Source organism: Arachis hypogaea, chromosome 18 (genome assembly GCF_003086295.3).
Source record: "Arachis hypogaea cultivar Tifrunner chromosome 18, arahy.Tifrunner.gnm2.J5K5, whole genome shotgun sequence".
NCBI lineage: Eukaryota > Viridiplantae > Streptophyta > Magnoliopsida > Fabales > Fabaceae > Arachis > Arachis hypogaea.
Window position 1 is genome coordinate 89925261 of NC_092053.1, and position 72089 is coordinate 89997349.

Here is a 72089-nt window from a genome sequence, read left to right on the forward strand (position 1 = left end):
CACTTTTTGTATAACATTATGTGTTTCTTTTTCTTTGTTTAATTTTTTGTTTTTATTTTTAAAAAAAAAATAAAACAAGAAGAAACTTGAGAATGTAAAACAAGAAGAAAAAAGATGAATAAGAAAAAAAAGGATGAAGATAAAGCAGCAAAAGATGAAGAAGAAAAATAGAAAGAGTTTTGAATTATGCAGAACTTATCAGAATAAAAATATACTGAAATTTCTAACAATAACACATAAATTTTTTAGTTTTGAGTAAAGTATCGTTTTTGTCCCTAATGTTTGGGGTAAGTTCTATTTGTGTCTCTAACGTTTAAATCGTCCTGTTTATATCCATAACGTGTATAAAAGTGATTCAATGTTATCCTACTATTAATTATACTAACAAATCAGATTATATTTTTCAATTATTCTCTCTTGGATGTATTCATTCTCAATTAGGTCTCACTTGGATGTGTTCGATTTTAATATTATACCCACTATTTGTGTTTAGATTCAATTATGTCCTTAAACAAGTGAATTATATAAATGTTGTAGGAATTAGTTTTAACTTTTGATGAGTTATTTTTCGGAGTGGATCATCGATTTTATCTCAGACATTTATATTCTAACTTCAAGAAGAGATTTTTAAAATTCAAACTAAAGCGCTCATGATATGTAATTGACGGCAGGATAACATTAAATTACTTTTACAAACGTTAGGGATACAAATAGGATTTACCCCAAATGTTGGGGGACAGAAACAATACTTTACTCTTTAGTTTTTACACCGAAATTTTGCTACAAATGCACAAAAATATTTTCTTTAATACTGTATTTTTTCTTCTTCTTTTTTTTTTTATTTATTTATTTCTTTTAGTTGAATGAATGTAGATTCATCCTCTTCCTAATAATTTTGCAACATTATATATTTTTTCTTTTTCTTTGTTTGATTTTTTTTATATTATTGTTAAAAGAATAAAATAAGAAGAAACTTGAGAAGATAAAATAAAAAGGAAAAGATGAATAAGAAAAAAAAGATGGTGATGATAAAAAAAAGAAAAAAAAGAAAAAAAAGTAGAAAAAGATGAGGAAGAAGAAAATGAAGAGTTTTGAATTATGTAAAACTTATCAGAATACAAATACATCGAAATTTTTTAATAATAATACATAAATTTCTTAATTTTTACTACGAAATTTTATTACAAAGCACAAAAATATCTTTTTTAATACTGTATTTTTTTTTTGTTATACATATAAAAAGAAGACGATAATAATAATAATAATGATAATGGAAGAGAGTAGGAAGAAGGAGAAAAAGAAAAAAAAATTAAAAAAATTTAAATGAGAAAAAAACAGAAAAAGAAGATGAAAAAATAAGGGTAGTGACGATGACAATAAAAAAAAAAAAAAGAAAAAATTTTAACGAAAAAATGAAGAAAAGGAAGAAGTAATAATGGTAATAACAACAATAACAAAAGAGATTAGAACTAAAGATAAAAAAATATCCATGCATAAATTTAAAATATTAAGAAGAAAAAAAAAAAGAACGAAAAAAAATGTATTTGCGTGTATGTAAATGATTTAATTAAATTTAATTAAATAAATTATTTGATTATAAAGATTTATTCTCATTATTAATTGTAAGATAACAAAGACACCCAAAAGAAAGTTTGTAAGAAAACAATATGTATGTAGGAGTAGATTCTCTCTAATAAAAAAAATTGAATGATATTTAGTATTTAATCTAATTATTTATTGTTCTTTTTCTCTTATTTATTTTTAGTTCTATTCATAAAATTAAAGGTGAGAGATCACATTATATTGTATCAATTGTTAAAAAAATCGAAAAAGATTCTTTTCCGTATGTACGTATTTGGTTTTTCACCGGATTGTTTTGGAGTTCCAGTCGTGATTGTCCTTTTAGCCGGCTGAAGACTGCTCTTCTAGTCTTCTTCTATACAGGCAGATAAGCATTTGACAAGAGGCAAGAGAAAGAGATACTAGGTACTTTTTATATTAAAATTGATTGATAAAATAAAATTGAATTGATAAAAAATTAATAAAATTTTATTATTTATATAATAAATAATTAAAAATAATATAAAATTTTAATTAAATTAAAATTAAATATTAAAAAAATAAATTCAATTTTTTAATTTTAAATTAATATTTATAACATATACTTTTATAAATATTTTATGAGTCATTTTATCGAATCTAAAATAAAATTAAAATTAAATCTAAAATTAGAAATGCTATAAACAACAATTATAACATCAATGCGCAAAAATTGAAATACCAACATAAATGCTCAACAATAAAAACAGATTGAGGTAAATTATAATTTAAACGGCTATCCAATTTCTCGGTGGTTTCCCATACATGAATGATTTTGCGATTATACAAGAATTAATTAAAGAATTAACAGAATCAATTTTGCTTGTTAATTTGCACAAAATATAATAATATTATGAAATTATGAACTCACTTGGCAAGCCCTCATTAGGCGATTCCAGAGGACGATTAGTTGATCTTTGTCCATCTTTTTCCGCCATGAATAATAATAATTAAGAAGCTAAGGATGAACACTATTGTTTTGCTGTTTGCTTAAGAATGAAGCATAAGGAATAATAACGTAACCGAAGAATATATATGTAATGGCGGTGTTCAAGGTTGCCACCTCTTTTGGACATTTGTGTAGATCAGACAAAAAATGTAGATTTTTCCAATGTCTCTTTGATTTTGGCGTGCCGCCTCATCTTACTTTCGAGTTTCGTCTATACATTTGGCGTGGTATGATGCAGCCACATAGAAACACTCTTTACAGGGTCTGTCTATAATAAGCTCAGGTGTTTTGAGCTTTTTCAATGTGCACAAAACATAATTTAAAAATATACCCCATATAGAGGTTAATAATAATAATAATTTTTTTATATTTACCCCAAATATTTTTTAAATTCATAAAGTGGAACCCTAATTCCTTTTCCCGTAAAGTGTAAACTCACCGCACCCTCCAATCCGTTCACAACTATCACCACCCACTCCATCCTTCTCTTGTTTTTGCCCTCGCCGTCGCCGTCCATCGCCGTCCAGCCAGCACTCGCTGCCGGTCTCATCTCATCTCCCGGCATCGTTCCTAGGCTCGCTCTCCCCGTCTCCTCTTCTCTCTTCGAATCGTCGTCAGCACCGTGGTGCTCCGTCTTCCCCTTTATCCTCCACTTCCAGAGTTACAATGGAACCTCAGTCTCAGGTATGAATTTGCTTAATTGATTTCATTTTTTTTGTTCCAATACAAATTAAGAATGCTTGTGTATATTCATGAAGCATGCCAAATTGTTTTCCAATAACACAGTGAGTACCTATTAGTCTTCTTCAGTTCTTCCTCTCTCATTCCGTTCCTTCCATTTCCTCTCTCCAAATCCACGATTTTCCACTTTTTTTTTTTTGTTAAATTATGATTACGATGGAATCTATAACCTAGAACAGTGAATAATTTAAGATTATGAACTGGAAAGAGGCTCCTGGTCGTGATACAGGATTTTAATTTTCAAACATTTCCCCAATGCCTTATCCTTTTTTTTGTGCTGTACGGTTGGGAATCAAATGGTTGAGTCATATTCAAACATGAAAATATCAATGCAATTGATATGTGACACTCTTATGTATATACAGCATTTGGAAAAGCTTTATTTGTTATTGTTGTTTGATTTTTTTAGTGTGTTTGTAAATTCAGAAATTAGTATTGTGATTCTTTTGAAAATTCAATAGTCATTGGTTAGTTTTGCTTATTTGATTGTAAACTGTAATTCTTTTTAGGCCTTGACTTATTAGTATTGTGATTCTTTTTAGGCCTCGACTTATTGCTTATTTGCTTATTAGATGGTTTTAATTTACCTCTACAATTGACAGTTTGAACTACTCTAATGCTCACTGCCAGACTATAGACAAAAATTGGGTTCATATGCTCCCTTATAATCTGTATGCCATGCATAGGCTTTTATTGTTTACTTGTGTTTCTCCTTACCATCGTTAACTTTGGATTTTAACAAATCTTGTCAGGCAGCAAACTCATGGGAAATCAACTCCAAATTGGAAGGCTTTTGGAGTTCCTATCTTTGCAGGGGGGAAGAAAATCAAAGCAATTACTAGCAACCATAGTTTCTTTTTCTTTTCTATTTTTAATGTGTATTTTGCTGAAGAATTAGGTAGAATGAAGTGGAAAAAAACAAATATTGCATAGTTTGCCATTCTTAAAGAAGAAGTGGATCTGAGTAGTACTGTAATGTATGGCATTTGTCAGTTTTCAGAAGTATGGACCATGTTTCCAATTTGGGGTTAAGGTGTGCCAGAACTCCTCTTTGATTGTTGTACTAATAGTAGTTAATGCAGCCTTAATCTAACACAGGACCACTTTTCAAATTCTGCTCAACACTGGTTCTCAGTTGTAATCTTTCTTATTTTAAAAGCTAATATCAAATAACCTGAACTGCCACTTCCCGATGGAAGCTTGTCAAAAGCTTGTCAAATATTAACATACGCACAGCAAATTTGAGTATTTGAGTATTTTAAATGATGTACTGAGTTTTCACCTTTATAGTTTTAATCATTGGTGATCAATTATAGTTTTAATCCTCGTCTTATAGTTATTTTAATTTTAGTCTTGTTTCTTATCGTTTTAATCCTCTTCTTTCTACATTTTTAGTTGGGTAGGTGATCAATTATTTCCATCTGTTACTTTCATCATTCACAAATACAAAAAATATAAATTAACTTTCTTTGATAATATTACTTTTTGGTAAAATTACAGATTGTTGTTTCTATGCTATTTAACTTTTTTTTTGAAAGGCTTATTCAGCATCCATAGCCATCACTATAAGCATCCATAGCCATCACTATAAGCACTGAAGTTTGAAAGAATAATTTTATCAAGACTAAAAATACTAGTGGGCACTCCCAGTTGTATGAGTACTGGATGCATTCTTTACAATTGTTTCGGATGTTTTCGCAGCAGCATCCGGCACTTTGGAGGATGCATCTTTACAATTGTTTCAGATGTATTAGCTGAAGTATCTGTCACTTTTGATCTTATTAAGGGGGCCTTCTGAGGAACTGAAATTTCAATTCTCTTGGTTTTATCTCCCAAGCAATTCCCATCTTCTAGGTTTAATCTGTCCTAGCAGTTTCATCTACTCTTTTTTGAACTTCTTTGTTGCATACCAGCTTCCACCTCGTCATCCTAAGCCATAGCTGTATATCAGTACAGTGTTAACTCGAAAAAATGAATTATACATATGACCCGCTAAATTATAAAATAGAATAACAACGATCAAGTCTTTCCAACAATATGGATCAAAAGATGTAATTAAGGACTATCAATCTATCATAAACTGTGCATAGAGTACAGAGAAGTGACTAAATTTAGGTCTTCCTTAATAGTTTTGTTTATAGTTTTTGTACAATCTTCATCCATGATCAAACCACCTAAAAGAAGATTCTATGGTCTTTCTTAAAACAAATGCTACCCTAACTATCTTTCTGATTCATTCATAACTAAAAATATCATATCTAATGTATCCTCATTCATCTCACAATATCTTTATGCAAAATTGGCCATTCTATTGTTGGCTTTTAACTGCAAATATTCAGTATCTCAAATTTCTGTTGGATGATGCTCTAATACACTTAAATTGCATGTGTGATGGAATGATATCTAATTTATGAGGCACAAGTATCAATACATCAACTGAGAAGTCTTGTTCATATCAAACTTGTACACCGAAACTCCATAAGCACACAAAAAAGTTTTCATTAAAAAAAAATAACAAGTTAAAGAAGAAACCCACAATAGAACCCAAAGCTATTCAGATATTTGATATGAAGATAAATGATAACGAAGAGATGAGGTTATTTTTGAGCAAAATCAATCACATCTACAAACGAATAAAGCAAAAGCGAAATATTAAATCAAATTGTTCGGCTTCATCATCTTTAACCTTTAACTTTACCCTACTCTATCTCTGCAATAAGCTCAATGCTGCTTTTATTTTCATCCCAAACCCAAAACACCAACCTTTAGCAGACCCTGTTCGCACTACTTGCAATGTATAAGAACCCCCAAAGTTACAATCCAAAGAAAAAAATGTGAAAAGAAACAAACAAATTCTCACTCCATTTTCCACTCTACCATTCTTCAAGAACAACAAATCTCAAACCAGCAAACACAAATATCAGCTTATCAGCATTGCAAAAATGGAGATATTATCACAATTCTAGACACTATTAGGGTTATCACCGTTTTGCAAAATGTGCTTCCATATCAGATTCTCTCTCTGCTTCACTTTCTATACAAATCAGTGCAAGATCTGCTATCTCCTTACGCATACATTGAGATACTCGAGTTCAACGACTACTGCAGCGTCGACCTCGACGAGTTGAACTTGGTGCGGATGAAACGAATTCATGAGATTTCGGTGGAATGAGAAAGAAAACGACGAGAATCGCAAGAATTTCGATGAACTCGCGAAATTGAATAGAGATATGGATGGTACCTGGTGTGGAAGATGGGAGATGAAGAAGCCGCAGGGTGATTGGTGGTCTTCCATGAAGGTGTTGATGGGTTTTCTTTTGGGAAGGTCTTCTGGGAGCTGAGCTGAAATTGAACAGAGATAGGAACAACCTGAGCTGATAGGAGGGTTTTATTATTGGGGCAAATTTAAAATATTAAAAGATTTGCTATGTTTTAGTATAAATTTTAATAAATTATTTATAGATTAAATATAAACCATTAGATCTATTATCAATCTAATCTAATGCTTCAAATTGTATGGTGCATTAGATAAACTCAAAAGACTTGGGCTGATTTTAGACAGACTCCTTTTTACATGTCCAAAAAACAAAAATCTTTCTAAATACAAATGTTGTATAAATAGTCATTTTTTACGATAAAATATTTAAATATTGATAAAATTGATCATAACAATAAAAATTAAAGTTATATTTATTTAAAATAAATTTTATTAAACAAAAATTATTAATTATTAAATTTTTATTTATAATTTTATAAATATTCTTTTTTTTTCATATTCTTTTCATAATTACCACTACTTTTGCTGTAAAATTTATTATTTCATCAAATTAACTCCTTTATTTTTAACTCTTTCAACTATATCTTACCACAATTATCACAAATTTAAATCACAGCAATTTTAAATTTATAATTAGAACTTTTGATTCAAAAATTTTTGGGAGATCTCCATACTAGCACTTAGCTCAATCATGACAAAAAAAAGATCGTGTCATAGGTGAAATCCGAAGGCGATAAGCCCTCCAAGAGTAAGACTTTCGATCATGATTACTTTGCCACCATCATGGGTGACGAGGGCGTTGTCGTTGCTGTCGGAGTTCCCATCGTCCTCCTCGTCGAAAACATGGACGAGATCAAACAAGAAAAGTCCGAAGCAATTACTTTCATTGGCTTCTTCTTCTGCTTCATCTTCTCCGAGTGCCTCCTCGACCACCAGCTCCATCTTCTTTGGAACGCCACAAGGATTTTGCCATTTGCATCATCAAGCTCCACCTCTTTCACTATTTTGCTGGCAAATGCTTGGACTATTTATTATAGAAATTCTGAACCATGGAATGATCCAATACAATTTAAGTCAGAAAGATTTGAAAAAAGAGGAGAAGTTGATAAGTTGGTTCTGTTTAGGTTGAAAAAAAAGGCTTGTCCTAAAGCCAATTTAAAAAAATATATCATTGCTTTGACTTTGAGATTGCTGATTCAATGTTTTGAATAGAAATTAATAACTGAGGAAGAAGTTGATATGACTAAAGGAGAAAGTGGAAAAACAGTAAGAATTTTGATGGAGAAGTGGCGGCGACTGATTTAGAGCTAGCTGCGAATGTGGTGGCAACTGTAACAAAAGAAAAATTGTAGAATAGTTTACGAATAAGTAGCAGGAAGAGAAAGGGAATGAATCAATTTAGGATGGGAGAGAAATATTTACGAAATTATAAATAAAAATTTAATAATTGATTATTTTTATCGAACAAAATATATCTTGTATAGATATAATTTTAGTTTTAATTTTTCATAATTAATTTTATAAACATCCGAATCTTTTATTGTTAGAATGGTTATTTACTCTATCAATATTACTTTGTTCCACGTTAAATAATTATTTGTCCTCTACTCAATATTATTTGATCTTAAATTACTGTTTATTTAGAAAAAAAATATCTGTAGTTTGTTAAGAATGCAATAATAGAAACTTTTATATTTAAGAAAAGATTTTAATGTTTTTAATAACATTAAATGTATAAGATATTTTGACGTATAAGTTTTTATTCTAGAAATCTTAATAAATATCGTAAGGATATTTGTTAGTAATTCTCTTTTTAAGAAGTGTGTGATACTAATTAAATTTTACTAGTTATACCTATTAAATGGAAGAGCGAATTTATTCAAGATAAGGAAAGTGCAGGAGAAGTTATGGAAATTTTGTGAAAGATAGATAGGCAAAATTTAATCAAAATTATAGAGGATTTCTAACTTAATATTAATTCAATCAAACAGAACTTGAAATTAAATATTCATTTAAGAAAATTTCAGTCCAATAATGGTAGCAGCTATACTCAGAACTTCAATTAAAGAGGGAGAAGATAAAATTATCTGGATGAGAGACAGAAAAAGAACATATATAGTAGCATTCTATAGCTTGGCATTCGAGTTTTTTCATTCTCCACTTGAATTTCTCTCCGGACAGTGTGGCGGCAATGAACTCTGGTCTGCAATTTGGGAGTTCAAATGTCAACCAGAAATCAAGAATTTCTGATGAAAAGTGGTGTATGATGGTTTACTTGTAAAGTGAAAACTGTACGGAAGAATCCATTGAATCTAACCACTTTGTTCACAGTGCCAAGTTGAAGATGAGTCCATTTATTACTGTCTTTGTGGATGTTCATTGTTCAGATGCAATTGAAGTCTGGAAAGCCAACTCCATATTTGTCCCAACTCAACTTAAAGAACCATGGAGGTGGTGGTTAAGATTTATAAACACGGTAGAAAAAGAAAGAAGAGGAGAAGACAGAACAACTTTGGCCGTTTATTCAGCATAGTGGATTTGGAGAACAAAGAACGAATTCACCTTTGAAAAAGTTAGAAGATCTACCCTCTTAGTTGCAGAGTTTGCTCGTCGAGCTATAGAAGAAGGAAGAAGATCCATATGAATTCATTCTCTCTCTCCCTCCCTCTTTTTGCGCTGTTCTGACCCTTGAAAGAAGATGAAAATTCTATCTGATAACATTCTCTTTCTCTAATGCTTGGTCTTTGAGTTTTTTTTGTTGGATCATTTTCATTTTTCCCCTATGCTTGTAGTCCTAAGTGAACCATACATTTCATTTTAGTTTTAAAATAAAATCATCTACCTTTGAGGGGAAAAAAAACTCTAAGGGTATTTAGGCCGATTATGCTCTTACCGCACAATTCTATATATCTGTGGCTGAGGTTATGTCCTAATATTAGTTTTTTTCTTTCAAATATGTCACAAGAGGCTCGATCTCTAACTGGAGTGATAAAGAGCCATACATTGTGTGTGTAAATGGGTGAATGTGTATAACCCAAAAAAAAAAAAAAATCCTTCAGTCTTTAATCAACGTGAACCCCTTTCTCTTCTCTTCTACTTTTGACATTCAGAAATAGTACCTCTTTAGCAATTCTTGCTAAATACCAGAATAACAGCAACAAATTGTGTATAACTTGCTTAGTGGCTTGAATCTGTTGGTGAGGTTTTTAGAACTTTCAGAGCATTCTTTTTTCCCAAGTTACTATTTCATGATAAATTATATGATTTTTTTTTTCTTTTTAATAATTTTTTTATCATTATAAAAGATAGTTGCAAATTTTGTTTGTGAAGAGTTATTCTTGGGTTTGGTAGTTTCTTGCATTAGTAAATGTCAGGGTTTTTATTCCTTTTTTCATCAATGGAGGAGAGCCAATAGTTCTTTAATAGACATTGAATAATTTTGGACAAGACATTATATTACGATTTATTGATTTAGTGATTCAATAACGTTAGTTTAATAATTTTTGTTGTTCAAATGTAGATGAATTATCTTCCATCAAAATATACATCCACCAAAACTGTCCAGTCCAAATTTATTCTTGCCAAGAATGTGCATGAATATGATGGGAATGAGTCTTCTAGTGACTATAAGTGTGAAGATAATTTGTACAAGTTATTTGTATCTTTTGGTGAAAAAGCTATCAACAGTAGCATTGACTCAGAAAAAAAAAATTTAAATTAAAGAGAAGAAAATTGAGAAATAAAAGTGTACCTATTAGTAGCTTAGTAAAAAACAAAATAATTAAAACTGATGACTCAGACTATGAAGAGTTCATGTCAAAGGATAATAGGTATTGAATTAATATTGAAGTATCATTTTAATGGTTACTTTAATAAGTCCTAGTTTGGTAAAACTTTTATTTTTTAAAAGTAATTTATAAAAGTTAACATTGTTTGGATTTGACAAATAATCAAATTATCTTGTTGCATAGATTAGATACCTTTTATTATTTTGTTTGAGTCTTTTATTTTTTTTTTCAAAAAAAATAATAAAAAATTTTACAAAAATCTTTGCTTTTTTTTATTAATCTTTATCTTTTGTTTGAGTTTTTTGTTCTTGTTCTTGTCAAAGTTTCGAACTTTCTTCCTTTCTTTTCAAAAAAATTTTCAAAAATAGTGTCTTTTGTTTGAGTCTAATGTCAATTCTTAAGTTTGGTGTCCTTTGTGTGTTCTTTGTTTCCTTTAAATTTTCGAATTTGTTCTTAGCGTTCTTTCTTGGAATTTAAGTTGTTCATGTTTTGATCTTAAAATTTTTAAGTTTGGTGTCTTTTGGTGTTTGTTTTCTTAATTTTCGAAAAGTAGTGTCTTTTAATCTAAAAAATTTCAAGTTTGGTGTCTTTTGGTTGTTTTTCTCTTTCTTCATTAATTCAAAAAATAAAAAAAATATCTTTTTTATCTTTATTTCAAAAATTCTTTTCGAAAATTTCACAAAAAATTTCAAATTTTATTTTCAAATCATTATCTTATCTTATCTTAATTTCAAATTTCAAATTTCAAATCATATCTTTTTTTAAATCTTTTCAAATAATTTCTTTTAAATTTGAATCTTTCCTATCTTATCTTTCTTTTCAAATTTTAAAATTCAAAACTTTTTCAAATCTTTATATGATCTTTGGTTTATCCTTCTTTAAATTTCAAATAATTATCTTATCTTAATTTTAAATTTTAATTTCAAAAAATAAATCTTTTTCAAATCTTTATCTTATCTTGTTTCAATTTCAAAATTCAAAATAAAATCTTTTTCAAATCCTTTCAATTCTTATCTTATCCTAATTCAAATTTCAAAAATCAAATCTTTTTCAAATCTTATTTTATTTTCAAATCTTTCTTAATTAGTTACTTGTTTTCTCTTTCTTCTTTTTCAAAACTTCCTAACTAATTCTTCTCTCTTCTATTTTTGAAAACTTCCCTTCTATTTCTCTCGCTTATTTTTAGAAAATCATCTTTCAATTTTCAAAATCTTTTTACTTAATTAGCTTTTAATTTCCTATTTAATAAATAAATAAACTAAAAACAAAAATATTTTAATTCTAGTTTCTCCTTTTACTTCTTAATTTTTGAATTCTTTACCCCCTTTATTCGAATTCTTCTTCTCACTCTTCTATCTTCATTCTTCTTTCTTCTTCACATCAGAAGAGATCTCACAAAACTTTTTGAACAAGAAACTGAAAGTACAGATATAGCAGCTGAACCGAATAATGAAGGAGATGCAAAGAAGGTTCTTGGTGACTTTACTGCACCAATTTCTGACTTTTATGGAAGAAGTATCTCCATACCTGCCATTAGAGCAAATAACTTTGAGTTTAAGCCTCGGTTAGTCTGTCTAATGCAACAGAATTATAAATTTCATGGACTTTTCCTGGAAGATCCACATCAGTTCTTATATGAATTCTTGCAAATCTGTGACACTATTAAGACCAATAGAGTGGATCCTGAGGTCTACAGACTTATGCTTTTCCCTTTTGCTGTTAGAGACAAAGCTAGGATATGGTTAGATTCTCAACCTAAGGAAAGCCTAGACTCTTGGAAAAAGCTGGTCAATGCTTTCTTGGCCAAGTTCTTTCCACTTCAAAAGATGAGCAAGCTTAGGGTGAAAGTTCAAACCTTTAGACAAAAAGAGGGTGAATCCCTCTAATGAAGCTTGGGAAAGATACAAGCAACTGATCAGGAGGTGTCCTCCTGACATGCTCTTAGAATGGTCTATCCTAGAAATCTTTTATGATGGTCTATCTGAGGTATCCAAGATGTCCTTGGATCATTCTGCTGGTGGATCACTCCACTTGAAGAAAACGCCTGCAGAGGTGCAAGAACTCATTGAAATGGTTACAAACAACCAATTTATGTATACTTCTAAGAGAAACCCTGTGAACAATAGGGTAGCTCAGAAGAAAAGAGTTCTAGAGGTTGACACTCTGAATGCCATATTGGCTCAGAACAAGATCTTGACCCAACAGGTCAATATAATTTCTCAGCATTTGACTGGAATGCAAGCTGCAGATGGCAGTACTCAGGACACCTCCTATGATGGAGATGCTTATGATCCAGATCAACCCATGTTGGAAGAGGTGAATTACATGGAAGAACCCTATGGAAACACCTACAACCCTTCATGGAGGAATCATCCTAACCTTTCATGGAAGGATCAACAAAAGCCTCAACAAGGCTTTAACAACAATCAAGGTGGAAGAACCCAGAATAGGTTCAACAATAAACCACCATTCCCACCTTCTCAGCAACAGATGGAGACTTTTAAGCAGAGCCTTTCTGGCTTAGCCACCATAGTCTTTAAACTCTCTAAGACCACTCACAGTTTCATAACAGAAACTAGGTCCTCCATCAGAAATCTGGAGGTACAAGTTAGTCAATTGAGTAAGAAGATTCCTGAGACCCTTCCTAACACTCTTCATAGTAACACTAAAGTTAACCCAAGAAAAGAGTGCAAGGCCATCACTGTAGAAACTGAGGCTAAATCTGAAGGGGATGCATTGGAGTTGAACACCAGTAAGGAAGTTCTTACTGGGAGTTCAACGTCCAAAGTGGAGCCATCAATAGCGTTGAACGCTAGCAAGGAGGTCCTTACTGGGCGTTCAACGCCCAAAAAGGAACAAAAGTTGGTGTTGAACGCTAGCAAAGGGACACAAGCTGGGCATTCAACGCCCAAAGAAACACAAGTCCTGGCATTGAATGCTATAATAGGGGTAGTTGGCAACCCTAAGCCCACTAAGAACTCCCCTATTGAAGAAATGATAACACCAAAGGTTCATGAGGAGCCCATTGAAATTCCCTTGAATGCTTGGTTGAAGATCATAGAATTTGAAGAGTATTTTTCCTCTAATGAGGAAGAGAAAACTAGGGAGGAGCAAGTTGCTCGGTACCTAGAAACTCTAATAAAGATGAATGCCAAGTTGTTTGGCACAGAACCATTGGAGGAAGAACCTCCAGTGCTCACCAAGGAACTCAATGCCTTGGTTCAGCAGAAACTACCTCAGAAGCTGCCGGATCCCGGACGCTTCCTGATTCCTTGCATCATAGTCACCATTACCTTTGAGAAGGCTCTGTGTGACCTAGGACCAAGTATAAACCTCATGCCACTCTCTGTAATGGAGAGGCTGAGAATCTTTGAGGTACAAGCTGCAAGAATCTCACTAGAGATGACAAATAAATCAATAAAGAAGGCATATGGTCTGGTAGAGGATGTCTTAGTAAAGGTTGAGAACCTTTACATCCCTGCAGATTTTATAATCTTGGACACTGGGGAGGTGACAAACCCCAATTTTGTGGTTTATCTTGTGCTTATTTTAGGGGATTTTATCACCTTTTCCCACATTTATTCAATGAAATAGCATGGTTTTGTAATCCTCCCTTAAATTATGCTTAAATGTGAAAACATGCTTTTTAGGCCCTTAAAATGGTGATTTTAGTTCACTTTAATTCCATTTGATGCCTTGATATGTTTGTTGAGTCGTTTCAGGTTCATAAGGCAAGTATCGGATGGAAGAAATGAGGAGAAAAGCATACAAAGTGGAGAATGCATAAAGAAACAAAGATTGGGAATACCTCAATGGGCGCGCAAGCATACAAGGCATGCGCGCACAGAAGTGGCATCGCATGGCGCATACGCGTGGATGAGAAAAATGTCCAAGCGACGCGCACGCGTACATGGCGCATACGCGTGGATGAGAAAAATGTCCAAGCGACGCGCACGCGTACATGGCGCGTACGCGCCGTTACTCGCACGTGACCTACTTAAAGGCAAAATGCTGGAGGCGATTTCTGAGCTGCCCAGTCCCAAATCCAGCTTGTTTCTGAGTGTATTTCATGCAGAATTGAAGCCCAAGCAAAGAGGAGAGCAATTATTTGTAGTATAATTAGGTTAGTTTCTAAAGAGAGAAGCTCCCTCTTCTCTCTAGAATTAGGGTTCTTAGGCTTAATTCCATCTTAGATCTAGGTTTTGATTATTGTTCTCATCTTGTTTCTTCTACAATTTCATTCTTCTACACTTTGCTTCTCTTAGTTTTCTTGTTAATTTCCCTTTTATGCTCTCTTTTATGTTCATGGATGCTCATGTTGGATTTAGATCTCTTTTAATGAAATTTAATGTTTGATGTCTTATAATTGTTGATTTGAGTTGTTGATTTACTTTCTTGCAATTGGTAGTTGGTAGATTTATTATTCTTGTATTTTTACTATGCTTCCCTTTTATGCCTTCCAAGTGTTTGACAAAATGCTTGGTTGGGCTTTAGAGTAGATTTTGAGCATTCTTGTCTTGGAAAGAGTAATTGGGCAATCTTGAGTCATTAATAACCAATTTAGATTGGTTATCTAGAGTTGTTAGTTAATATCATTTTCAATGACTCTAATCTCTTGCTAATTCAATTAGTGAGTTGATTAGGATTTTCGATTTGAGATTAACTAGTCTTGTTTGACTTTCTCTAATGGAAGATAACTTACACCTTCTAACATTGGGGATGACGAAATAAGATAAATTCTTGTTAAGTATTGTTATGATTAATGACTAGGATAGAAAGCCTATGATCTCAAACCTTGCCATGAATGTCTCTCTTTATTGATTGCTTTATTTAATTTCTTGATTTACTCTTCTTGTCATTTAAATTCTTTCCCATTTAATTTCTTGCCCTTTACAATCAAACCCCTTATCCCCTTCATAGCCAATAATTGACCACTTCATTGCAATTCCTTGTGAGACGACCCGAGTTTAATACTATGGTTAATTCTTATTGGGGTTTGTACTTGTGACAAAACCAAACTTAATTTGATTCGAGGATTAACTACTGGTTTGGACTATACTAACAACGGAATTATCTTTTGGAATTCCGAACCGGTATAAACCCTTGCATCAAATTAATGGTGCCGTTGCCGGGGATTGCAATGGTGCTTTATTATTGGCTATTGTGAATATTGTGAATATGCTTGCCTTTTTGGTTATTTGTTAATTTTTGTTAGCTTTAGAACTTTATCGCTTATTTTTGTTAGCTTTTGTTTCTATTTTCTATTATAAATTCTCACCCTTTTGGCTATGAGTTTGGCTCAAATTATGTTGTAGGAAATGGAAGCTACAATGATAACATGCATCAAGGATGGAACAATCAAAGGTGGAGGGAGCCTCAAAGAATTGATCACCCTTCTTGGCGACAACACCCTCTGGTTTCTTATAGGTATAATTCCACCCCTCATGCATATCAATCCAATGGATGTGGTGACCCTTATTGTAGTTGTCAACAACCACCACCACATGCCTATGAACCACCCTCTCAACCTAATTTTGAACCACCTTACTCACAAGCCCTCTACCGCCAAACACCTCATTATGATCATAATCCTTATTCATCATATCAACCACCTTATAAGCCACATGAACCATACATGGAACCACAAGAATTCCAACACAATTACTCTCAAGAACCACCTCAATACACACCACCCCCATACCCTTACCAAGATGAACTACCTTCCAATTATGAATCCTTTCCCTCGAACAATGAACCCTCTTTTCGACCACTGCCTTTTGATGAAGCCCACACGCAAGAAATAAAAGATCTTGAATCTCATATCCTAAGGAAATAAGAGGAGACTGAAAAAGATTTTAAGGAAATAGAAACCAAAATGGCTATCATGGTAGAAGCCGTTGGTCGCCTAGCCTCCCACCTAAGCCCATGCACCTCAAGTACTCCCATTGTTGAATATGGAGAAGCAATCAAGGAGCTTGGTGATGGAGTGAAATTGGAGCTCCAAGGTGAAGAAAAGGAGTTAAGGCAAGAAATACCACAAGAAGAAGAGGTAGAGTTTATTGAACAAAAGGAAGTAGTGGTCGGGTACTTAGGATATGTTGAGTGCATAGAGGAATCGCAAGTTGAAAAGCCTCCTTCCACGAAGTTAGGAAGGGATGTTAAGGAATTGGATGGAGAGTTGAGGGACATTGACCAAGAAGTGGATTCCATCATTAGTGATTTTTTGTCCACGCTGATCAATCCCCTTGATGATCTTGTTGAACCTTCCTCCATTGGACTAGAAAGCAATGTTGAGGAGGATGTGCAACCTCCAAGGCCTGCTGTAAGTGAAGAATGGGAAGAAGCATTACAAGAAATAGGCCCTCCTATTTATGATGATTCCGTATCAACACATAAGCCCTTTGACCTTGATGAGTCCTTCCCCAATATGCTTGTAATTGATAATGAAGTAAACTTCACTAAACCTCCCATGTATGACGAGAGTGATGGGAAAGAGATAGAAGAAGTTGGTGAGCAAGGAATCGAAGTTGAAGAAGCTTGCAAAAAGGTGAAAGTTGCAAAGGAAGACCACAAGGGAACGGACCCTGCATTGGCTAAGTGTGGGGAGGTCACCCTCCCTAAACCACTATCATCCAGTACTACTTTCAAGTGGGTTAAATTCCTCTCTATAAGCTTTACTTTCTCACTTGAATATGGGTTTCTTGAGAATGATGGTCAACTTAGAGCCCTTTGTGGAGTTACTAATAGGGGAGAGTTGTGTAGTGATTGGAGACATCATCCTAGGTTCACTATGGTTGCACGTTCAACGTTTGATAGCATGGATTGGGGTAGTGATAAATTGCCTGGGTCTAGGAGGATTGTTTGGTGCTTGATAAGCGGATATTTTATACGCTTTTTGGAGGTATTTTCATGTAGTTTTTAGTATGATTTAGCTATTTTTTAGTATATTTTTATTAGTTTTTAAATAAAAATCACATTTCTGGACTTTACTATGAGTTTGTGTGTTTTTCTATAATTTCAGGTATTTTCTGGCTGAAATTGAGGGACCTGAGCAAAAATCTGATTCAGAGGCTGAGAAAGGACTGCAGATGCTGTTGGATTCTGACCTCCCTGTACTCGAAATGAATTTTCAGGAGCTACAGAAGCCCAATTGGCGCGCTCTCAATTGCGTTGGAAAGTAGACATCTTGGGCTTTCCAGCAATATGTAATAGTCCATACTTTGCCCGAGTTTTGATAATGCAAACTGGCGTCTAAACGCCAACTTTCTACCCTTTTTTGGCAATAAACGCCAGAACTGGCATAAAAGTTGGAGTTAAACGCCCAAACTGGCACAAAAGCTGGAGTTCAATGCCAGGAATAGCCTATGCACGTGAAAGCTTCACTGCTCAGCCCAAACACACACCAAGTGGGTCCCGAAAGTGAATTTCTGCACTATCTATCTTAGCTTACTCATTTTCTAAAAACATATGTCACTAGTTTATTATAAAAACCACTTTTAGAGATTTATTTGGTACCTCATGACATTTTTACATCTGAATTTTGTATCTTCTATGGCATGAGTCTCTAAACGCCATGGTTGGGGGTGAGGAGCTCTGCTGTGCCTTGATGGATTAATGCAATTACTACTGTTTTCCATTCAATCACGCTTGTTTCTATTCTAAGATATTCACTCGCACTTCAATATGATGAATGTGATGATCCGTGACACTCATCACCATTCTCAACCTATGAACGCATGCCTGACAACCACTTCCGTTCTACCTTAGATTGAGTGTGTATCTCTTGGGTTCCTGGTTCACGAGTTTGATTGCATCTCTTGAAAACAGAGCATTCAAATCCGTGAGACCAGAGTATTCGTGGTATAAGCTAGAATCAATTGGCAGTATTCTTGAGATCTGAAAAGTCTAAACCTTGTCTGTGGTATTCCGAGTAGGATATGGGAAGGGATGACTGTGACGAGCTTCAAACTCATGAATGTTGGGCGCAGTGACAGTGTGCAAAAGGATCAATGGATCTTATTCCAATACTAGTGAGAACTGACAGATGATTAGCCCTACGAAAATCGTAGCTGAACCATTTTCACTGAGAGGACGGATGGTAGCCATTGACAACGGTGATCCACCAACATACAGCTTGCCATGGAAGGTGCCTTGCGTGCGTGAAGAAGAAGACAGTAGGAAAGCAGAGACTCAGAAGACAGAGCATCTCCAAAACCTCAACCTGTTCTCTATTACTGCATAACAAGTATTATTTAATCCATGTTCTTTTACTCATTTCAATTAAAACTGAGAATTATTATTGATATCCTGACTAAGAGTTACAAGATAACCATAGTTTGCTTCAAGCCGACAATCTCCGTGGGATCGACCCTTACTCACGTAAGGTATTACTTGGACGACCCAGTGCACTTGCTGGTCAGCTACACGGAGTTGTGTGAAAAGTCTGGATCACGATTCCGTGTACCAAGTTTTTGGCGCCGTTGCCGGGGATTGTTCGAGTTTGGACAAGTGACGGTTTATTTTGTTGCTTAGATTAGGGAAATTTTTTTTTTTGGTTTAGAGTCTTCCGTTTGAGTTTAGTTTTATATTTTAAGTTTGGTGTCAATTGCATAAGTCTATTTTTCTTTCATTTTTTTTGAATTATTAGTGTTCAAAGTATAAAAATTTTTAAGTTTGGTGTCCTTTATGTTTTAGTTTTCTTAAAATTTTTTTCAAAAGTTGCTTTTGGTGTTCATCTTGATATTCAAAGTTTTTCTGTTTGTTTCCTTAGTTTTGATCTAAAAAAATTCTAAGTTTGGTGTCATCTTAGTGTTTTTCTCCTTCCGCATTAAATTCAAAAATATCTTTCATATTTATTTAATTGAGATTTCAAAAATTTCATTTAAAGATTCATATTTTTATTTTAAAAATTCTTATTCTATCTTATCTTAGTTTTGAAATTTCAAAATTCAAAAATCATATCCAAAGTTTTCCAAATCTTCTTAATTAAGTAATTATTTTAGTTTCCGAATTTATATTTTCCTTTTTCTTTTAGTTTTTGAAATTTATATTTTAATCTCTAATTATTTTATTTTATCTTATCTTATTTTTTTTCGGTTTATTTCTAATTGAATAAAAAAAAACAAAAATATATTTTACTTGCAATTCACATCATCTCCCTTTCTCCATCATGGACCTAAGTGGAAATGAACAGTTCAGAAGGACTCTGGGGTCATATGCTAACCCCATTACCGCTACATACGGGAGTAGTATCTATATACCTCCATCAAAGCAAGCAGTTTTGAGCTAAATCCTCAGCTCATTGTCATGGTGCAGCAAAATTGCCAGTATTCCGGTCTTCCACAGGAAGAACCTACTGAGTTTCTGGCACAGTTCTTGCAAATTGCTGACACAGTACATGACAAGGAAGTAGATCAGGAAGTCTACAAATTATTGCTGTTTGCATTTGCTGTAAAAGCTCAAGATAAGAGGTGGTTAAATAACCAACCCACAGCAAGCATAAGAATATGGAAACAGTTATCAGACAAATTTCTGAATCAATATTTCCCTCCAAAAAGGATGATACAGCTAAGGCTGGACATCCGAGGCTTTAAACAAGAGGATGATAAATCCCTTTATAACGCCTGGGAGAGGTACAGAGGGATGCTAAGGAAATGCCCCTCTGAAATGTTTTCAGAGTGGGTGCAGTTAGACATCTTCTACTACGGGCTTACAGAAAAAGCCCAGATGTCTCTAGACCACTCAGCTGGTAGATCTATACACATGAAAAAGACAATTGAAGAGGCTCAAGAGCTCATTGATACAATTGCTCGAAATCAAAATCTGTACTCAAGCAGTGAGTCCCCCATGAAAGAAGAGGCTAGGGCAGTATCTACTGATCCTAGTCCTCAAGAACAAATTGTTGAACTTAATCAGCAATTGCTTCGTATAACAAAACAGTTAGCAGAATTTAAAGAGATGCTCCAAGACACTAAAAATGCTAACAAGAATATGGAAGCACAATTGAATCAGACAAGACAGCAGCTATCTAAACAGATAACAGAAGAATACCAAGCTGTTCAACTAAGGAGTGGGAGGACATTGAATAATTCAGCTCAAGGTAGCAGAAAGCCAAGAAAGGAACAACTGACAGAGGATAACCAAACCACTGCTCAAAATCCCTCCGAGGACAATAAGAGCCCAGAGAGGAATACTTCTGGCGTTCAAACGCCAGAAAATGGTGAAAATTAGCGTCAAACGCCCAGTGGATACCCACTACTGGCGTTCAAACGCCAGAAAGGGGTGAAAAACTGGCGTTAAACGCCCATTCCATGCCCAGTTCTGGCGTTCAAACACCAGAAAAGGGTGGAAAATTGGCATTAAACGCCCATCCAACCCCTAATCCTGGCGTTCAAACGCCAATGAGGGATCAGACACCTGCAAGTGCTAATTGTAACCCTCCTAAGAAGGCTTCTCCAACTACCTCTGTAGGAAATAAACCTGCAGCAACTAAGGTTGAGGAATACAAAGCCAAGATGCCTTATCCTCAGAAACTCCGCCAAGCAGAACAGGATAAACAATTTGCCCGCTTTGCAGACTATCTCAGGACTCTTGAAATAAAGATCCCGTTTGCAGAGGCACTTGAGAAAATACCCTCTTATGCTAAGTTCGTGAAAGAGATCTTAAGTCATAAGAAGGATTGGAGAGAAACTGAAAAAATTTTCCTCATTGAAGAATGCAGTGCGGTCATTCTGAAAAGCTTACCAGAGAAGCGTAAAGATCCCGGAAGCTTTATGATACCATGCACATTAGAGGGTGCTTGTACCAAGACAGCTCTATGTGACCTTGGGACAAGTATTAACCTAATACCTGCATCCACTATCAGAAATCTTGGCTTGACTGAAGAAGTCAAACCAACCCGAATATGCCTCCAACTTGCTGATGGCTCCATTAAATATCCATCAGGCATAATTGAGGACATGATTGTCAAGGTTGGGCCATTTGCCTTTCCCACTGACTTTGTAGTGCTGGAAATGGAGGAGCACAAGAGTGCAACTCTCATTCTAGGAAGACCCTTCCTAGCAACTGGACGAACTCTCATTGATGTACAAAAAGGGGAAGTGACCCTGAGAGTCAATGAGGATGAGTTCAAGTTAAATGCTGTCAAAGCTATACAGCATCCAAACACATTAAATGATTGCATGAGCGTTGATATTATTGACTCCTTGGTGGAAGAGATCAATATGACTGAGAGTCTTGAATCAGAGCTAGAGAATATCTTTAAAGATGTTCAGCCTAAACTGGAGGAATCAGAGAAAACGGAAGAACCTCTGAAAACTCCTCAGGAAGAGGAGAGGCCTCCTAAACCCGAACTCAAACCACTACCACAATCACTGAAATATGCATTTCCGGGAGAGGATGACACTTTTCCTGTGATCATAAGCTCTGCCTTAGAGCCACAGGAAGAGAAAGCACTACTTCAGGTGTTAAGGACACACAAGATAGCTCCTGGGTGGTCCATAAGTGACCTTAAGGGCATTAGCCCAGCCAGATGCATGCACAAGATCCTATTGGAGGATGATGCGAAGGCAGTGGTTCAACCACAGAGGCGGTTAAATCCGGCCATGAAGGAAGTGGTTCAGAAAGAGGTCACTAAATTACTAGAGGCTGGGATTATTTATCCTATCTCTGATAGCCCCTGGGTGAGCCCTGTCCAAATCCTCCCAAAGAAGGGAGGTATGACAGTGATTCATAATGAAAAAAATGAACTAGTTCCTACAAGAACAGTTTCAGGGTGACATATGTGCATTGACTACAGAAGGCTCAATACGGCCACCAGAAAGGATCATTTTCCTTTACCATTCATAGACCAGATGCTAGAAAGACTACCAGGTCATGAATACTGCTGCTTTTTGGATGGCTATTCAGGTTATAACCAAATTGCAGTAGATCCTCAAGACCAAGAGAAAACAGCATTCACATGTCCATCTGGAGTATTTGCCTATAGAAGGATGCCGTTTGGTCTGTGCAATGCACCTGCAACCTTTCAGAGATGCATGCTCTCTATCTTCTCTGATATGGTGGAGAAATTTCTGGAAGTCTTCATAGATGACTTCTCAGTATTTGGAGATTCATTCAGCTCCTGTCTTGATCATCTAGCACTTGTTCTGAAAAGGTGCCAAGAGACTAACCTGGTTTTAAACTGGGAAAAATGTCACTTTATGGTGACTGAAGGAATTGTCCTTGGGCATAAAATTTCGAACAAAGGAATAGAGGTGGATCAAGCTAAGGTAGAGGTAATTGAAAAATTACCACCACCCATCAATGTTAAGGCAATCAGAAGCTTTCTGGGACTTGCAGGATTCTACAGGAGGTTTATAAAGGATTTTTCAAAAATCGCAAAACCTCTGAGCAATCTGCTAGCTGCTGATACACCATTTGTCTTTGACACAAAGTGTTTACAGGCCTTCGAGACTCTGAAGGCTAAACTGGTCATAGCACCTGTCATTTCTGCACCAGACTGGACATTACCATTCGAATTAATGTGTGATGCCAGTGACCATGCTATTGGTGCAGTATTAGGACAAAGGCATAACAAGCTTCTGCACGTCATTTACTATGCCATCCGTGTTCTAAATGATGCACAAAAGAATTACACAACCACAGAAAAAGAGCTACTTGCAGTGGTTTATGCCATTGACAAGTTTAGATCCTATTTAGTAGGATCAAAAGTGATTGTGTACACTGACCATGCTGCTCTTAAATATATACTCACAAAGCAGGATTCAAAACCCAGGCTCATAAGATGGGTGTTGCTTCTGCAAGAGTTTGATATAGAAATAAGAGACAGAAAAGAGACAGAGAACCAGGTAGCTGATCACCTGGCCCGGATAGAACCAATAGTAGGGGCGTCCCTCCCTCCTACTGAGATCTTTGAGACCTTTCTGGATGAGAAACTCTTTGCCATTCAGGAAGTACCATGGTTTGCAGACATTGCAAACTATAAAGCTGTGAGATTCATACCCAAGGAGTACAGCAGACAGCAAACAAAAAAATTAATTTCTGATGCAAAGTACTACTTGTGGGATGAGCCATATCTATTTAAGAGAAGTGCAGACGGAGTAATCCGTAGATGTGTACCTAGAGAATAGGCGCATAAGATCCTATGGCACTGCCATGGATTACAACATGGAGGACATTTCGGAGGTGAGCGAATAGCCACTAAGGTCCTCAAATGTGGCTTCTACTGGCCTACTCTCTATAGAGATTCCTGAGAGTTTGTGCGTAACTGTGAGAGTTGCTAGAGAGCTGGTAACCTGCCTCATGGTTATGCCATGCCTCAACAAGGGATATTAGAGATTGAGTTATTTGATGTATGGGGTTATTGACTTCATGGGGCCTTTCCCACCATCATACTCAAACACTTACATTCTGGTGGCAGTAGACTATGTATCTAAATTGGTAGAGGCAATTGCCACACCCACTAACGATACTAAGATAGTACTGAAGTTCCTCCAGAAGCATATCTTCAGCAGATTTGGTGTTCCTAGAATACTAATTAGTGATGGAGGGACTCATTTCTGCAATAAACAGCTTGACTCTGCTCTGATTCGATATGAAATTAACCACAAAGTGGCAACTCTATATCATCCATAGACAAATGGGCAGGCTGAAGTCTCAAATAGAGAACTAAAACGAATCCTGAATGGACTGTAAGTACCCGTAGAAAGGATTGGGCAAGGAGTCTGGATGATGATCTATGGGCATACAGAACTACATTCAAAACTCTTATAGGGACCTCTCCATACCAGCTTGTGTATGAAAAAGCCTGTCACCTGCCCGTGGAACTGGAACACAAGGCCTACTGGGCAACCAGATTCGTAAACCTTGATGCCAAATTAGCTGGAGAGAAAAGATTACTCCAGTTGAATGAGCTAGAGGAATTCAGACTCAATGCTTTCGAAAATGCAAAAATTTACAAGGAGAAAGCAAAAAGGTGGCATGACAAGAAATTGTCATACAGAGTCTTTGAGCCAGGTCAGAAGGTTCTGCTGTTTAACTCTAGGCTCAGATTATTCCCTGGGAAATTAAAATCCCGATGGAGGGGACCATATGTGATTACAAGTGTGTCACTATATGGATATGTAGAGCTTCAGGATATTGATTCTGACAAAAAGTTCATTGTTAATGGACAGAGAGTAAAGCATTATCTTGAAAGCAATGTTGAGCAAGAATGCTCGAAACTGAGACTAGATTAAAGCTCAGTAAAGTCCAGCTAAAGACAATAAAGAAGCGCTTGCTGGGAGACAACCCAGCCAGTAGCAAGGTTTATTTATTATTTAAATAATAATTATAGGAGTTTAATATAAATTATCTTTAAGGATATTTGTCCAAATGCAGAAGTTTACAGAGTTACAGAAGGATTCAGAGCACAAAGCAGAGAAAAATGGCTCACTGGTTCGAAAATGCCAGTAAGAGGTATTTTGGGCGTTAAACGCCAGAATGGGTACCATTCTGGGCGTTTAACGCCAGTAAAGATACCTTTTTGGGCATTAAACGCTAGAGTTGCAGCATCCTGGGCGTTTAGAAAAACGCTCAGTGATAAAGGATTTCTGGCGTTTAACGCCAGCCAGGGTACCTGGTTGGGCGTTAAACGCCCAAAATGGCCAACACATGGGCGTTTAACTCCAGAAAAGACAGGGGGAGGTGATTTTGTTTCCACTTCAAATTTTTTCAAACTTTCATGTTTTAATTCATAATTTTCTGCATAAACATGTTACAAATTTTCATCACTCACATTCAATTTTCAAAAATTCAATAATCTTCTAAATCCCTTTTCAATTTTCTTTCAAATCCTTTCCAAATCTTTTTAAAAACTCATTTATCTTCTCAATTCCTTTCCAAATCTCTTCCAACTCATCATATCTTCTTCTAATCCTTAGATGCATCAACAAATTTTCAAATTTAACTTCTTTATATCTTTTTCATATTGTTTGAATTTTAAAATCTCATCTTTTTCATATCATGATTCATTTTTTTACCAATCATATCTTTCTATCATATCTTTTTCAAAATTTTCGAAACCTCACCCTCCACTATTAAATACATGTTTGATGCGCATAAACTAGTTATGCTACGATTTAGGAAATTGCACGATCGGCAAAATTCCTTCCGGCAAGTGCACCGGTTATCGTCAAGTAAAAACTCACAATAGAGTGAGGTCGAATCCCACAAGGATTGGTTGAGTGAGCAATTCGGATTAGAAGTGTGTTCTAGTTGAGCGGAATCAAGATTTAGATGAGAATTGCGGAATGTAAAATTGGCGGGAAAAGTAAATGACAAGAAATTGAAATGGCGGAATCTTAAATTGCATGAATTAAAGAGCAGAAGCTAAATTGCTGAAATTAAAAGGGAATGGGGGTGATTGCATGAATTGAGTTGCAGAATGTAAAGAGAAAGTGGAAATCAGAAATGGGGAATTCATTGGGTGTTAGGAGATATTGAGATCTCCGAATCAAAACATGTTTATCTCTTCCTCAACCAATGCGTTCATTGAATTTTGCTTGGCAATCTTATATGATTGGATCCCAATCCCTTGGCTCACCAATTCTCTCTAAAAACAAACAAATTCCCAATCCCTTGGTTTAAATGTTCATAAGAAGAGATGATGCTCGATCACTGATTATACCACACAGTTTCATGAACCACAATTTGGTAGGATTACATGTCACAATATCCATCCAAACCCCAATCCAATTCACTGTGAGAAAGCTTCTCTAGCATGAATCCTCCATTCCTTTCCCAAGGTTCCGAAGGATTCCAATTATGGGTAGTTTCTTTCCCAAGACAACTACCCAATGGAATTAGATCGAGAAGCTTTCTAACAAAATTCAAGAGAAAAGATTGAAGAAGAAGATAAACTATTATTGATTCATTGAATTACAATAGAGCTCCCTAACCAAATGAAAGGGGTTTAGTGAGTCATAGCTCTGAATTCAACTACAAAGATATAAAAACTAGCTAAATGAAAAGGTAAAAGTTCCAGTGCCCTCTCTAACTTAAATTCTATCCTATTTATACACTTTCTATATTGAGCTTCTGTTGTGTTTCTTGGGCTTTGAGGCTTCTCCCTACTTTCCTTTTGCCTTGGGTTTATGATCCATAATCTTGATGAGGCTGTTGATCCAAATTCTGTAACATTCATTGAGCCAACTTAGTGATAATCAAATAATGACACATGACTCAATAAATTGAAATTTCAGACTCATCAATCCTTCAGGCCCAATCCCATAAACCATGATATTCAATTGGGTTTCATACCAGAGTAAGTTTAAGTTAATGTTTGTGCTCAAATACTAACTTAAACCGCAATATTTTTGGCCCAGAAACCTTTTCCAAGAGTGGCGTTTAAGTTGCAGTTTAAGCTTAAACTGCAGCTTAAACGCCAGACACTTCCAGTGATGCCTTTTGTGGAAGCACGTTTAAGCTTCAGTTTAAGGTTAAACTGAAGCTTAAACGTGGAAATGGAAGAAGGCAGCCCTGGAGGGTAATATAGTCGAACACGTTTAAGCTTCAGTTTAAGGTTAAACTGAAGCTTAAACGTGGAAATAGAAAAGGCAGCCCTGGAGGTCGAACACGTTTAAGCTCCAGTTTAAGGTTAAACTGGAGCTTAAACGTGGAAATGGAAGAAGGCATCCTGGAGGTCGAACACGTTTAAGCTCCAGTTTAAGGTTAAACTGGAGCTTAAACGTGGAAGCTTAGAAGGTAGCCCTGGAGGTGTCGAACACGTTTAAGCTCCAGTTTAAGGTTAAACTGGAGCTTAAACGTGGAAATGGAGAAAGCAACCCTGGAGGAGAAACTTGGTCGAACACGTTTAAGCTCCAGTTTAAGGTCAAACTGGAGCTTAAACGTGGAAATGGCTCCCTGGTGCCTTTCCCCTTTCTGGCGTTTAACCTCCAGTTTAAGGTTAAACTGGAGGTTAAACGTGGAACTGCCCTCCTTGGTGTCCTTCTCACTTCTGGCGTTTAACCTCCAGTTTAAGGTTAAACTGGAGGTTAAACTTCAATTCCAGCATTTCTTAGCCTTCCTGATTCTGGCGTTTAAGCTCCAGTTTAGGCTTAAACTGGAACTTAAACTCCACATGTGATATTCAAGCTTCCTTTATTGATTTTGTTGCTTCCTTGCTTAGCCTCTTCTTCCCTGAAATCATCCAAACAATTGCATCAAAGTCTTGCAAAATTTCATGAGAAATCTTCCATTCATAGCATTCAAGTAATATAACTAAAACTCATGGAATTTGCATTAAAATCATACTGTTTGGATGGTTCATTGCTTTGTTATTCATTTAACCATTCTTGGTTACTTTAAGCTCAAGAAAATGCATAAAACAACTAAAACTAACAGAAAAATGCTAGTGAAACTAGCCTAAGATGCCTTGGCATCACAACACCAAACTTAATACTTGCTTGTCCCTAAGCAAGTCCTGAGTTATTTGAGAAGAAAGTATGAAACAGAAAGCAATTACATTGGCTATATTAGCAAGCATTTGAAGTTCATCAGAAGGGTTTTATGCAGAAAGTTGCAGCATCACTTTTTCATACTTATCAGGTAGAATTATCACTTTTTCATTGCATCCATCAAACACTGCTATGGCCTCTTGTTATTCTTATGTCCTTGGCACTTTTCTCTTCTTTGTTTTTCTTTTCTTTTTCTTAGAGCTTCTTTGCTCCTTGTTTTCTTAGTGTCATGTGTTGCACAAGCCTTTGGCATTTTCTTTTTCTTATCAGTGCACTACACATATCCACTTTAGGCATTTTGGTTCACATTTCTTCTTGAGACATTGGTGCCCAGCACCTCTTTGTGTGACTAAATGTTTTGTATTTAGGTTGCTCTTGATAATGGACTTTTGGTTGATAATCCCGGGTTAGTTAACCCAAGTTACCAAGTGTTGAAACACTCCTCAGAACCTATTCATCCAAGCATATCCTTAATACATAAACACCACAGGCATTTGTCTCAGAAGTTCAAACCATTGGTGCCTAGCTTATTTTCTCAATTTTTTTGCTTTTTGGTTGCCCTTTTTCAGTGGCTTTTTCTTCTTCTTTTTCTTTCTTTTTCATGGCCAAAGACATTTATTCATCAAGATCCATAGACAGTTTTCAATTTCTATACAAAAAAATGATAATTCTACACTCTATTTCCAGTGATCTGACTTAAACAATCAAGCATGCATACCACCACTTAATTCTACTTGATTTGTCACTAATTTAGCCAAGTTACTTTTGTTCAAACTTTTCTTTTATTTTTGGAAACAGAACAAGCATGGCAAGCACTTGTTTAAGAAGGTGAAGTTATATCCAAACATCTAGGCATTCACTTTATTCAAAGCAATAAACAGACACTCATACTAAAAAAAAACTCCACATAACACTTAAATGACTTGTGATGAAAGAAAGCTCATAAAGACAATTCACCAATTATCATTTGATTATTAAGGAACGAGACCACCTCTTATTTATTGCTTGGTTCTTCTTAATTCTTGGGATCCTGCTTCTTCTTGCTTCCTGCCTCTTTTTGACTACTTGTGCTTCCTTTGTCTTTTCTTATGAGCTTTTTCCAGAATCCAGCCTTTTTCATTGTTTCTTCCACTCCTTTTTCAAGGATCATTGCCTTGTTTATTTCTCCTTCTTTCCTCCCTTTGAAATACTCATCAAAAGCTGGGAATGCTGGGTCCATCTTGTGTAGATGTTCCCCTATGTAGTTAAGCTTGATTTGCGAACTGATGTTGTAATCAGCTTGGACTGAGTATCTTGCATTCTGTAAAGTGGTGGCTTCCTTGATTGCCAAGACATTGGCATCTTGGTGTTGGCATATGTGGCTGAAGGATTCCTGTAAATGTAAATTCTGTTCCCTTTGCAGATCCAAGAATCTTGATTCAAAGTTCCTTTGCATATCCATCATTTTTAGGTGAAAGTCCTCTTGTCTCTCCTGAGACCTCATGTATTGTTGAGACATTCCTTCCATGATTTCCTGCATTCTGCTCATATCCATGGGGTCTCTAGGAGTTCGTTGTCTTCTTTCTGGAATTGCTTGCTCTTCTTGCTCTTCTTCTCTATCTTCTCCTTCCTGTCCTTCTTGTTCAGCTTCTTGCTCTTCTTCCGCTTGTTGCCCTTCTTCATTTCTTCTTTTTGTATGTCTTGGAGGAGTTGGGCCAAGAGTCATTCTGTACGCAGTTATGGCCAATCCAGGATATAGCCAATTAGGTCTTTCATCTTCAAGTGGTACTTGGGCATCGATGCATAGTCTAATGATGGTGCTAGGGAAGTGGAGCCAGGATTCAGGGTCACTTTTCTCACTAAACTCTTGTATCTGTTCAGCAATGAGTTTATGAACTTTGATTTCCCCTCCCACCATAATGCAATGTAGCAAGATGGCTCTTTTAGGGACTATTTCTGAAGAGTTTGCAGTGGGTAGGATGGATCTCCTAACTATTGCATACCACCCTTTAGCTTCCGGTGTTAGGTCTCCCCTTCTCAAAACTCTTGGAGCCCCTCTTGTTTTTCTCACCCATTCAGCTCTGATGGCACAAAGGTCTTCAGCAATAGTTGTATAGTCAGGTTCTCCTATCATCCTTTCCTCATAACTTGCTTGGCTGAAATGTATGTTTTTCAGGCCAAGAGTTTTCATGATTGCCTTGGGGCTGAAGTCAACTTCCACCCCTCTCACATAGCTTTTGTATGTGGGTTTCTTGGTTGAGTCTTCCCTCACTGCATTTGCATAGAACTCCTTCACCAAGTTGATGTTGATTTTAGTGATTGGCTTAGTCAGGAGCTCCCACTTCCTCTTTTTGATCTTCTCCCAAACACCTGGGAACTCATCCTTTTCAAGGTCAAAGGGAACCTCAGCTAGTACCCTTTTTGGTCTCATCCATTCGGCTTGAATCTCATGGAAAACTGATTTGTATCTCCTTGCATCGAATTCCCTGCTCTCCTCCATTGGTTGCTTGTCTTTTCTTCTTTTGTGGCTAGATGAGGCTGCCATTGGTTCTTTGGTTTTGGTAAGTTACAAGCTAAAGTTGACAAGGTGAAACAAGAAGTGTTGTTGGAAATGTGGTGAGGTTGTTTTCGGCAAGAGATAGTTATGCTATGATGAAGGAAAATGTGCATGAAGGAGAATTGGTGGTGTGGAACTCGTTCCCCAAGTGGTTCTTTATAGTGCCCATAAGTGAAAAATGGACGGCTAGGGTGGTTTGTGAAGGGTGGCTTGATGGTAAATATATGAATTAGGGAGAAGGACGAATTGCTTTTCATTTTCTTGGAAGTATTCTGGGTGCATTAAGTTGTACATGTAGCTATCTTTTCTTGCAGAACTTCCTTTTCCCATGTGTTAGTTTCAAAGACTTGTGAACTTTTCTTTTTGACCAAGCACCGTACCTCCCTTTGTCTTTTTCCTCCATTTTTGTCTTTTCTTTTGTACCTGCACAAACAAACAAGTTTGCTATCATTTTTCGGTCCATGTGAATGATGAATAGTACTTGCACATGTAAATCAATGATTGACTTCATGAGCTTATAGCCGTGACTTTTGTATGTATGTACACTTATTATTGGACACCAAACTTAGTGTTTGGTAAAGTCTCCTGATGACATGAAATCCATATTGGTTGTCCTTAATGAATGTGCATAATTCTAATAAATCATAGTCACTTTGGCTCTTTGATTCTAAACAAATTTACTACCCTAAGTAATTGAAACCAAAAACATGCGAATGGTCTACTTGTCATGAATTTCGAAATCCAGAGGAACTTCTTGCTTTTCATGAACCGTGTTCACGGAGGAACACCAAACTTAATGTTTGGTTGTGCTCTTTGCATGAAAAATTGAATGCATTTTGAATAAAGTTTGGGGTGCCTTCAGGCACACCAAACTTAGAGACAAATTGTATTTTATATGCAATGTTTAGTGCACTCTTTCAGCAGTTGTCCTGAGGATTCAAGTTCATGCATAAGAAACCATGCTTTATTAGATGCAAAACAAAACAAAACAAAAAAGAGTAAGGATATTAAAAACATGGGTTGCCTCCCATGAAGCGCTTCTTTAACGTCACTAGCTTGACGGTTGTCCCTTGTTAGGGTGGATTGTAGTGCTTGACGTTTTCTCCTCTCACTATGCAAACGTCCCCACTTGATTCCTTCATGACCTCTAAATGTTCCATAGAAAGAACTTTCCTGATTGTGAATACTTGAGGGAGCTGGGAAGGAATGGTTTTGAGGTCAGGTGGGATTGGCAGATAATGACTTGATATCACTTTATCTCCCGGAGAGAAACCTTCAGTGGGAATTTTCTTGTTTCTCCACCCTCTTGGCAATTTCTTTACAATGCTTCCCTTTCTCTTGAAGCTTTCTTCATTGACCCTTATGCCGGGAGGATCCTTCTGATCTGTTTCTATTGATTCTTGTGGCTTTAACTCTTGCAATTCTTGTTTGCTTTCCAAGGACTGTTTCAGAGTTTCAGCTGCCGGATTGCTTTCCTCCAGATACAGATGGCTACTCTCATCCTTAGGCTTTTCATGTTCTGGTTCAGGCTCAGATGCAGGTTTGAAAACATTGAAAATGAGCTGTTCATCATGTATTCTCAAAATTAGCTCTCCTTGTTCTACATCTATGAGTGCTCTAGCAGTGGCTAGAAATGGCCTTCCCAGAATGATAGGGTGTAGGTAGCTTTCCTCCATGTCCAAAATGACAAAGTCTGTGGGGAAGTAATAATCTCCCACTTTCACCAGCACATTCTCAACTACCCCTTCAGCTTGCTTCTGAGTTTTGTCAGCCAGTTGTATGATTACATCAGTGGATCTCACCTCATTCAGTTGTAGCCTCTTCATAAGAGTTAGAGGCATCACATTTATGCTAGCTCCTAGATCACAGAATCCTCTGTCAATTTTTGTTTCTCCTATGATGCAAGGAATATGAAAGCTTCCTGGGTCTGTTTTCTTAGAGACTGTGTCCTTCTTGATGAGGGCACTGCATTCTTTGTTCATTGTTACCGTTTGTCCTCCCTTCAAAACTCTTTTCTTGCTCAACAATTCCTTTAAATACGTGATGTGTGTAGGCATTTGATGGAGAATCTCAAGAAAGGGAATATTGATATGGAGAGACTTAAATGTCTCTAAAAACCTTGAATAGGTTTTCCCTTTTTCACCTCCTCCTAACCTCTGAGGAAATGGTGCTTTTGGTTGGTATGTTTCCATCGTGCCTTTTTGCAGTTCCTTGGCTTGCTCAGTTTCACTTTCCTGCTTAGCTTCCTCCACACCTTCCTTCAAGATTTCTGGCTCCTGTTCTGAGGGCCTGATTCCTTCTTCTTCTGAGACTTCCTTCAATATGGTGATGGCCTTGCATTCTTCCCATCTCACTCTCTTTTGTTCCCCTTTAGGATTCTTTTCTGTGTCACTAGGGAACACTGCAGTTGATTTGGGGGCCTGTTGAGATAGCTCTCCTACTTGAGACTCCATCCTCTTGAGTTTTTCACCATGGTTTCTTAAGGTAGCTCTCACATCATCCCTGAAGCTTTTCAATTCGGTTATGTCTTGACTCATGGTTGCCATCATTCCTTCTATCCGGTTTAATTGATCTTGAAATTGTTGGTTCGGATTAGGTTGGGTAGGTTGATTATTTTGGCCATGATATGATGGTTGGGAGTAAGTGTTTTGTGTGGCTTGGTATGATCTTTGGTTGGAGTTTTGGTATGTGGAATTGTTATGTTGGTTGTGGTTGTAAGGTTTGTGGTTTTGTGGTTGGGTTTGTTGGTTCCCCCACCCAAAGTTTGGGTGATTTTTCCATCCTGGGTTGTAAGTGTTGGAATGTGGATCATATGATTGCCTTTGTTGGTTTCCCACATAGTTGGCCTCTTCCCAATCACCTCCTTCAATGCTTACTTCCTCTTGATCTTGTGTGTGTATTGCAGCCACTTGCTTTGTTTCTAATTGCCTGGTAAGCTCTGCTAGTTGCTTGGCAAACACCTTGTTTTGGGCTAGAATTGTATCAACATGGTTCAGCTCCATGACTCCCTTAGTGTTGTGCCTCTCTGATGCATAGTAGTACTCATTCTCAGCCACTGTCTCAATCACTTCAATGGCTTCTTCCACAGTCTTTTTCCTGTTCAATGAACCTCCTGATGAATGGTCTACAGCCTTCCTTGATTCATAAGAGAGTCCATCATAGAAAATATGCAATTGCACCCAATCATGGAACATGTCTGGTGGGCATTTCCTTGTCAAATCCTTGAATCTCTCCCATGCCTCGTAGAGAGTTTCACCATCTTGTTGTCTAAAAGTCTGAACCTCAGATCGAAGCCTATTGACCTTTTGTGGGGGGTAGAAACGTGCCAAAAACTTGCTTTCCACCTCATCCCATGTTGTTAGACTCCCCCTTGGGAATGATTCCAGCCACTTAGCTGCTTTGTCCCTAAGTGAAAATGGGAACAAAAGCAGTTTATAGGCATCTTCCTGGACTCCATTGGACTTCACAGTGTCACAAATTCTCAGAAATTTTGTGAGATGTTGGTTGGGATCTTCATTAGCACTCCCACCAAATGAACAATGATTCTCCACAAGTGATATTAGCTGTGGTTTGAGTTCAAAATTGTTGGCCTGAATGGGTGGTTTCTGAATGCTGCTACCACAATTCCCAGAGGTTGGGTTTATGTATGAACTAAGAACCCTCCTCTCAGGAATGGCATTGTTTCCATCAGCTCTCTCATGGTTGTGAACTTCTCTATCCATATTGAGATCTAAAGCTCCTCAAAATTGTCCTCAGATTCTCCTTCAGATTCCTCTTCTCCCAGTACTCTCTTCCCTCTTGCTTCCCTTCTCAGTCTATGAAGGGTCCTCTCTGGTTCGGTATATGGAGGAGTTGATGTCTCTCCTCTCCTACTTGTCATACAAGAACACAGCACAGGCAACAAACAAGTGAAATACTCTTGGTTAATGGAAGAGTATGGTTAGAGCAATTGAGGAATTAATTCAAACAGTTAGTGAGTCAGTGAGTTAGTTGCTTGAATTTAAAGGCATAAAGAAAGAAAGCATGTAACAGAGTGCAGAAATTGAAATTCAACAAGTAACATGTACTGAATTAATCAAAACAAAAAAAAAATGCTCAATCTAGTTAACTTCCAATTTGAGAATTGTCAATCGAAAACCAATCCCCGGCAACGGCGCCATAAACTTGATGCGCATAAACTAGTTATGCTACGATTTAGGAAATTGCACGATCGGCAAAATTCCTTCCGGCAAGTGCACCGGTTATCGTCAAGTAAAAACTCACAATAGAGTGAGGTCGAATCCCACAAGGATTGGTTGAGTGAGCAATTCGGATTAGAAGTGTGTTCTAGTTGAGCGGAATCAAGATTTAGATGAGAATTGCGGAATGTAAAATTGGCGGGAAAAGTAAATGACAAGAAATTGAAATGGTGGAATCTTAAATTGCATGAATTAAAGAGCAGAAGCTAAATTGCTGAAATTAAAAGGGAATGGGGGTGATTGCATGAATTGAGTTGCAGAATGTAAAGAGAAAGTGGAAATCAGAAATGAGGAATTCATTGGGTGTTAGGAGATATTGAGATCTCCGAATCAAAACATGTTTATCTCTTCCTCAACCAATGCGTTCATTGAATTTTGCTTGGCAATCTTATATGATTGGATCCCAATCCCTTGGCTCACCAATTCTCTCTAAAAACAAACAAATTCCCAATCCCTTGGTTTAAATGTTCATAAGAAGAGATGATGCTCGATCACTGATTATACCACACAGTTTCATGAACCACAATTTGGTAGGATTACATGTCACAATATCCATCCAAACCCCAATCCAATTCACTGTGAGAAAGCTTCTCTAGCATGAATCCTCCATTCCTTTCCCAAGGTTCCGAAGGATTCCAATTATGGGTAGTTTCTTTCCCAAGACAACTACCCAATGGAATTAGATCGAGAAGCTTTCTAACAAAATTCAAGAGAAAAGATTGAAGAAGAAGATAAACTATTATTGATTCATTGAATTACAATAGAGCTCCCTAACCAAATGAAAGGGGTTTAGTGAGTCATAGCTCTGAATTCAACTACAAAGATATAAAAACTAGCTAAATGAAAAGGTAAAAGTTCCAGTGCCCTCTCTAACTTAAATTCTATCCTATTTATACACTTTCTATATTGAGCTTCTGTTGTGTTTCTTGGGCTTTGAGGCTTCTCCCTGCTTTCCTTTTGCCTTGGGTTTATGATCCATAATCTTGATGAGGCTGTTGATCCAAATTCTGTAACATTCATTGAGCCAACTTAGTGATAATCAAATAATGACACATGACTCAATAAATTGAAATTTCAGACTCATCAATCCTTCAGGCCCAATCCCATAAACCATGATATTCAATTGGGTTTCATACCAGAGTAAGTTTAAGTTAATGTTTGTGCTCAAATACTAACTTAAACCGCAATATTTTTGGCCCAGAAACCTTTTCCAAGAGTGGCGTTTAAGTTGCAGTTTAAGCTTAAACTGCAGCTTAAACGCCAGACACTTCCAGTGATGCCTTTTGTGGAAGCACGTTTAAGCTTCAGTTTAAGGTTAAACTGAAGCTTAAACGTGGAAATGGAAGAAGGCAGCCCTGGAGGGTAATATAGTCGAACACGTTTAAGCTTCAGTTTAAGGTTAAACTGAAGCTTAAACGTGGAAATAGAAAAGGCAGCCCTGGAGGTCGAACACGTTTAAGCTCCAGTTTAAGGTTAAACTGGAGCTTAAACGTGGAAATGGAAGAAGGCATCCTGGAGGTCGAACACGTTTAAGCTCCAGTTTAAGGTTAAACTGGAGCTTAAACGTGGAAGCTTAGAAGGTAGCCCTGGAGGTGTCGAACACGTTTAAGCTCCAGTTTAAGGTTAAACTGGAGCTTAAACGTGGAAATGGAGAAAGCAACCCTGGAGGAGAAACTTGGTCGAACACGTTTAAGCTCCAGTTTAAGGTCAAACTGGAGCTTAAACGTGGAAATGGCTCCCTGGTGCCTTTCCCCTTTCTGGCGTTTAACCTCCAGTTTAAGGTTAAACTGGAGGTTAAACGTGGAACTGCCCTCCTTGGTGTCCTTCTCACTTCTGGCGTTTAACCTCCAGTTTAAGGTTAAACTGGAGGTTAAACTTCAATTCCAGCATTTCTTAGCCTTCCTGATTCTGGCGTTTAAGCTCCAATTTAGGCTTAAACTGGAACTTAAACTCCACATGTGATATTCAAGCTTCCTTTATTGATTTTGTTGCTTCCTTGCTTAGCCTCTTCTTCCCTGAAATCATCCAAACAATTGCATCAAAGTCTTGCAAAATTTCATGAGAAATCTTCCATTCATAGCATTCAAGTAATATAACTAAAACTCATGGAATTTGCATTAAAATCATACTGTTTGGATGGTTCATTGCTTTGTTATTCATTTAACCATTCTTGGTTACTTTAAGCTCAAGAAAATGCATAAAACAACTAAAACTAACAGAAAAATGCTAGTGAAACTAGCCTAAGATGCCTTGGCATCAATGTTCGGCCATCCCCATCTCTCCATCATTCGAACTTGACTCTCCTCCTATTCCTCTCATTTCCTTTCTTTTGCTTGAGGACAAGCAAACCTCTAAGTTTGGTGTGTTTTTCCGTGACCACTGAGCTAAGACTCATTAAGATCATGGCTCCTAAGAAAAAATAAACCACTTCAAGAGGCAAAAAAGAGAATACTCCAAAGCCACTTTGGAATCAAGAGAGGTTCTTAACCAAAGAACATGCAGACCATTACCACAAAATAATGGGTCTGAGGTCAGTGATCCCGTAAGTTAAATTCGATCTGAAAGAAGACGAATATCCGGGGATCTAAGAGCAGATTTCGAACAGAGGCTGGGAAATTCTAGCTAATCCTGAGACAAAGGTGGGAAGAAACATGGTTCAGGAATTCTACTTAAATCTGTGGCTGACAGATAAGTAGAGAATGACTAAAACCGCTTTCCATACCTTTCGAACTATGGTCAGAGGGAGGATTATTTACTTCCACCTTGACAAAATAAGAGAGGTCTTCAAGCTACCTCAACTGCAAGATGATCCAGAATCCTTTAATAGGAGAATGGTGAGAGTAGATAAAGGATTGGACCAAGTTCTATAGGACATATGCCTCCCTGGAACTAAGTGGATAACCAACACAAAAGGTATCCCAAACCAACTCAAGAGAGGAGATCTCAAACCAGTTGCTAGGGGCTGGTTGGACTTCATTGGGCGTTCTATACTGCCCACTAACAACCGCTCTGAGGTCACTGTCAAAAGAGTAGTGATGATTCATTGCATTCTGCTGGGAATCGAAGTGGAGATTCATCATCTGATTTCTTGTGAGATTTACACAATTGCAAATAAGAACTCCACTGAAGCCAAATTGGCTTACCCAAGCTTAATCTCTCTGCTATGCAAAGATGCTGGGGTGAAGATGGGAGTAGATGAGTACATCTCAGTCGAGCACCCAATCACCAAGAAGTCAATGGAAGGACAACAAGTGTAAGACAACTCCATCAAAAGGAGGGCGTATGAGTTCCTCCTAGAAATTCCTCAGATTGACTACTGAACCCGCCTAGAAGCATCTGTCACCAAGCTGCAAGAAGCTATAGATCAACTTAAGGAAGAACAGCAAAATCAAAATAGCATGCTCTGCAAACTGCTTAAGGAGCAATGGTGCACGAAATTGTGATCTCAGGCAACGGCGACAAAAACTCTGTACGCACGTCTTAATAAATCGTTTTTCATTCACAACTTCGATACAACTAACCAGCAAGTGCACTGGGTCGTCCAAGTAATAAATCTTACGTGAGTAAGGGTCGATCCCACGGAGATTGTCGGCTTGAAGCAAGCTATGGTCACCTTGTAAATCTCAGCCAGGCAGATATCAAATGATTATAGTATTTTCGAAAATAAATAATAAATAGATAGAAAATAAAGATAGAAATACTTATGTATATCATTGGTGAGAATTTCAGATAAAGGTATAGAGATGCTTTCGTCCCTCTGAACTTCTGCTTTCCTGTTGTCTTCATCCAATCAGTCCTACTCCTTTCCATGGATGGCTTTATGTAAGAACATCACCATTGTCAATGGCTACTTTTCATCCTCTCTGTGAAAATGGTCCGATGCGCTGTCACTGCATGGCTAATCATCTGGAGGTTCTCGATCATACTGGAATAGGATTCACCCTCCTTTTGCGTCTGTCACTACGCCTAGCACTCGCGAGTTTGAAGTTCGTCACAGTCATTCAATCCCTGAATCCTACTTGGAATACCACAGACAAGGTTTAGACTTTCTGGATTCTCATGAATGCCGCCATCAATCTAGCTTATACCACGAAAATTCTGATTAAGAGATCCAAGAGATATTCATTCAATCTAAGGTGGAACGGAAGTGGTTGTCAGGCACGCGTTCGTGGGAGAATGATGATGATTGTCACGTTCATCACATTCATATTGAAGTACGAATGAATATCTTAGAAGCAGAATAAGTTGAATTGAATAGAAAAATAGTAGTACTTTGCATTAATTCATGAGGAACAGCAGAGCTCCACACCTTAATCTATGGAGTGTAGAAACTCTACCGTTTGAAAATACATAAGTGAAAGGTTCAGGCATGGCCGAGAAGCCAGCCCCCAAATGTGATCAATATGATCTAAAGATGAACTAAAAATCATAAGATGTCTAAAAGACTAGTAAAAAGTTCTATTTATACTAAACTAGTTACTAGGGTTTACAGAAATAAGTAATTGATGCATAAATCCACTTTCGGGGCCTACTTGGTGTGTGCTTGGGTTGAGCTTGAAGTTTACACGTGCAGAGGCTTCTTCTGGAGTTGAACGCCAAGTTGTAATGTGTTTTTGGCATTCAACTCTGGTTCGTGACGTGTTTCTGGCATTTAACTCCAGACTACAGCGTAGAACTGGCATTCAACGCCCTTTTGCGTCGTCTAAACTCGGCCAAAGTATAGAGTATTATATATTGCTGGAAAGCCCTGGATGTCTACTTTCCAACGCAATTGGAAGCGCGCCTTTTTGAGTTCTGTAGCTCTAGAAAATCCACTTTGAGTACAGGAAGGTCAGAATCCAACAGCATCAGCAGTCCTTCTTCAACCTCTGAATCTGATTTTTGCTCAAGTCCCTCAATTTCAGCCAGAAAATACCTGAAATCACAGAAAAACACACAAACTTATAGTAAAGTCCAGAAATGTGAATTTAACATAAAAACTAATGAAAACATCCCTAAAAGTAACTAGATCCTACTAAAAACAATGCCAAAAAGCGTATAAATTATCCGCTCATCACAACACCAAACTTAAATTGTTGCTTGTCCCCAAGCAACTGAAAATCAAATAGGATAAAAAGAAGAGAATATACTATAAATTCCAAAATATCAATGAAACATAGCTCCAATCAGATGAGTGGGACTTGTAGCTTTTTGCCTTTTGAATAGTTTTGGCATCTCACTTTATCCATTGAAGTTCAGAATGATTGGCATCTATAGGAACTCAGAGTTTAGATAGTGTTATCGATTCTCCTAGTTCAGTATATTGATTCTTGAACACAGCTACTTTATGAGTCTTGGCCGTGGCCCTAAGCACTTTGTTTTCCAGTATTACCACCGGATACATAAATGCCACAGACACATAACTGGGTGAACCTTTTCAGATTGTGACTCAGCTTTGCTAAAGTCCCCAATTAGAGGTGTCCAGGGTTCTTAAGCACACTCTTTTTTTGCTTTGGACCTTGACTTTAACCGCTCAGTCTCAAGTTTTTACTTGACACCTTCACGCCACAAGCACATGGTTAGGGACAGCTTGGTTTAGCTGCTTAGGCCAGGATTTTATTCCTTTAGGCCCTCCTATCTACTGATGCTCAAAGCCTTGGGATCCTTTTTATTTACCCTTGCCTTTTGGTTTTAAGGGTTATTGGCTTTTTGCTCTTGCCTTTTGGTTTTAAGAGCTTTTGGCTTTTTCTGCTTGCTTTTTCTTTTTCCATTTTTTGCCATTATTTTTTTTTCTATTTTTTTCTGCAAGCTTTTGTATTCACTGCTTTTTTTTGCTTCAAGAATCATTTTTATGATTTTTCAGATTATCAAATAACATGTCTCCTTGTCATCATTCTTTCAAGAGCCAACATATTTAACATTCATAAACAACAACTTCAAAAGACATATGCACTGTTCAAGCATTCATTCAGAAAATAAAAAGTATTGTCACTACATCAATATAATTAAACTAAGTTCAAGGATAAATTCGAAACTCATGTACTTCTTGTTCTTTTGAATTAAAACATTTTTCATTTAAGAGAGGTGATGGATTCATAGGACATTCATAACTTTAAGACAAAGTTACTAAATACTAATGATCATGTAATAAGACACAAACATGGATAAGCACTTAACATAAAGAAAATGAAAAATAGAGAATTTGAGAACAAGGAATGAGTCCACTTTAGTGATGGTGGCGTTTCCTTCTTGAGGAACCAATGATGTCCTTGAGCTCTTCTATGTCTCTTCCTTGTCTTTGTTGCTCTTCCCTCATTGCTTTTTGATCTTCTCTAATTTCATGAAGGATGATGGAGTGCTCTTGATGTTCCACCCTTAGTTGTCCCATGTTGAAACTTAATTCTCCTAGGGAGGTGTTGATTTGCTCCCAAAAATTCTGTGGAGGAAAGTGCATCCCTTGAGGTATCTCAGGGATTTCTTGATGGTGAGCTTCCTCATGTGTTTCTTGAGCTCCATGAATAGGCTCTCTTGTTTGTTCCATCCTTTTCTAAGTGATGGGCTTGTGAGATGAATCTTTCCATCTCCCATGGCTCAGAGGTGGAAGCAATTGCCTTCCCTTTTCTCTTTCTTGAGGTTTCTCTGGCCTTAGGTGCCATTAATGGTAATGGAAAAACAAAAAGCTTATACTTTTACCACACCAAACTTGGAATATTGCTCGCCCTCGAGAAAGAGAAGAAAGAATAGATGAAGAAGAAGAAGATATGGAGGAGATGGAGGGATGTGTGTTTTCGGCCATATGGGTGGGATTGGGTGGGAAAGAGATTTTAAATTTTGAAGGTAGGTGGGGTGTATGAATGTGAGTGGTAAATGGAAAACAGAAGGGATGACCATGAATGGAGAGAGAGAGAGAGGGTGAGGTAGGTGGGGATCCTGTGGGGTCCACAGATCCTGAGGTGTTAAGAATTTGCATCCCTGTACCAATTAGGCATGTAAAACACCTTTGCATGCAATTCTGGCGTTTAAACGCCAAACTGATGCTTGTTCTGGGCGTTCAACACCCAAATGTAGCATGTTTCTGGCGTTGAACGCCAGCCAGATGCTTGTTTCTGGCATTCAACGCCAGATCCATGCTCTATTCTGGCATTGAACGCCAGCCAGATGCTCCTTACTGGCGTTTAAATGCCAGTAAGATCCTCCTCCAAGGTATGATTTTTCTTCTGCTGTTTTTGATTCCGTTTTCAATTTTTATATTTATTTTGTGACTCCACATGATCATGAACCTAATAAAACATAAAATAACAATAAAAATAAATTAAAATTAGATAAATAAAAATTGGGTTGCCTCCCAACAAGCGCTTCTTTAATGTCAATAGCTTGACAGTGGGCTCTCATGGAGCCTCACAGATGTTCAGAGCATTGTTGAGACTTCCCAACACCAAACTTAGAGTTTGGATATGGGAGTTCAACACCAAACTTAGAGTTTGGTTGTGGCCTCCCAACACCAAACTTAGAGTTTGACTGTGGGGGCTCTGGTTGACTCTGCAGTGGAAGAAGCTTACTATGCCTCTTTTCCATGTTTACAGAAGGATAACCTTGAGTTGTAAACACAAGGGAGTCCCCATTCAATTGAAGGACTAATTCACCTCTGTTAACATCTATCACAGCTCTTGCTGTGGCTAGGAAGGGTCTTCCAAGGATGATGGATTCGTCCTCATCCTTCCCAGTATCTAGGATTATGAAATCAGCAGGGATGTAAAGGCCTTCAACCTTTACTAACATGTCCTCTACTTGTCCATAAGCCTATTTTCTGGAATTGTCTGCCATCTCTAATGAGATTCTAGCAGCTTGCACCTCAAAGATTTCCAGTTTCTCCATTACAGAGAGTAGCATGAGGTTTATTCTTGACCCAAGGTCACATAGAGCCTTCTCAAAGGTCATGGTGCCTATGGTACAAGGTATTAGGAACTTTCCAGGATCCTGTTTCTTCTGAGGCAATCTCAGTTGATCCAATGCAATTAGTTCATTGGTGAACAGGGGAGGTTCATCTCCCCAAGTCTCATTACCAAATAAATTGGTATTCAGCTTCATGATTGCACCAAGGAACTTGGCAACTTGCTCTTCAGTAACATCCTCATTCTCTTCAGAAAAGGAATACTCATCAGAGCTCATGAATGGCATAAGGAGGTTCAATGGTCTCTAGATGAGTCTTAGATTCCTTTGGTTCCTCAAAGAGAAACTCCTTATTGATCACTGGACGTCCCAGGAGGTCTTCCTCCTTGGGATTCACATCCTCCCCTTCCTCCTTGGATTCGGCCATGATGGTCAATTCAATGGCCTTGCACTCTCCTTTTGGATTCTCTTCTGTATTACTTGAGAGAGTACTAGGAGGGGTTTCAGTGATTCTTTTACTCAGCTGGCCCACTTGTGCTTCCAAATTTCTAATGGAGGACCTTGTTTCATTCATGAAACTCACAGTGGCCTTAGATAGATCAGAGACTAAGTTTGCTAAATTAGAGGAATTTTGTTCAGAGTTCTCTGTCTGTTGCTGAGTGGATGATGGAAAAGGCTTGCTATTGCTAAACCTGTTTCTTCCACCATTATTAAAGCCTTGTTGAATCTTTTGTTGATCCTTCCATGAGAGATTTGGGTGATTTCTCCATGAGGGGTTATAGGTGTTTCCATAAGGTTCACCCATGTAATTCACCTATGCTATTGCAGGGTTTTCAAGATCATAAGCTTCTTCTTCAGAAGATGCCTCTTGAGTGCTTTTGGATGCAGCTTGCATTCTATTCAGACTCTGAGAAATCATATTGACTTGCTGAGTCAATATTTTGTTCTGAGTCAATATGGCATTCAGAGTATCAATTTCAAGAACTCCCTTCTTCTGAGGCGTCCCATTACTCACAGAATTCCTCTCAGAAGTGTACATGAACTGGTTATTAACAACCATGTCAATGAGTTCTTGAGCTTCTGCAGGCATTTTCTTTAGGTGAATGGATCCACCTACAGAAGTATCCAATGACATTTTAGCCAATTCAGACAGACCATCATAGAATATATCCAGGATGGTCCATTCCGAAAGCATGTCAGAAGGACACTTTTTGGTCAGTTCCTTGTATCTCTCCCAAGCTTCATAGAGGGATACACCTTCTTTATATCTAAAGGTTTGAACATCCACTCTAAGCTTACTCAGCTTTTGAGGAGGAAAGAACTTGGCTAAGAAAGCCTTGACTAGCTTATCCCAAGAGTTCAGGCTATCTTTAGGTTGAGAATCCAACCATATTCTAGCTCTGTCTCTCACAGCAAAAGGGAAAAGCATGAGCCTGTAGACTTCAGGATCTACTCCATTAGTCTTAACAGTATCACATATCTGCAAGAATTCAGTTAAGAACTGAAAAGGATCTTCAGATGGAAGTCCATGAAACTTGCAGTTTTGTTGCATCAGAGAAACTAATTGAGGTTTTAGCTCAAAATTGTTTGCTCCAATGGTAGGGATGGAGATGCTTCTTCCATGTAAATTGGAATTAGGTGCAGTAAAGTCACCAAGCATCCTCCTTGCATTATTATTATTTTCGGCTGCCATATCCTCTTTTTGTTCAAAAATTTCTGTAAGGTTATCTCTGGATTGTTGTATTTTAGCTTCTCTTAGTTTCCTCTTCAGAGTCCTTTCAGGTTCAGGGTCTGCTTCAACAAGAATATTTTTGTCCTTGCTCCTGCTCATATGAAAAAGAGGGAACAGAAAAATAATAATAGGGATCTTTTTTACCACAGTATAGAGGTTCCCTTGTTGTTAGTAGAAGAAGAAGGGGAATAAGAGTGAAGAAAAATGGATAGTCCAAACACAAGGGTGAGGATAGGAGCAGTAATTTGAGATGAAGAGAAGTGTTAGTAAATAAATAAATAAATAGAAGAAGATGAGGGAGAGAAGTTTTCGAAAATAATTTTTGAAAAAGAGTTAGTGATTTTCGAAAATAGTTTTTGAAAAAGGTTAGTAATTTTCGAAAATTAAGAATGAAATAAAATTAAAATAAAAAATTAAAATAATTAGTTAATTAAAAAGAAATTTTGAAAAAGAGGGAAGAGATTTTCGAAAATTAGAGAGAGAGAGTTAGTTAGGTAGTTTTTAAAAAGATAAGAAACAAACAAAAAGTTAGTTAGTTAGTTGAAACAAATTTTGAAAATCAATTTTGAAAAGATAAGAAGATAAGAAGTTAGAAAAGATATTTTAAAATTAAATTTTTGAAAAAGATAAAATTTTAAAAAGATATGATAGAAAGATATGATTGAAATTAGTTTTGAAAAAGATTTGATTTTTAAAATCACAATTACTGACTTGATTCACAAGAAATCATAAGATATGATTCTGGAATTTAAAGTTTGAATCTTTCTAAACAAGCAAGTAACAAACTTGAAATTTTGAATCAAAACATTAATTAATGATGTAATTTTCGAAAACATGATATAAAAATAAGAAAAAGATTTTGAAAATATTTTGAAAAAGATTTTTGAAATTTTCGAAAATAAAAAAATGGAAAAGATATGATTTTTGAAAAAGATTTGAAAAAGATAAGTTTTTTTTTTTAAATTGAAAATTTGATTTGACTCATAAGAAACAACTAGATTTTAAAAAATTTTGAAAAAGTCAACTCAAATTTTCGAAATTTATGAGTGAAAAGGGAAAGATATTATTTTTTTTTATTTTTGAATTTTTAATGATGAGAGAGAAAAACAATGAAAATGCTCAATGCATGGAAATTTTAGATCAAAACATGTGATGAATGCAAGAACACTATGAATGTCAAGATGAACACCAAGAACACTTTGAAGATCAAGATGAACACCAAGAACTTATTTTTGAAAAATTTTTGATGCAAAGAAAACATGCAAGACACCAAACTTAGAAATCTTTAATGCTTAGACACTAAGAATTCAAGAATGCATATGAAAAACACCATACAATACAAAACAATATAATATGAAGATCAATCAAGAAGGTTTTATCAAGAACAACTTGAAGATCATGATGAATACAATGCATGAATGTAATTTTCGAAAAATGCAAGATGAGTATGCAATTGACACCAAACTTAAAAATTGACTCAAGACTCAAACAAGAAACACAAAATATTTTTGATTTTTATGATTTTATTAATTTTTTTTGGATTTTTGTATATTATTTTCGAAAAAACATATAGGAAAAAGAAAATAAGGATTTCAAAATTTTTAATATGAATTCCAGGAATCTTGTACTCTTAGTCTAAAGCTCCAATTTGAGGGTTAGGCATGGCTTAATAGCCAGCCAAGCTTTAGAAGATACAAATCAGGCATGCAACAGCTGATATTCAAATTAACTTGCCTCTATGCTGATGGTTGGAAGCCCCTATCCAAAAGAATTAGACATGGCTTTACAGCCAGCCAGGCTTCAACATGTTTCATGAAACACTAGAATTCATTCTTAAAAATTCTGAAATAATTTTCGAAAACAGATGAGAAATTTTTGAAAGATTTTTGAAAATTTTTTTTTGAAAGTAAAACAAAAAGAAAATTACCTAATCTGAGCAACAAGATGAACCGTCAGTTGTCCAAACTCGAACAATCCCCGGCAACGGCGCCAAAAACTTGGTGCACGAAATTGTGATCTCAGGCAACGGCGCCAAAAACTTTGTACGCACGTCTTAATAAATCGTTTTTCATTCACAACTTCGATACAACTAACCAGCAAGTGCACTTGGTCATCCAAGTAATAAACCTTATGTGAGTAAGGGTCGATCCCACGGAGATTGTCGGCTTGAAGCAAGCTATGGTCACCTTGTAAATCTCAGTCAGGCGGATATCAAATGATTATAGTATTTTCGAAAATAAATAATAAATAGACAGAAAATAAAGATAGAAATACTTATGTATATCATTGGTGAGAATTTCAGATAAAGGTATAGAGATGCTTTCGTCCCTCTGAACTTCTGCTTTCCTGTTGTCTTCATCCAATCAGTCCTACTCCTTTCCATGGCTGGCTTTATGTAAGAACATCACCATTGTCAATGGCTACTTTTCATCCTCTCTGTGAAATGGTCCAATGCGCTGTCACTGCATGGCTAATCATCTGGAGGTTCTCGATCATACTGGAATAGGATTCACCCTCCTTTTGCGTCTGTCACTACGCCCAGCACTCGCGAGTTTGAAGTTCGTCACAGTCATTCAATCCCTGAATCCTACTCGGAATACCACAGACAAGGTTTAGACTTTCCGGATTCTCATGAATGCCGCCATCAATCTAGCTTATACCATGAAGATTCTGATTAAGAGATCCAAGAGATATTCATTCAATCTAAGGTGGAACGGAAGTGGTTATCAGGCACGTGTTCGTGGGGGAATGATGATGATTGTCACGTTCATCACATTCATATTAAAGTACGAATGAATATCTTAGAAGCGGAATAAGTTGAATTGAATAGAAAAACAGTAGTACTTTGCATTAATTCATGAGGAACAGCAGAGCTCCACACCTTAATCTATGGAGTGTAGAAACTCTACCGTTTGAAAATACATAAGTGAAGGGTTCAGGCATGGCCGAAAGGCCAGCCCCCAAACGTGATCAATATGATCTAAAGATGAACTAAAAATCATAAGATGTCTAAAAGACTAGTAAAAAGTTCTATTTATACTAAACTAGTTACTAGGGTTTACAGAAATAAGTAATTGATGCATAAATCTACTTCCGGGGCCCACTTGGTGTGTGCTTGGGCTGAGCTTGAAGTTTACACGTGCAGAGGCTTCTTCTGGAGTTGAACGCCAAGTTGTAAGGTGTTTTTGGCGTTCAACTCTGGTTCGTGACGTGTTTCTGGCGTTTAACTCCAGACTGCAGCATAGAACTGGCGTTCAACGCCTTTTTGCGTCATCTAAACTCGGCCAAAATATGGACTATTATATATTTCTGGAAAGCCCTAGATGTCTACTTTCCAACGCAATTGGAAGCGCGCCTTTTTGATTTTTGTAGCTCCAGAAAATCCATTTTGAGTGCAGGGAGGTCAGAATCCAACTGCATCAGCAGTCCTTCTTCAACCTCTGAATCTGATTTTGCTCAAGTCCCTCAATTTCAGCCAGAAAATACCTGAAATCACAGAAAAACACACAAACTCATAGTAAAGTCCAGAAATGTGAATTTAACATAAAAACTAATGAAAACATCCCTAAAAGTAACTAGATCTTACTAAAAACATACTAAAAAGAATGCCAAAAAGCGTATAAATTATCCGCTCATCAAGCAAGAAAAGCAAGGGCGTGAGCTACAGGAGCTGAAGCGCCAGAGGCTCTCCCTTGAGGGACCAGACACCCCACAGATTGAAGGTGCATCCATCTCCCAAAATAAAGGTTGCTGAGTCCTAATCTTAACTCTGTGATAACTTTTATTATTAAAAACCTATCTTAAGAGTTATATGAATATTAGTAATTAGGGTCTTTATTTTTAATTTTATTTTTATCTCCAAGTAAGCTATAATTTATTTTTCTCTTCATCATTAAACATGAATAAAATAGTAGATTCTTTGAGTAAAGATGCAATTATTTCGAGTTTTTAAGAGAAGAATTTAAAATTATTTATTTGTGGTGGCAATACTTTTTGTTTTTTGAATGAATGCTTGAACAGTGCATATTTTTGATAGTGAAGTTTACGAATATTAAAATTGTTGGCTCTTGAAAGAATGATGAAAAAAGAGAAATGTTATTGATAATATGAAAAATCATGAAATTGATTCTTGAAGCAAGAAAAAGCAGTGAAGAACAAAGCTTGCAAAAAAAAATAGTAAAAGAAAAGGAAAAAGCAAGCAGAAAAAGCCAATAGCCCTTTAAACCAAAAGGCAAGGGTAAAAAGGATCCAAGGCTTTGAGCACTAAGGGATAAGAGGGCCTAAAGGCATAAAATCCTAGCTTAAGCGGCTGAATCAAGCTGTCCCTAATCATGTGCTTGTGGCATGCAGGTCCAAGTGAAAAGCTTGAGACTGAGTGGTTAAAGTCGTGATCCAAAGCAAAAGAGTGTGCTTAAGAACTCTGGACACCTCTAACTGGGGATTTTAGCAAAGCTGAGTCACAATCTGAAAAGGTTCACCCAGTTATGTGTCTGTGGCATTTATGTATCCTGTAGTATTACTGGAAAACAAGATGCTTAGGGTCACAGCCAATACTCATAAAGTAGTTGTGTTCAAGAATCAACATATTAAACTAGGAGAATCAATAACACTATCTAAATTCTGAGTTCCTATAGATGCCAATCATTATGAACTTCAAAGGATAAAGTGAGATGCCAAAACTGTTCAGGAGCAAAAAGCTACTAGCCCCGCTCATCTGATTAGAAGTTGAGCTTCACTTAAAACATTGGGATTCTATTGCAACTTGATCCTCTTTTTATCCTATTTTATTTTTCTAGTTGCTTGAGGACAAGCAACAGTTTAAGTTTGGTGTTGTGATGAGCAGATATTTTATACGCTTTTTGGAGGTATTTTCATGTAGTTTTTAGTATGATTTAGCTATTTTTAGTATATTTTATTATTTTTTAAATAAAAATCACATTTCTGGACTTTACTATGAGTTTGTATATTTTTTTGTAATTTCAGGAATTTTCTAGCTGAAATTGAGGGACCTGTGCAAAAATCTAATTCAGAGGCTGAGAAAGGACTGCAGATGCTGTTGGATTCTAACCTCCATGCACTCGAAATGGATTTTCTGGAGTTACAGAAGCCCAATTGGCGTGCTCTTAATTGCGTTGGAAAGTAGACATCTTGGGCTTTCCATCAATATATAATAGTTCATACTTTGCTTGAGTTTTGATAACGCAAACTGGCGTCTAAACGCCAACTTTCTACCCTTTTCTGGCGTTAAACGCCAGAACTGGCATAAAAGTTGGAGTTAAACGCCAAAACTGGCACAAAAGCTGGAGTTCAATGCCAGGAATAGCCTATGCACGTGAAAGCTTCAGTGCTCAGCCCAAACACACACCAAGTGGGCTCCGGAAGTGGATTTATGCACTATCTATCTTAGCTTACTCATTTTCTGAAAACCTAGGTCACTAGTTTATTATAAAAAGCACTTTTAGAGATTCATTTGGTACCTCATGACATTTTTACATCTGAATTTTGTACCTTCTATGGTATAAGTCTCTAAACTCCATGGTAGGGGGTGAGGAGCTCTGCTGTGCCTTGATGGATTAATGCAATTACTACTGTTTTCCATTCAATCACGCTTGTTTTTATTCTAAGATATTCATTCGCACTTTAACATGATGAATGTGATGATCCATGACACTCATCACCATTCTCAACCTATGAACGCGTGCCTAACAACCACTTCCGTTCTACCTTAGATTGAGTATGTATCTCTTGGGTTCCTGGTTCACGAGTTTGATTGCATCTATTGATAACAGAGAATTCAAATCTGTGAGACCAGAGTCTTCGTGGTATAAGCTTGAATCAATTGGCAGCATTCTTGAGATCCGAAAAGTCTAAACCTTGTCTGTGGTATTCCGAGTAGGATTTGGGAAGGGATGACTGTGACGAGCTTCAAACTCATGAATGTTGGGCGCAGTGACAGTGTGCAAAAGGATCAATGGATCTTATTCCAACACTAGTGAGAACCGACAGATGATTAGCCCTACGAAAACTGTAGCTGGACCATTTTCACTGAGAGGACGGATGGTAGCCATTGACAACGGTGATCCACCAACATACATCTTGCCATGGAAGGAGCCTTGCATGCGTGAAGAAGAAGACAGTAGGAAAGCAGAGACTCAGAAGACAAAGCATCTCCAAAACCTCAACCTGTTCTCCATTACTGCATAACAAGTATTATTTAATCCATGTTCTTTTACTCATTCCAATTAAAACTGAGAATTATTATTGATATCCTGACTAAGAGTTACAAGATAACCATAGCTTGCTTCAAGCCGACAATCTCCGTGGGATCGACCCCTACTCACGTAAGGTATTACTTGGATGACCCAGTGCACTTGCTGGTCAGTTGCACAGAGTTGTGTGAAAAGTGTGGATCACGATTCCGTGTACTAGTGCTCACATGGGAATTCGGATCACTTACCACCCAAATGGAATTGTTTTGATCAACTAGAAGATGGGTGTGAAAATAAGATATGGGACCCCAGATCACAACATGAAGACCCATTTTGCGAGCTCATATCTTGGGAAGAACCTCACCCAAGCCTGGTGAAGATGGTTGGAAATTCTGACAACCGGTTGAAGAACAAGTACTCTTGGAGGTTCAAGGATGAATACAAGCATAAGCCACCTTAACAAGGAACCTCCCAAATGTCCAACTTAAGGACTTAAACTAAAAGTGCTTGGTGGGAGACACTACACCATGGTAAACTCTTTCCATTCTCTTGTAGATATAGTGAATGAATGAATTGGGTTCCCTTGTATATAGCTTCTTTACTCCTTAGTATATTTTGTTTTATTTGCTAAGTTGTTTATACATTTTATGCCTTAATTAAGGATGATTCTTTGAATTTAAGTTTTTGCTTAGATTGCAAGTTTCCTCAAGTTGTTTGAAAAATCCTCAAAATTCAAAAATATGGTTTATTTCTCATTTTGGCTAGTTTTTGAGTCTTAGAGAAGGTTGGGAGGATTCTGAGCCCTTCTTAGTGTTGAAAAAAAAAAAACCACGCACAAGCGCACAGTGCGTGCACGCGTCGGTTGTGCATTTCGCACTCTCGAAGCCAAGGACCAGAGAGTTGTGCCACTTTTTAGGCCAGCTCTGTACCTTAACCCATGCGGATGTGTACATGACGCGTCTGCGTCCCTTGGCGTTTCCATGCCCACGCGTAGGCGCACCTGGCACCTCCGCACCCCATCATCGCTCCGCTCACCCACGCGGACCCGCACAGTGCGCGCGCTCGTCGATGCGTTTTTGCATCACCCAGGCTAAAGACCCGAGAGTTATGCCAACTCTGGGCCACCTTTGTGCCTTTGGCCCAACTCAACCCATGCAGACACACACCATACGCGTCCGCGCCCATGGCCACATCTCCCAATTACACGGACGCACCTGACGCTTCCACGCCACCTTCTTATTTTTCCACCCACACGGACGCGCACGGTGCGCGCACGCGTGGATTCAAAAATTTCACTTACCCCAGGGACGCGAAAGCCCTAGCATTCGCGTGCCCTCACTCTGTCCCATTCCAACGTCTCTTCTCCTTCTCCCTCCTTTACCATCATCTACAAGATCACCAACCGCCCAGCCACCTCCAGTGACACCATCGCCGCCACCATCACCCTTATTCATCCTCTCTTCCCCAATCATCACTCTCTCTCTCTTCTCTCCCTCTCTGCCATCCTTCTCTCGCTGCTCTTCTTTCCGCCACCAGCAACCGCCACGATAACCATTGTCACCGGCGAGCCTTTGTCCTCAACCCATTCTCCTTCCCTCAGCCGTTTCCTCTCTCTTCGCCACTCCCCTCCCATTCCTCTCTGCTCTGCCCAGCACCCCTGCTCTGCTTCCTGCTCCGCCCCCGCGACCACTTGCGCTGCCGTGAGCCCCGCTGCTGGCAGTGCTACCTTGCTGCTTCTTCTTTCCATTTCTTCCTTTCCCCATTTCTGCTTCCGCTTTACTCTCAGGTTCCCCTGCTGCACCCCTATTTTTGCTTTTCCTTTAATTAATTCTATTTGTCAATTTTTAGTTAGTTAATTGCTTAATTCTGCATGCTAGATTAGATAGAAATAAATGCGATCAGGTAGTTAGGATGTGGTTAGAGGATTCTAGGCCTGATAAGTGCTCCGTTTGTGTATATTTGCTTAAATGTGCATGTTGGTTGAATGATGGTTGTTACTGCTATTTTTGAATTTTGGTTAAGGCTATGCTAAGTTTTTGGTTCTTACATGCTGCCTTGCTGAGTTTCATTGCATAATTGAGATTAATGCTACTTAATCATATGTAATCCATGTTCTTACCATGCTTGTTGCAAATTGTGGATTCATATGCCTGTTTTATTGCTTTATGCTATCCGGGAACGTCCAATTTGCTGCCAGGATGCTGCCCAAATTTTTATAATATGCTCGTTTTCAACTTGTTGCCTAGAATTGAACTTGCAATTTCCCCAATTAAGGTTATTTAACCTCACCAAGTTCAATCCCTAGGCCACCTTGGCTAGCATCCCCGTGTCTATGTTGTCTTCCGTGATATGCATTAACTCTTCATGCACTTTCTTTCTCAAGCTACTCAAATGCCTTATGCTCAAGCCAATGACTAAGCTGACCATTTGAGTTTAACTTGCAATTTTGTTAAAAATGGTGCATTCATTTGCAATAAGTGATGTATTTCAACTTGTGTAACTCTTTTTCACTCAAATTGGTTTCTAACTTGCCATAGTTACACAAAGTGTACTTTCATTTTACCAACACCAATTATTGCAAACCTAGTGACTATGACATTGATTGATGACTTATTTTCATATTGGTTGCTTTTTGGCAATATCATATGTCATCATCAATGACCATATGTATTTCATGATTGTGAGTATACTTGCATCCATATTTTGTGAACTTCTTTGTGATTAAGCTAATAACTGTCATACCACTACTTTTCGAACCAGGTTTTCTAACTTCTAACTATACTTAACCAATTGACTTCTCCTTTGACCGGCTCTCTAACTTTTAACTTCATTAACCAGCTCACTTTCCTTTTCACATTTAAACTAACACCCTTAACCATTCTTGTGAGTATGACGCTTATTAGGCTTAACAAACAAGTATTATGCATATATAGCTTGAATTCTTGGTTTGTGATCTTACTTAACTCTTGAATCGTGTTACTTGCATTCCAAGAATTCTTATCCCTTAACTCCCTTCATGAATATGTCTTACCTTGCATGTTGTATATCTACTTGGCTAGTTATTTATATCATATCATATCTATTTTTCAGGATGTCGGATAGAGGAAAAGCCACAGCTACCACTTCAAAGAAGAGGAAGCGCTCTCAAGCCTCTACACCCTCCCCTTATGCCAACTATGCCAAGAATCCGCTTAATGGCGTAGATAAAGAAAATTAGCTGCTACCGCCCACTGGCACAACCAAGTTTCCCAATCTCTACTGTGAGCTTTGCTTCCCCAAATATCGGAAGACGAATCTGAATATTGAGAAGAAATTGGTCCTCCCCAACGACGTGAGACGCGCCATCAATACCCGTATTCTAGAATTGGGCTTGGACTTTGTTGATAGGGATTTGAGAAAAATAAACACCTCGTGGGTTGATGAGCGGATAATTTATACGCTTTTTGGCATTGTTTTTAGGTAGTTTTTAATATGTTTTAGTCACTTTTTATTATATTTTTATTAGTTCTTAAATAAAAATCATATTTCTGGACTTTACTATGAGTTTGTGTGTTTTTCTGTGATTTCAGATAATTTTTGGCTGAAATTGAGGGAGCTGAGCAAAAATCTGATTCAGGCTAAAAAAGGACTGCAGATGCTGTTGGATTCTGACCTCCCTGCACTCGAAATAGATTTTCTGGAGCTACAGAAATCCAAATGGCGCGCTCTTAATTGCGTTGGAAAGTAGACATCCAGGGCTTTCCAGCAATATATAATAGTCTATACTTTGCTCAAGGATAGACGATGTAAACTGGCGTTCAACGCCAGTTCCATGTTGTAGTCTGGCGTCAAATGCCAAAAACAGGTTACAACCTGGCGTTTAACTCCAAAAACAGCCCAGGCACGTGAGAAGCTTAAGTCTCAGCCCCAACACACACCAAGTGGGCCCCAGAAGTGGATTTCTGCACTATCTATCATAGTTTACTCATTTCCTGTAAACCTAGGTTACTAGTTTAGTATTTAAACAACTTTTAGAGATTTATTTTGTATCTCATGACATTTTTAGATCTGAATTTTATACTCTTTGACGGCATGAGTCTCTAAACCCCATTGTTGGGGGTGAGGAGCTCTGCAGCGTCCCGATGAATTAATGCAATTATCTCTGTCTTCTATTCAAACACGCTTGTTCCTATCTAAAATGTTCATTCGCGCTTCACTATGAAGAAGGTGATGATCTGTGACACTCATCACCTTCCTCAATCCATGAATGTGTGCCTGACAACCACCTCAGTTCTATATTAGATTGAATGAGTATCTCTTAGATTCCGTAATCAGAATCTTCGTGGTATAAGCTAGAATTGATGGCGGCATTCATGAGAATCCGGAAAGTCTAAACCTTGTCTGTAGTATTTCGAGTAGGATTCAAGGATTGAATGGCTGTGACGAGTTTCAAACTCGCGATTGTTGGGCGTAGTGACAGACGCAAAAGAATCAATGGATTCTATTCTGACATGATCGAGAACCAACAGATGATTAGCCGTGCTGTGACAGAGCATTTGGACCATTTTCACTGAGAGGATGGGAAGTAGCCATTGACAACGGTGACACCCTACATACAGCTTGCCATGGAAGGAGCCTTGCATGTGTGAAGAGGAGTACAAGAGAAAAGCTGAAATAAAGAGGACAAAGCATCTCCAAAACTCCAACATTTTATTCATTACTGTGTAACAAGTATTTATTTCATGCTCTTTTATTTATCTGTAAATTTAACTGATAATTATAATTGGTATCCTGACTAAGAGTTGCAAGATAACCATAGATTGCTTCAAACTAACAATCTCCGTGGGATTCGACCCTTACTCACGTAAGGTATTACTTGGACGACCCAGTGCACTTGCTGGTTAGTTGTGCGAAGTTGTGAGAAATAGTGATATTAACATTGACATACACAATTTCGTGCACCATGGGTCAAGGAGTTTTACTGCAACTTCTTTCGAGCGACTCTTGATTCAGTCCACTTACGGGGTAGGCAGGTCTTAATTACTGAGGCTACTATTGGGGAGGCATTGCTCTGCCGACCTCATACTGGTGACACATGTGCCTATCAACAGGCAGAGATAGCTATACACTGTATGACCTTTGATTATGAGGCACTGAAGCGTGTGATTGCCACACCGGACGCCCTTGGGATAATGGATTCTAGCAACAAAAGGCCCAAGGGGATGTTATTTACCTATATATCTTGAGAGGCGAGGATGTGACAGCAGATATTCGCCCACTATGTCCTGCCCACTATCCATTTTTCTGAGATTCCGACGGATATGCTTGTTCTGATTGGCTGTGTCATGGAGCGGAAGGAGGTATACTTCCCCCGGTTGATCAGGCAAAGCATGTGGCGAGCACACATCCGTGGCCTACTACCATTTCCCACATTGGTCACCAGCATGATTGAGCTAGCCGACGCCCCTTGGAGGGACGATGACGTGACACCACCACCCCCCGGATGATGACGATAAGGAGAATACTATTCCATGGGGTACGTGGGTGCACGAGAAGCCCCCATCCAGGCGCCGCTCTTGAGCTAGAGCAGTAGTAGAGGCAGCTAGACCTTCATCTTCAGCAGCCACAACAGGACCCTCTTCTTCCTTAGCAGCAGCAGTAGCACCTTTACCACCACCACCAGCACCCGAGCTGACCTACCTTCTGGTTCAGCGTCTATTTTGATTCATGGAGCACAGTGAGCGTCGTATCATGCGACGTCTCGATCGCATATACCAGGTCTTCGTATCACAGGGCATTGAGCTACCTCTTCTTCCCGACTCTCCTACTTCTGATGAGCAGGATCATGAGGCAGAGCACGAGGATGAGCATGTTGAGAAGCCAGTTCAGCAGGAAGCCCCTCCACAGGCTACACAGGATACCCAGCAGCTCCTGGAGAGCCAGTACCCCAACCTAAGTCCCAGCTAGAGCCAAAGGTGACCATTGACCCCATCACCATGAGCCCGATCACTAGCATCGAGGACGATGCTTCATCTTAAGTGTGGGGAGGTCACCGTCGTAGCCGTCGGTGGATTTGGTGAACATTTTAGGACACTATCTTTTAGCCTATGTTATTTTGCTTTATTTTGTACTTTTTTGGGATTATTGTACATATTTGCTATTGTGGATACCTTTATTTTGGTTGTTGCACATTTTTATTATATATATTGCATTTTAGCTTTTGGTTGTGATTAGAAAAGTATTCTGGATTGTTGAAACATAGTTGACCCTTTTGTATAAGAAATGTGTTTTGATTAAAAAGGCGGTAAACTAAGAAATTTTTTTTATTTTTTAAATCACAACATTGCATTAGAATAAGCTTAGTCAATATGATGAAATTTTCTAAGAAATCCATTTCTAGGGCACCACCTGACAAACCCCATTTGTAGGGTTTATCTTGTATTGATTTTTGGGGATTTTATCACCTTTTACCCATATTTATTCAAGAAATAGCATGGTTTTGTATATTCTCCTTTAATTGTGCTTGAATGTGAAAACATGCTTTTTAGGACTCAAAATAGCTAAATTTAATTCACCTTGATTCTATTAGATGCCTTGATATGTTTGTTAAGTGATTTAAGGTTTAAGAGGCAAAGATTGGATCAAGGGAATGAAGGAAGAAAGCATGAAAAGTTGGAGAACTCATGAAGAAATGAAAGAACCGGAAAGCTGTCAAGCCGACCTCTTTGCACTTAAACGACCATAACTTGAGCTACAGAGGTCCAATTGATGCGGTTTCAGTTGGGTTGGAAAGCTAACATCCAGAGCTTCGAAACGATATAAGATTTGCCATAGTTGCATCGCGCATAGGGGCACACACGCGCACGGTACGCGGACGCGCCGATGGTGGCACATGACCCACTTAATGCAAACATGGCCAGCGATTTTAGAAGCCTTGTGGGCCCAATCCAACTCATTTCTGATGCTATTTAAGCCAAGGATTGAAGGGGAATCAACATACTTTTCATACTTTACTTTTACTTTTAATCATTAGTCATAGTTTAGTTTTTAGAAGTAGTTAGAGTTAGAGAGAGAAGCTCTCTCTTCTCTCTAGAATTAGGATTAGGAATTAGGGTTAGATTAGGATCTCATAGTTCTAGGTTTAATTCAAGTCTCCTTCTACTTCTACCTTCAATTGATGATTGCTACACTTTGGTTCTTCTCTCTATCCCTATTCTCTTGTTGTAATTTCTCTTATTTTGTTTCTAGGTTTTGTAATCATGATACTCTTGTTCTCTTTATTTTCTTTCAATAATGCAATTTGAGGTAATTCATGATAATTGTGATTTCCTTGATTGTTGTTGTTAATTCTTTACATTCAATTGTAGTTAGAATTCATTCTTGTTGTGATTGACTATACTTTTCTTTTGTGCCTTCCAAGTGTTTGATTAAATGCTTGGAAGAATTTTAGACTAGAATTTTATGTTCTTGGCTTGAGAAGGTAACTTAGGATTTCTTGAGTCACTAGTGTCCAATTGATTGATAGTTGATAGCCATTAACTCTAGCCTTCATTAATCCAATTAGTGGAAAGCTAGGACTTATGGACTAGGATTGATATAACTCACTTGACTTTCCTTTGTTAATCGATTTAAGAATGACTAAGTGGGATTAATCCTTGCAACTACCATACTTGTGGCTAGTGATAATGATGAAGACCCTTGACAACCAAACCATGCCAAGACCATTTTGTGAATAAAGGTTTCCTACCATTTACTATTCACATTCCTCATCCAAAACCCCAAAATAAACAAGTCCATAACCAATAACAAGAACACTACCCTGCAAGTCCTTTGAGAGACGACCCGAGGTTTAAATACTTCGGTTTATAGATTTTAGGGGTTTGTACTTGTGACAAACAAATTTTTGCATGAAAGGATTATTGTTGGTTTAGAGACTATACTTCAACGAGATTTCATTTGTGAAATTCTAAACCGTCAAAAATCCATTCGTCAAAATGGCGCCGTTGCCGGGGATTTGCAATGGTGTTGTGTTATTGGTTATTGTACATATGTGAATATTGTGAATAGGTTTATCTTTTGTTGTTTCTTAATTTTTGTTAGTTTTATTTTGTTCTCTCATTATGAATTCTCACCACTCTGGCTTTGAGTTTGGTTCTAAGTGTGTTGTAGGAAATGTGGACTTTAATGGCAACATGTACCATGGATGGAACCAACAAAGATGGGAAGAGCCTCAAGGAATTGATCACTCTTATTGGCAACAAACTCCGGATACTTATAGGTATAATTTCCATCCTAATGCATGCCAACTTAGCGGCTATGATGATTCTTTTTGTGACACTCAACCACCACCATATGCCTATGAATCTTATCCTCAACATGATGCTCAACCATACTCACAAGCCCATTTCTACCAAGTACCTTTATGTGACCCTTATCCATCATATAACCAATCACCTATACCACACCCTTGTGATCATTATGAGCAAGAACCTTTAGAACCACCACAACCCTATCAAGATTACTACCAAGAACCACCTCAATACTCATCATCTCCATACCTTTACCAAGAAGAACCACCTTCCTACCATGAACCCTCCCTCCAAAATAATGAACCTTCCTATTCACCCCAAGCCCCAATAGACGATCCTCTCACTTTGTTACTCCAAGGACAAGAAGCCATGAAGCGGGATACACTTGAGTTTGTGACCAATTTGACCAAGGTGGTGCACATTTTAGCCCACCAATGCTTGAATACTCAAGATACTTCCGTGACCACATGTGAAAAGTCAAAAGAAGAGCAAAGTATGAAGGTGAAATTGGAAAATTCGGTGGAGAAAGAGGAGTCAAATTTTGTATTGGAGCAACTAGAGGAACCTATAATCATTGAAGAAAAGGAAGAAGTGGTTGAAGATTTAGGAGATGTTGAAAGTCGAAGGGAATGTAGTCTCATGGAGCACTCTTCCAAGGAGCTTGATATTGAAGTTGAAGAAGGTGCGCAACCCCCAAGGCATATCATCGTTGGAGACTTAGAAGAGGCTTATCAAGAGATGGATTCAATCATGGATGAATTTTTCTCTACAATGGAATCGTCTCCCATTGGACATGGAGTTGAAAGTATAAAAGAGTGTGCACAACCTCCCATACCCTTGGTGAGCAATGAGAAAGAGAGCTACCAAGAGGAAAACGTTGGCATGGTGTATATCAAAATTGAAGAATATGAAGAGGTTGACCAAGCAATGGATTTATTCATCAATGAATTTCTATCCAAAATTGAACCACCTCCCATTAGGCAAGAAATCAAAGTTCTTGAAGACAACACCAAGCTATGTGATAAAAGGGGAAAAGTTGAAATCAAGGAAGCTCGCAAAGAGGTGGAAATACACAAAGAAGAGCACAAGGAAGTAGACCTTGCATTGTCTAAGTGTGGGAAGGTCTCCCTTCCCAAGTTACCATCCAATACAACATTTAATTGGGTAAAATCTCTATCTCTAAGCTTTATTTTCCCACTTGAATATGGTTTGATTGAAAATAATGGACAACTTAGAGCTCTTTGTGGACTTAAAGGAAAAAGAGAATTGTGTAGTGGTTGCAAGTTAGGAATTAGGCTCATTAAGGTCAAGGTTTCAAGGTATAGGAACGATGATTGGAAGAATGCCACATTGCATGGGTCTCAACGGAAGGCTAGGTGTGCTAAAGAGAATTCTATATGTCAACCACCCGGAAAGAAAAAGTATGAAGATCAAATTGAAGACGGGTGCGAAGATAAGATATGGGACCCCGGCTCGCTGAATGAAGACCAACTATGGGGACTCATATCTTGGGTTGAACTTTGCCCAAGCTTGGTGAAGACGGTTGGATATTCTGTCAACCAATTGAGAGGCAAAGATCCTTGGAGATTCAAGGATGAGTACAAACATAAGCCACCATGACAATGAGCCCCTCAAAATGTCCAACTTAAGGACTTAAACTAAAAGTGCTAGGTGGGAGACACCCCACCATGGTAACCTTTTTCCATTCTCTTTTGGTTTTGTATAATAAGTGATTTGAGTTGCCATTGTAGGTAGATTTTCATTTCATATTGATTTGTTTGTAAAGATTGGTTGTTAGTATGTTGTATTCATTAGTAGTAGATGAATAAATCCTAAAATCAAATTGCATTTTTGTGAATTGTTTGATATTTTATTGAATAAAGAAGAGTTTTGGACATTATAGGGAGCTCTTGGGCATTTTTTCTGCTTTTTGGGAAAAAAAAAAAAAGGGCCATCGGCGCGCTAGCACGCTGTGCGCGCACGCGCACATTGCACTTCCGCAACTTCTGGTACAAAAACCAGAGAGTTGTGCGCGCGTCGTGCCAGCATTGTGCTTGGAGCACAAGCTCATCCATGTGTAAGCGCGCTGTGCGCGCGCGCGCGGATCGTCCCAGCTGCATCCACGCGTGAGCGCGCTGTGCGCGCGCGCGCGGATTTGCACCCTGCTTTTCTCCTTCCTCCTTTCTCCTTCTTTCCTCTTCTCTTCTTCTTTCTTTCTCATATTTTTTTCTTCTTCCTCTCTTGAAAGATTTTTTTTCTTTTCTCTTTTAATGTAAATAAAAAAAAATTAATAATAAAAAAATATATATATATAATAATAAATAAATAAATAAATAAATAAAATACTAAAAAAAAAATTAAAAATAAAAAAATTGTCTATTACATTTGCATACTTTTATTCTTTGCATTTTAATTCTATTTGTTCTCATTTTCTTTTCTAAATTTCTCATTTTAATAATGGTGTTGAATTCTCTCACTCAACTGTTGAGAATTTCTTGCATTTGTTTTTGTGCTTCATGACTTGTTACATTAATTGTAATATTTGTCAACACACAAGATTAGTGCTTTAGTCCTTCCTAATTCATTACCCTTTGTTTTTTTCTTGTACCGCTTTATCATTGAGTTAGGATAGAATCAAATGCTTTCATGCGTATCACTAATCTTGTTTGTGTCAATTCTTATTTGATCTTGATGCTCAATATACTCGCCATGCTTTAACTTTACTCTTGCATCACGTATCAGTTGATATGCCTTTTGCTTATATTGATTTCTCACTCACATGTTGTAGCTACCATGTAATAGAGAATCATACTCTTATTTGGCATTAGCCCCCGCCTATGTTCTATTTACTTTGATATCTTTTTTGTAGGCTTAATTTTCTTTCTTTTTCTCTCCTTTTAGGCTGGCCACCAAGAAAGGAGGAAACGAAAAAGCTTTTAAATGGGGAAACGAACAAGTCATCCGCACAACCTTTCGAAGAAGCTCATCAATTGTGGCAACCCATCCACCTTGCTCTTCTTTGCATGCACCGAGGACGGTGCAATCTTCAAGTGTGGGGAGGTCATTCGACCGATCTCCATGGGTAACAATTTCCTTTTCAACACCAAATTTTTTTATTTTTCTTTGTTAGAGTAGCTATTGCATTGCATGATAGGTTGCATGTTAGTTAGAATTTGTACATATTCTTACCACTTCTTTCATATTAGGACTACTTGGTTATGGTGATGATTTCTTTTCCAAGAAAATTGTTTTTAGGGCACCCTACCAATTTGAAAATTTTTGTTGAACTTGCTTGAAAGAATTTATTTTGGAACATGGTTTTGAGATAAGAACACAAGCTTGTGAGATTTGAGCCTAATGGTGTGGTTACATCTTATAACCACTTATTTTCCTTCGTGCGTGTAATTGTTCTCTTTCTATGATTGTAATCTTTGATTTGTTTGAATCTATATGTCCCATTATTCCTTGTATTCATGCATTTATATGATTGAGGCCATCATTTCATTAGCTCACTTATCCAAATAGCCTTACCTTTTACTCTCCTTTGTTAGCCGATTTTGAGCCTACGCTTAACCCACTTGTTCTTATTTTAGCACATTACAAGCCTTAAAGCGGAAAACAATGAATGTCCTTTATTTGGATCTTTGATTGCCTTAGGCTAGTGAGTGTGAGTGTCATCCAAGAGTGGAAAAACTTTGGGACATTGGTTGGGATAAAAGGGTGTTTGTGTTTTGTATTTTTATATTGGGGAATTGGTACATACTCATGTATTGATTAAATGTATAGACCTTATGCATTAATGTTCTTGTATATAGTTTGAAAGAAAAAGAAATAAAAGTGAAAAAGAAAAAAAAAGAAAAGAAAAGAAAAAAAAATGTATATAGAAAAAGAAAGAAAAAAAAAAAAGAAAAGCAATAAAGGGGACAAAATGCCCCAAAGTGAAGCTCAATAAGAATCAATGCATAAGTGTTGTGAAATAAAAAGAAAATGCATGAGTATGTGAAAAAGTGAGGAATGGGTAGTTAGATTAGTACTTAATTGTATAGGTCATTATATAGGTTAGGTGGGAAAGTTTAAGTTAATCAAAGATTCAAATCCTAAGTCCACTAGCCATATATGATCCTACCTTGACCCTAACCCCATTACAACCTAAAGAAAAGACCTCATGATACATGTATGCATGCATTGAATAATTGTTGATTGTTAGAAGAAAAACAAATCTTGGAAAGCATGATTAGGGGAGAATTGAGAGAATCAACCCCAAACACCGAGCGACTAGAGTGCAAACACTTCCGGTGAGGGTTCGATGCTCAATTCCTTGATTCCCGGCTTTCATGAGCGTTCTTCTCGCAAGTCTACTTGAACTTCATTTTGATATTCGAATTGGTAGGATTCATGAATTGTTATATGATCTTGGCCCTACTTGTGCACGTATGACTTGGAGGATTGATTTATTTTTAACCAAGTAGGTAAAACCATTTTGCATTTAGTTGCATATAGTTTAGGTTGCATATAGTTTATTTACATTGAATAAATGTTGATACCCTTTGTTTCTCTCTTGGCTTAAGCATGAGGACATGCTTGGTTTAAGTGTGGGGAGGTTGACAAACCCCATTTGTAGGGTTTATCTTGTATTGATTTTTGGGGATTTTATCACCTTTTACCCATATTTATTCAAGAAATAGTATGGTTTTGTATATTCTCCTTTAATTGTGCTTGAATGTGAAAACATGCTTTTTAGGACTCAAAATAGCTAAATTTAATTCACCTTGATTCTATTAGATGCCTTGATATGTTTGTTAAGTGATTTAAGGTTTAAGAGGCAAAGATTGGATCAAGGGAATGAAGGAAGAAAGCATGAAAAGTTGGAGAACTCATGAAGAAATGAAAGAACCGGAAAGCTGTCAAGCCGACCTCTTTGCACTTAAACGACCATAACTTGAGCTACAGAGGTCCAATTGATGCGGTTCCAGTTGGGTTGGAAAGCTAACATCCGGGGCTTCGAAACGATATAAGATTTGCCATAGTTGCATCGCGCATAGGGGCGCGCACGCGCACGGTACGCGGACGCGCCGATGGTGGCACATGACCCACTTAATGCAAATGTGGCCAGCGATTTTAGAAGCCTTGTGGGCCCAATCCAACTCATTTCTGATGCTATTTAAGCCAAGGATTGAAGGGGAATCAACATACTTTTCATACTTTACTTTTACTTTTAATCATTAGTCATAGTTTAGTTTTTAGAAGTAGTTAGAGTTAGAGAGAGAAGCTCTCTCTTCTCTCTAGAATTAGGATTAGGAATTAGGATTAGATTAGGATCTCATAGTTCTAGGTTTAATTCAAGTCTCCTTCTACTTCTACCTTCAATTGATGATTGCTACACTTTGGTTCTTCTCTCTATCCCTATTCTCTTGTTGTAATTTCTCTTATTTTGTTTCTAGGTTTTGTAATCATGATACTCTTGTTCTCTTTATTTTCTTTCAATAATGCAATTTGAGGTAATTCATGATAATTGTGATTTCCTTGATTGTTGTTGTTAATTCTTTACATTCAATTGTAGTTAGAATTCATTCTTGTTGTGATTGACTATACTTTTCTTTTGTGCCTTCCAAGTGTTTGATTAAATGCTTGGAAGAATTTTAGACTAGAATTTTATGTTCTTGGCTTGAGAAGGTAACTTAGGATTTCTTGAGTCACTAGTGTCCAATTGATTGATAGTTGATAGCCATTAACTCTAGCCTTCATTAATCCAATTAGTGGAAAGCTAGGACTTATGGACTAGGATTGATATAACTCACTTGACTTTCCTTTGTTAATCGATTTAAGGATGACTAAGTGGGATTAATCCTTGCAACTACCATACTTGTGGCTAGTGATAATGATGAAGACCCTTGACAACCAAACCTTGCCAAGACCATTTTGTGAATAAAGTTTTCCTACCATTTACTATTCACATTCCTCATCCAAAACCCCAAAATAAACAAGTCCATAACCAATAACAAGAACACTACCCTACAAGTCCTTTGAGAGACGACCCGAGGTTTAAATACTTCGGTTTATAGATTTTAGGGGTTTGTACTTGTGACAAACAAATTTTTGCATGAAAGGATTATTGTTGGTTTAGAGACTATACTTCAACGAGATTTCATTTGTGAAATTCTAAACCGTCAAAAATCCATTCGTCACCACCCCCAATTGATTGAAAATTTTTTTAGAACTTGCGTGAATTATACATATTGTGGAACATGATTTTTGAGCTAAGAACACAAGCATGTGAGTTTTGAGCCTAATTGTGTGGTTGCATCATATATAACCACTTATCTTCATTCTTGTGTGCATTATTCTATTCCTATGATTGTAATCTTTGATTTGTTTGATTCTTTATGTCCATTACTTTATGTATACATGTATTTATATGATTGAGGCCATTGTTCAAATAGCTCACTACCCAAATAGCCTACCTTTTATCTTTCATTGTTAGCCAATTTGAGCCTATGCTTAACCCACTTATTCTTAATTGAAGCACATTACAAGCCTAAGTGAAAATTAATAAATGTCCCCTGTTTGAATCTTTGATTAGCTTAGGCTAGTGGGAGTGTTTATCATTTGATTTGGGAGAGTTGGGAACATTGGATAGAGATAAAAGTATATTTTGTATTTGTATTGAGAATCTTGGGAATTGGGTACACACTCATGTATTAATCATGTGTAAACCATATGCATTGATGTTCATGTATATATTTTAGTAAATAAATAAATAAATAAATAAATTGCAATAAAAAAGGGACAAAAATGCCACAAGGTGAAGTTCAATAATAATCAATGCATATGTGTGGTGAACAAAAGAGAATGCATGAGTGTGTGAAAAAGTGAAGAATGGATAGCTAGGTTTGTTTAGAATTGTATAGGTTGTTGGAGCACGAAATTACAATCACACTTTTGCAATTCTGCACAACTAACCAGCAAGTGCACTGGATCGTCCAAGTAATACCTTACGTGAGTAAGGGTCGATCCCACGGAGATTGTCGGCTTGAAGCAAGCTATGGTCATCTTGTAAATCTCAGTCAAGCGGATTCAAATGGTCATGAGTTTTAATAATTAAAAGACAAAGGAAACATAAAATAAAGATAGAAGTACTTATGTAATTCATTGGTAGGAGTTTCAGATAAGCGTATGAAGATGCTTTGTTCCTTCTGAATCTCTGCTTTCCTATTTCCTTCATCCAATCATGCGTACTCCTTTCCATGGCAAGCTGTATGTTCGGAGATCACCATTGTCAATGGCTACCATCTGTCTTCTTAGTGAAAATGGTCCTCTACGCTTGCTGTATGGCTAATCAACTGTTAAATTTCTCGTCTCGGATGAAAAATACCAGGCACAGCTACCGCATGGCTAATCAGCTATCGGTTCTTGATCGTGTCGGAATAGGATACATTTACCCTTTTGCGCACTGTAACTGCGCCCCACAGTCGTGAGTTTGAAGCTCCTTCACAGTCGTCCCATCCCGGATCCTACTCGGAATATCACAGACAAGGTTTAGACTTTTCGGATCTCAGGAATGCTGTCTATTGCTTCTAGCCTATACCACAAAGATTCTAATCTCAGATTCAGATGCTCTGTTGTCAGGAAAGACAATGTGAATCATTGAATAGAGATCTAAGAGATATGCATTCAAGCTTGTTTTCATGTAGAATGGAAGTGTTTGTCAGGCACGCGTTCATAGGTGAGAATGGTGATGAGTGTCAGTTGATCATCACATTCATCATGTTGAAGGGCGAATGGATATCTTAGAACAAGAATAAGCTCGAATTGAATAGAAAACAGTAGTAATTGCATTGATTCATGAGGAACAGCAGAGCTCCACACCTTAATCTATGATGTGTAGAAACTCCACCGTTGAAAATACATAAGAACAAGGTCTAGACATGGCCGAATGGCCAGCCTTCCCAAATATGAAATGAAGCTCTCTAAAAGATGATCAAAAGATCAAAAGATGATCCAAAGATTTCAAATACAATAGTAGAATGTCCTATTTATAATGAACTAGTAGCCTAGGGTTTACAGAAATAAGCAAATGATGCAAAAATCCACTTATGGGGCCCACTTGGTGTGTGCTTGGGCTGAGCATTGAAGCTTTCACGTGCATAGGCTATTCTTGGAGTTAAACGCCAGCTTTGGTGCCAGTTTGGGCGTTTAACTCTAATTCTGGTGCCAGTTTGGGCGTTTTACGTCAGAATTCCTTGGGCTGACTTTGAACGCCAGTTTGGGCCATCAAATCTCAAGTAAAGTATGGACTATTATATATTTCTAGAAAGCCCAGGATGTCTACTTTCCAACACAATTAAGAGCGCGCCGATTGGGTTTCTGCAGCTCTAGAAAATTCACTTCGAGTGCAGGGAGGTTAGAATCCAACAGCATCTGCAGTTCTTTTTCAGCCTCTGAATCAGATTTTTGCTCAGGTTCCTAAATTTAAGCCAGAAAATACCTAAAATCATAGAAAAACACACAAACTCATAGTAAAATCTAGAAATATGATTTTTATTTAAAAAATAATAATTATATACTAAAAACTAACTAAATCATACTAAAAACTACCTAAAAACAATGCTAAAAAGCGTATAAATTATCCGCTCATCAGTTGTCATAGGTTAGGTGAGAAGTTTAAGTTAATCAAAGATTCAAATTTCAAGCTCACTTGACTATATGCACCCTACCTTGACCCTAGCCCCATTACATCCTATGGGAAAGTCCTCATGATATCTGTATGCATGCATAAAGTAATTGTTGATTGTTAGATGAAAAACAAATTTTGGAAAGCATGATTAGGGGAGAATTGAGTGAATCAACCCTATACAATTTGAGTGCCTAGAGCGGATACGCATCCGGTGAGGGTTCGACCGCTCAATTACATGTTTGCACCCATGATTATCTTTTCTTGCAAGTTTGTAAAATCTTTCAATGATTCAATTCAATTGTGGGTTGATTTGATTGCTATTGCCTTAGCCCTTGTGCTTGACACCTTCACACCACAAGTACATGGTTAGGGACAGCTTGGTTTAGCCGCTTAGGCCAGGATTTTATTCCTTTAGGCCCTCCTATCCGTTATTGCTCAAAGCCTTGGATCCTTTTTACCCTTGCCTTTTGGTTCAAATGGTTATTGGCTTTTTCTGCTTACTTTTTCTTTTTCTTTTTCTCTCTTCTTTTTTTTTCGCATATAAAATTTTTTTTCTATTCACTGCTTTTTCTTGCTTCAAGATTCAATTTTATGATTTTTCAGATTATCAATAACATTTCTCCTTTTACATTATTCTTTCAAGAGCCAACAAATTTAACATTCATAAACTTCACTATAAAAAATATGCACTGTTCAAGCATTCATTCAGAAAATAAAAAGTATTGCCACCACATCAAAATAATTAAACTATTTTAAAATTTGAAATTCATGTACTTCTTTTTCTTTTTTAGAAAACATTTTTTTCATTTAAGAGAGGTGAAGGATTCATAGGTCATTCATAACTTTAAAGTATAGGCACTAGACATTAATGATCATGTAATGAAGATGCCAACATAGATAGCACATAAAGCATAAAAAAAATAGAAAGATAAGAACAAGGGAATCAAAGAACGGGTCCACCTTAGTGATGGCGGCTAGTTCTTCCTCTTGAAGATCCAATGGAACGCTTGAGCTCCTCTATGTCTCTTCCTTGCCTTTGTTGCTCTTCCCTCATGGCTATTTGATCCTCTCTAATTTCATGGAGAATAATGGAGTGCTCTTGGTGCTCCATCTTTAGTTGCTCCATATTGGAACTCAAATCTCCCAACGAGGTGTTGAGTTGCTCCCAATAGTTGTGTGGAGAAAAATGCATCCCTTGAGGCATCTCAGGGATTTCTTGATGAGGGACTTCCTCATGCTCTTGTTGAGGTCCATAAGTGGGCTCTCTTATTTTCTCCATCCTCTTTTTAGTGATGGGCTTGTCCTTTTCAATGAGGGTGTCTTCTCCTATGACAACTCCAGCTAAATTGCATAGGTGACAGATGAGGTGAGGGAAGGCTAACCTTGCCAAAGTGGAGGTTTTGTCAGCCACTTTGTAGAGTTCTAGAGATATGACCTCATGAACTTCTACTTCCTCTCTAATCATGATGCTCTGGATCATGATAGCCCGATCTATAGTCACTTCGGATCGGTTGCTAGTAAGAATGATGGAGCGTTGGATGAATTCTAACCATCCTCTAGCCACGGGTTTAAGGTCATGCCTTCTCAATTGAACCAGCTTGCCTTTGGAGTCTCGTTTCCACTGAGCTCCTTCCACACATATGTCCATGAGGACTTGGTCCAACCTTTGATCAAAGTCGACCCTTTTAGTGTAGGGGCGTGCATCTCCTTGCATCATTGGTAAGTTGAATGCTAACCTTACATTTTCCAGACTGAAATCTAAGTATTTCCTCCGAACCATTGTAAGCTAATTCTTTGGGTTCGAGTTCACACTTTGATCATGGTGTTTGGTGACTCATGCATTAGCATAGAACTCTTGAACCATTAAGATTCCGACTTGTTGAATGGGGTTGGTGAGAACTTCCCAACCTCTTTTTCGAATCTCATATCAGATCTCCGGATACTCATTCCTTTTGAGCATGAAAGGGACCTCAGGGATCACCTTCTTCTTGGCCACAACTTCATAGAAGTTGTCTTGATGAACCTTTGAGATGAATCTCTCCATCTCCCATGACTCAGAGGTGGAAACTTTTGCCTTCCTTTTCCTCTTTCTAGAGGTTTCTCCGGCCTTAGGTGCCATAAATGGTTATGGAAAAATAAAAAGCAACGCTTTTACCATACCAAACTTAGAAGGTTTGCTCGTCCTTGAGCAAAAGAAGAAAGAAGGGAGTAGAAGAAGAAGAAAATGGAGGAGATGGAGAGGTGTGAGTGGTTCAGCCAATGGGGGGGAAGAAGTGTTTATGATGTGTGAAAATGAAGGAGGGATGATGGGTTTATATAGGAGTGGAAAGAGGGGTAGGGTTTGTGTATTAGGGGTTGGGTTTGAGAGGGAAAGGATTTGAATTTGAATTGTGAGGTGGGTGGGGTTTTTGTGAAAGAGTGGGTGGAGGTGATTGGTGAAGAGGTGATAGGAAAGATAAATGGAGGTGATTGGTGAGGGGTATTTGGGGACGGGTGTTATGGGAAGGTGTGAAGAAGAGAGAGAGAGAGTTGAGATAGGTGGGGATCCTGTGGGGTCCACAGATCTTGAGGTGTCAAAGATTTCTCATTCCTGCACTATTTTGGCGTGTAAACTCCCCTTTGAGTGCCAATCCTGGCGTTAAACGCCAGGTTGCTGCCCATTTTTGGCGTTTAACACCAGCTTTTCTTCCCTTTCTGGCGTTAAACGCCAACTTTTTTTCCCTTTCTGGCGTTTAAACGCCAGTCTGGTGCCCTTTTCTGGCGTTAAACACCCAGAATGGTGCCAGACTGGGCGTTTAACGCCCATTCTGCTACCCTTACTGGCGTTTAAACGCCAGTAAGCTCATCCTCCAGGGTGTGCCATTTTCAATGCTGTTTTTGATTTTAGCTTTTGTTTTTGTGACTCCACATGATCATCATCCTAAAGAAAACATAAAATAACAATGGAAAATAGAAATTTAACATATTTAAGTAAAAATTGGGTTGCCTCCCAACAAGTGCTTCTTTAATGTCAATAGCTTGATAGTGGGCTCTTATGGAGCCTCACAGATACTCAGAGCATGATGATGGCCTCCCAACACCAAACTTAGAGTTTGAATGTGGGGCTCTGTTTGACTCTGCATTGAGAGAAGCTTGTCATGCTTCTTCTCCATGTGTACAGAAGGAGATTCTTTAGCTTTAAACACAAGGTAGTCCTCATTCACTTGAAGGACCAACTCTCCTCTGTCAACATCAATCACAACTTTTGCTGTGGCTAGGAAGGGTCTGCCAAGGATGATGGATTCATCCTTATTCTTTCCAGTGTCCAGGATTATGAAGTCAGCAAGGATGTAAAGGCCCTCAACCTTCACTAAAAGATCCTCTACAAGTCGATAAGCCTGTTTTATGGATTTGTCTGCCATCTCTAGTGAGATTCTTACAGCTTGCACCTCAAGGATCCCTAGTTTCTCTATTACAGAGAGGGGCATGAGGTTTATACTTGACCCTAGGTCACACAAAGCCTTCTCAAAGGTCATGGTGCCTATGGTACAAGGTATTAAGAATTTTTCGGGATCCAGTTTCTTCTGAGGTAATGTCTGCCTAATCAAGTCATTCAGTTCATTGGTGAGCAAGGGGGGTTCATCCTCCCGAGTCTCATTACCAATTAACTTGGCATTCAGCTTCATGATTGCTCCCAGGTACTTAGCAACTTGCTCTTCATTAATATCTTCATCCTCTTCAGAGGAAGAACACTCACCAGAGCTCATGAATGGCAGAAGTAGGTTCAATGGAATCTTTATGGTCTCTGTATGAGCCTCAGATTCCCTTGGTTCCTCAAAGGAGAACTTCTTTTCGTTCAGAGGACATCCCATGAGGTTTTTCTCACTGGAATCACGTCCTCCTTACTCTCTCCAGGTTCGGCCATGTTAGTCATGGTTATAGCCTTGCACTCTCTCTTGGGATTTTCTTCTGTATTGCTTGGGAGAGTGCTAGGAGGAGTTTCAGTAATTCTCTTACTCAACTGACCCACTTGTGCCTCCAAATTTCTAATGGTGGATCTTGTTTCATTCATGAAATTTAGTGTGGTCTTAGATAGATCAGAGACTATGGTTGCTAAGCCAGAACGACTCTGCTCAGAGTTCTCTATTTGCTGCTGAGAAGATGATGGAAAAGGTTTGCTATTGCTAAACCTATTTCTTCCACCATTATTGTTGTTGAAGCCTTGTTGAGGCTTCTGTTAGTCCTTCCATGAGAGATTTGGATAATTTTTCCATGAAGGATTATAGGTGTTTCCATAGGATTCTCCCATGTAATTCACCTCTTCCATTGCAGGGTTCTCAGGATCATAAGTTTCTTCTTCAAAAGATGCTTCTTTATTACTGCTGGATGCAGCTTGCAATCTAGTCAGATTCTGAGAAATCATATTGACTTACTGAGTCAATAATTTGTTCTGAGCCAATATGACATTCAGAGTATCAATCTCAAGAACTCCTTTCTTCTGAGTTGTCCCATTGTTCACAGAATTTCTTTTAGAAGTGTACATGAACTGGTTATTTGCAACTATTTCAATGAGTTCCTGGGCTTCTACAGGCGTTTTCTTCAGATGAATAGATTTGTCTGCAGAATGGTCCAATGACATCTTGGATAACTCAGACAGACCTTCATAGAAGATACCTATGATGCTCCATTCTGAAAGCATGTCAGAAGGACACCTT

The 72089-nt window shown here is 37.6% G+C and overlaps 2 long non-coding RNA genes and 3 other non-coding genes across 5 annotated transcripts in view; 4 read left to right on the plus strand and 1 right to left on the minus strand.

Annotated features, from left to right (window-relative positions):
* Positions 1–2790: 2790 nt before the first annotated feature.
* On the plus strand, positions 2791–4498 carry LOC112771966 (uncharacterized). Its single transcript, XR_003187289.3, has 2 exons — positions 2791–3232; positions 4042–4498. It is a non-coding gene; the product is annotated as an uncharacterized lncRNA (long non-coding RNA).
* Positions 4499–4742: 244 nt separating this feature from the next.
* Positions 4743–8769, minus strand: LOC140181636 (uncharacterized). The gene is made up of 2 exons (XR_011876622.1): positions 6531–8769; positions 4743–5229 (listed from the first exon to the last, which is right to left on the minus strand). It is a non-coding gene; the product is annotated as an uncharacterized lncRNA (long non-coding RNA).
* Positions 8770–33577: 24808 nt separating this feature from the next.
* LOC112774190 (small nucleolar RNA R71) lies at positions 33578–33681 on the plus strand. The gene has a single exon (XR_003188689.1). It is a non-coding gene; the product is annotated as a small nucleolar RNA R71 (small nucleolar RNA).
* A 10000-nt stretch (positions 33682–43681) lies between these two features.
* LOC112773948 (small nucleolar RNA R71) lies at positions 43682–43789 on the plus strand. The gene has a single exon (XR_003188467.1). It is a non-coding gene; the product is annotated as a small nucleolar RNA R71 (small nucleolar RNA).
* A 28278-nt stretch (positions 43790–72067) lies between these two features.
* The window catches only part of LOC112773943 (small nucleolar RNA R71), a 108-nt gene continuing 86 nt past the window's right edge, over positions 72068–72089 (plus strand). The window contains exon 1 of the small nucleolar RNA XR_003188462.1: positions 72068–72089. This exon is cut by the window's right edge and continues 86 nt beyond it. This is a non-coding gene — a small nucleolar RNA (small nucleolar RNA R71).